This window comes from Arctopsyche grandis, chromosome 7 (genome assembly GCF_051622035.1).
Source record: "Arctopsyche grandis isolate Sample6627 chromosome 7, ASM5162203v2, whole genome shotgun sequence".
Lineage (NCBI taxonomy): Eukaryota > Metazoa > Arthropoda > Insecta > Trichoptera > Hydropsychidae > Arctopsyche > Arctopsyche grandis.
The window spans coordinates 29,269,083-29,341,171 of NC_135361.1; the positions used below are offsets into that span (position 1 = coordinate 29,269,083).

Consider the following 72,089-nt stretch of genomic DNA (forward strand, 5'->3'; position numbering starts at 1 on the left):
TTTTTGCTCAATAAACTGACTGATTTGTATACTTGTTAACTCGTAAATAATTTTGTGAAGTATTGTAATATGTATAGATGGTCAGTATTTTTATTTGTCCGGTAAGTTATTATTCGGTCATCATATAAGTACATATACACATGTTACAACGAAATCGCACCATTTTTAAGTTACATATACATATGTATGTGCATGTAGGTGCTAGTCACTAGTGCGAAAGTATTCGGTTATGATATCACTAAAACGCTAGTGAAAATATATTTTCACTGACAATATGACCTCACTTAACACACATAAAACAAAGATTTTTGATTTATTATTTATTTATTCGAGTATTTGTTCCTTAGATATTAATCAATTTATAGTCAGTATTTTAATATGCATAGATGGTCAGTATTTTTATTATTTGTCCGGTCACAAAAACACGGGCAAAGCCGGGTAGCAACACTGGGAATTTTATAAAATTCTTTTTTACATATTGTTATTTTTACTATTTTAAATTACTTTTGTATATTTTTACTTACCTCCTTTATTACTAATTATTTTCTTTTCATGCCTTCTTTTATAATATTTTTTTTATATAATTTTACTTTTTTTTCTTTTCAATGTTCTATTATATCTCTCTATATCTTTCTTTCATCATGTCTTTAATAAAGTTGTAAACCCCTGATATAATATACATATGTATGTATGTAGTGTTTGTGTTATTTTGATTTTTGTATGTTGTCAAGTTTATATGCTAAAAAAATCAATTCACTATATTAAAAAAAAATATATACTTTCTCGAGAATTCTCGAGAATCTCGAGAAACAAAAAAAGAAAATCTCGAATTCTCGAGATTCAAATATTTCGAGAAAATAAGATTCTCAAATCTCGAGATTCAAATATTCCGAGAAAAGGAGATTCTCGAATCTCGAGAATCAAAAAAAGTCGAGAAATCACAACCTCTAGAAATTATATATTAAATGAATCATTTTTTTTATCCATTGTACATAATATTACACACGTATTAATATAAGTTGTTTTAATAATTTCATATAAAATCATTTATATGCATGTTTTAAACATGTTTAAACGACTTTTATGTAAATATACTATAATAATAAATTACAACAATTTATTTTTTCCTTTTATAGATAACTTCGAAAAATTAGAAATGCAGTGTTTTAAAAAAACACCCAATTTATTTCGTTTCGATGCTAATTTAATATATAAAATGCAAATATTTTATAAAGGATTTAACTTATTTACATATGTGAAAAGTTTATTCATCAAATAGAATTTGACCTTAGAAAAACTATTCATATAAATTTATTACGGAGTAATACGAATGCAGTTCCACGCTATAATCCGATTAAAAACAATAGATATTGGATGATGAATCTAAAAAGACAGGCCCAGATATCTTGCTTACGATTGAACAACTAACCATAATTAAATTACGTATTTAGAAGTACATATGTATAATATATACATTGAGTCTGAGTGAAAAACCTAGAGCATAACTTTTTTCGTATCAAGGGAACGTTAAATAAAAACTAGATATGAAATTTCAGTTCAATAAGCCAAAAGATTTCCGAGAAAAATATAAAAAACCTCGATTCTCTAGAGTAAAAGTACTAATTCTGGTTCAAAAAAAAATATTCAAAAAATATAAAATTATAAATATTATTATTTCTAGTACATGAAAATAAATTTCAGTCCGATTCAGTTAGCAGTTTTCAAGATAATTGTATTCAAAAACTTAAAAAAAGAGGATACCTATAAGAGTAGATACCATTTCTAGTCAACTTAAAAATTTGAAAAAAATTCAGAGTTTCAGTTCGATAGGACTAACGGTGTTCAAAAAATCCCCAAAATACACAGACACACACACACATTTTTTCTAGATCATGATAACGTGATCAGTAATCGATTCTGAGTTCGAATCAGTCAAAATCTCGAGCTCAAATTTTCGCATGATCACAAAACTTCATCTATTGTTACTACGTACATAGATAAAGTAAAAATCAATGAACTTTTTTATTCAATGTTCCCTTGATACTACGAAAATCCAAAATTCGCATTTTTCTCTCAAGCCTAATAATGTACATATGTACATACTATCTGAATTAGAAAAAGTGTATATGCAATGTATTCATTTTGCAATTTAAATTTTTTTTTTAAATTAAAATAAAAATTGAAACCCGTTTGGTAAGTGTTCATTTTTAATAATTTGCCTATGTACGTATATACATATGTATATAAACGTTTTTTAGAGAGAAAGCCATTTGTATTCAACATAAAGGTGTCGAAGGAGCTACACGTCTTTACAGATCAAATTATAATATTATGCTATTGTGAGGTGAGAGTTTAATTTAACAATATAAATTTAAATATAAATTTATTTTAGTGAAATTAGCATCTAAATCGATGGTTCTCACGTGCAATTTTACTGGCACCAAATTTCACGTTTGTTGTGATTAAATGAATTAAAGCTTAATTTTATTCACTAAAAAATGGATCAATCTACAAGTTCGTTTATTTAAAGACATTTTAAACATTTTGGTATTTTCGACAAAATTAACAAAGCAATTTATTGGTCCCAATTCTTTAAATTGACTTTATTCATGCTCAAGGAAGGTAAACAAAATTTTTCAACCTTGTTATTACTAAAATGGTTTTCAAATACTTAGTAATGTCTCATTTTTAATAATACATATTTACCGTTGACCCAGTTAATTAAATTGAATACTGAAAATGAAATTTTCATTTATCATCATCAAAAGAATCTACAAAAGAGAGAGAGTTTTAAACAAATCAATTCCTCCAACCTTTTATCAAGTCCCAGATTTAAAGATTTTAAACACTGTTGTTTTAAGTTTTAATTTTTATTTAGAACTTGTGTTCGTAATCTTATCTAGAAAGTCGCAAAAAGTTACTTTTTTCTAGTTATTTATTAATCGAACGGCAAAAAATCCTTTAGGAATAAAATTGACCCTTTTATATAATCATTTTCAAGCTCTTCGCTTATTTTCCATCTAATGTGGTTGTTATTGAGTAATATTTTAGTTTTTTTATTGTTTTAAGCAAGTTTGACAATTTACTACTGATATTAATTGCATTTAATACTTTTCTCACTGTTAATTCCACATACATAAAATTAACAGCTTTGCAAACTATATATGTATATATGTATCTAACTCTTCTTGATGCACAATACAATGCATGCAAATTATTTAATTTTTGAAGTCTTCGTTATACAAATAAAATTGTGAAACATTATTTTATTAAGCGTTGAACCGTTAAAAGAGAACCAATAATCTTAGTACATTTAAAAACTATATTTTTTCATATGTAAAGACAAAGCAACTTGATTCATTAAACAGATTTGCTGAATAAAAAGGTACGTAGAAAATTATGTATAAGGAAAATTTATTGCCTCATAATTTTAACTTACTTTCCACTTTATTATACATATTTACATATATGCAAATACACTGTAAATTCTTTATAAATATCCTGATATTTTGCAAATTTTTAAAATAATTTCATAATCGATGGATACTTTTTTCCACTGACAAGTTTTTTCCTTGAATTTTTGTAAACATCCGTCTTATTTTCTATAAAACACAATCTATTCGAGTTCATGATGCTTTTATCTTAAAAATATTAAACATATAAAATAAATTATTACCTACAAGGAAAATAAACACATAAATAATTATATTACCATAAATAAATAATTGAACTTAATTCGTGTAACGAAATTGTATTTTTTAATTACGCAATTATAAAATATAATTATTCAACTTAAAACGTATTCATCTTTTCTGATTTACAGACTTCAAATAAAAAAAAAATGAAAATGTTCACTTTACCAAAAGTATTCTACTGGTTGATGACCACTCTGATGAGTTTGGCGGTAGCACAACGGATGAAATCGAAAATACCAATTGAAGCTTTCATGAAATTGGTGAAAAACCGTTTGACATATTTGTAAATTTAACGTTTATATCAATATTCAGAGATTATTGGTGAGTTACAGCCGGAATTGGCGGACAACCATGGATATTCCGTGCGAAAATATCAATCAGAAACACCTGACGGGTATAAAATAACGACATTTCGAATTAACAATATGTTGGACCGGAAAAAGTTGCCCGTTCTCTTGATCCACGGACTTACAGGAAGCGCTGAAGACTTTGTAAGAATGGGACCCAAACGAAGCCTAGGTAATACCAGATTGACACGATACGAATGCACTAAGTCCGAGTTCGCTAATTTGGTCACGCGGACGTTACTCGTAGCGTGGCAACGTCCGAGTGACCAAAATAGCGACATGGGACAGTGTGATATGATACGATAGAGTGAATTCTATTAAAATATATTCAAAATGACAGCTTTTTTAATGGCCGATGCTGGTTATGACGTGTGGCTGGGAAATGTACGCGGGAATACATATTCATCCCACGCTAGTTTGAAGAGAAGTGATATCGAATTTTGGAATTACAGGTATGAAGTGAATATTGCTTTGTTATTTTTCACATTTTATTATGTACTAGATTAACCCGGCATGCGTTGCAATGCCACAATAACGCATGCAATTCCCGTTCCCGTTCCCATTCTCGTTCCCGTTCCCATTTGTCGGAAAAACGAAGGCAGCGAACGTTGCAATGACACTCATTCCCGTTTTTCCCGTTTCCTTTCCCGTTTTTTCCCGTTTTTTTACACGGTAATCTTTCCGGACATGCATACAACAAATCCTGAAAGTTCCATAGTAATCTGTACAGTGGTTTAGGAGCCTATTCGAGACACACAGACCGACATTCATCTTTATATATGTATATAGAAGATGGTCAGTGCTGTCATCCAAAAACCTGTTGTTAAATATTTTAATAATCACCTCTTGAAATACAATATTAATGTCCCAGTTTTGTATTTTATATAACTTATATATAAATATGCGTATTGTTAAGATTTTCATAAATTATTTCTAAGAAAGTTGATTTGAAAGTATGATGTCCTCTCTCGTCATAAATATTTTATTGTATTACATATAGTATACAATACATACAGTTTAAATTATTAAGTATGATGATATAATACTATATTTGCTACATACATAATTTACGTAAAAACAACAAAAATAGGGGTTTTGTAACCATAGTTTGTATGTATTACTAGTGGTGTTCCCCTTTGATTTCAACGGGTGGTTTCGGAAAGGAATTGATACACGAATTAAAATAAAGTTGAGTGAGCGCATTACCAACCCGTTCACCCGTTTGAAATTATGAATGAACGTGTATGTGTGTCTTCGTGGATGTGTGAATTTGTGTACGCTCCCGCGTAGCGCATCTGACGCTGGTGTCACTCATCGCTTGGCCTGACGTCGCTTGGCGCTTAATATCAGGAGTATATGTCAAACGCTCCACACCTAATTCCCCGCTACCCTGCTTCCCAGTGTCTCCTCGACACGAGTGGATGCTTTAAATCCACCCATTGGTCAGAATGATGATACATTGGTCTAATTGGTCAAAGGTTTTAGTCCATGTGGACCACTTCACTCTGATTGGCTGTGCGCCTTGTTCGCGTGTATTTATTTAATTAAATATCTCCATACTTGTCCACGCGTCCGTCACAAGCATGCATCGCGTCCGGTTTTTATATACATATATTATTATTATAATATTTTTGTTGAAAGCCCGTTAAGAAAGAATACGGAAATTTAATGAAATCACCAGATACAGAACTCAGTTAACGGGAGTTTGAAAATTTACGGTATTGCGAATTATGGCTTTTAATCAATAAAATGAATTAAAATAAAAAATATACAGGCGAATATTCTACACAAATACAATTTTAATCAGATAATTTTTCCAATTTATCTGATTTCATTGTTGAAACAAATTGACAACCTACCCTCGTTTTTCATAATTATTTTAAATTAATAATAATAATGATGTTGTAACGAACGGTTTTACGCGCGTTATCTGATCTCGCGGTGGGAGATGCAGAGGGTGGATACGTCGTTCTTCATTCAAGGGTCGGGTTATAGGGAAACGTGAACTAACCTTGGGATACAGTTTCTATAGTCGGGGAGGTTCCTGACTGCAAATCGTCTCGTTGATAACAGCTTCCTCGTGGTCGGGTCCTCCGGTTTCTCCGGAAACGGCGTGAGGAATACAGGGGACGTTGGCTGGAACTCTTGGGAGGGAGTGATGCTGCACTCGACCTCACAGCGGTTATTCAGCAAGATGGCGGATCTCTGGGCTCCGTTTCCCCGTGGAGACGTGCACAGGAGAGATCTTTCTTCGTCGGTGGATGGCGGGTGAGAGGCTCGCTCTCGATGCGCGCGCGCCTATAAGGCTCTTTTCTGTGTGGCCACTCGAAATAAAGGGCGAGTGTTGCCCTATGGGACTATGGAGAGAACGTCGCGTTACAATGTACATTTATATAAAGTGCAGTAAACGGAACATTGCGCAAATTGCGATCACGCGCACGACAATCGTTCCCACAAAAATTGCGAATACAGAATATCTGGCAATCGAGTTTTCGTTAGTACAATATTTCATAAAAACTCCATCAATCGTACATACCCAGCAGTTTGGCTTAGTGATAGCGTATATATTTAGCATCACTGAGGTCATAGGTTCGAGTCCTCGCCACTGCTGGTTAGATTTGGGGGTTTTGTGACTCCAAATCGATCGTTTCTCTATCAGAGATTGCCAATTTTATCTGATCATTGCTGAAACGGTTCCTGAAAATTGGTATTAAAATCTAATCCTGTTGTCACAAAAATCTGCCTGTGTATAATTTGTATTAATTATACACAGTAATCTGAAATCTATAGATATCTCTATCGACATCTCTATAATTTCGTATTTATTGTATGTATGTATAAAAATTGTATACAAAAAAAAAAAATCTAAAAATAATCCATAGATGTCACTATGATTATTATTTCTGATTAATTGTTATATTCTATATATTCTGATTGTATATGTATGTATTACTGTATTTCTGATTTTCTGATTGTTTATGTATTTCATTAACGTACACCCGTCGCATTGGAGCAAATCTGTAATGGCGAGTGTGTTTTGATTTGTGACAATAAAAATAAATAAATAAATAAAAATATCGATTGATGGAGTTTTTGGATGTCAGATGTTTCGTGATCGAGATTTTAGTGACGTGATCCGAGATCGCTTTTTGCGGAATAATCACTGAACCATAAAGTACATACATATGTACAAATTTAGCCATAGGTGTCGCCTTGGGGCAAAATCCGTAATGGCACTATGGTAAATATCATTTTTTTAAATAGAAATATATACAAAATATTCCCTGCTAGATTTCATTGCATAGTGAAGAATGTTCATCGATCTGTTTGTCCCTTTAATAACTTTGTATTTATGTAAATACATATGTATTTAGTTACGAAGAGCACGGAAAATACGATATTCCGTCAGTGATGGAAACAATTCTGAGGGAAACATTTTCTTCTAAGCTACACGTCATAGCGGTTTCCTTGGGAACGACAGTTTATTTTGTAGCCTGTCATCGAAGACCTGATCTAGCAGCCAAAGTGGCCACCTTCACAGCACTTGGTCCAGTCGTCTCACCGGGTAAAGCAATCAGACGTATACCAAAATGGATATTTGATCTTCATCTTCCCGTAAGAAATATTCTTTAAATTACTTGTATAATCATCATCATCTAAAGCCATTCACCATCTACTGCTGGATGAAGGCCTCTCCAACACGCTTCCACTCGTCTCTGTTTTGCGCAACTCTCATCCATCTCACCCCACACATTTTCCTAATTTCGTCTTCCCATCTCCCTTGCGGTCTTCCTTTTACCCTTTTGCATTCTCTCGGGTACCATTCAAGCACTTCTTTTGTCCACCTTTCGTCCATTCTTCTAGCCACGTGGCCCACCATTGGCATTTCAATCTCTTTACTATATCCATTATGTTCACTACCCTTGTCATACTTCTCACCCACGTATTCCGCTTCCTGTCCGTATACTTTGATATAATTCGCAGGGTGCACAATTTCAACAATGATATTTTTCAGAATCGACTCAAAAATGTAAATTTGGATCCCTTTTCGTTTCCAAATGTTCGAATTTTATCAGAATTGTGCAAATCCGACGACCCAACTACAGACAGGTGCTACACTAAAATCTACTTTCCAATTTGCGGTGAAGACTATGAACAAGTCGATTGGGTTGGACATTCGTCAATATATCCAAATATTTTTGCTACATATGTATGTATGTACATATATAATTAATATACTATTTCAATTTTTAGAATAAAACCACTATAATAATCGGAAGACTGCAACCAATTTCCATGAAAACAATCGAGCACTTAAGTCAAATGGCTTATGCAGGTATTTCATGTTTTAAAACTCCTAAATTTCGATTTAAAAATGTGTATTACAATTTCAATCAAAAATCCTTCTTATTATTTAATAAGGAGCTTTTCAAGAATATGACTTTGGAAGAAGGTTAAATATGGAGAAGTATGGATATTCATCACCAAAGCTATATAACCTGTCGGCAAATGTAGCGCCAACGATACTTATTTTCGGTAAAAATGATCAAATGGCCGAAGCACGGGTAATGCATATTAATATTTATAATATAATATAATATTATTTTACTATTCACGGGATGGACTCCAGGCGCGGCTCGTTTTTAGGTACTGCGGTACTGCAGTACCTCTACCAAAACAGTTTTGATATGAAGAAACTATAGATGGGTACATGCAGTATCTCAAAAAAATTTCCCTCGAGCCGCTACCGATGGACAAAATTGACTTAATAATATTTATTTTTAAATAAAACAAATAAAATTTAAGTTAAAGTGTACATATGTATTTTAGGCGGGCGAAAGACTAGCCAGAGAGCTAAGAAAAACGAATCCAAAAGTTATGACCAAATTGTTGCCTTATGAGAAATTCAATCACATTGATTTTGTCTATGCAAAAAATATCCACACACTGCTAAATTATGACATTTTGAAAATATTTGAGACGATTTATGAAAAGTGAACCCGGAGTACGAACAAATATTGAATATATAATATGTATGTACAGATCTAAAGCGTAAACGTATGTATGAATGTATAAAAAATTAAGATTTTTTCATATAAATAAATAAGTAAAATGTTTTTTGAATAATTCATTTCAATCGCTATTATAATAGTACACAATAGAATTAAATTAAACGAAAAATTGGGATTTATTTTATTTTTTATTTGAATAAATAAATAAAATATTATAAATGGAGTCATCATATATATAATATCGCTATTCTGTATGTGTGTGTATCTTCGACATACATACATATGTATGTACGTCACAGCTTAAACACTGCCATACGAATATAATAATGAATGAAAAAAACTTTTATATATGTAAAAATTGATATATGTTCGATATCAATGTTTCCTCTAGGAAAGTCTCTGAGCATTTAGCGCCATCTATTGAAATACTATATAGGTAATTAATTTTTCTGTAATTAAGTAATTAATAGGTAAGAAGGTAGTTCTTACCATTTTTTTTTCATATTAAACAATTAAACATAAATATTTAATTAAATAAATTTAATAGGTATTTGATAAAAATTCGACCGCGTGCGAATCAAACACAGGACCGACACATTTCTTTTAATTTTTTAATAAATTCATATGCCAACACCCATGCGATAATATTTTATCGGGTACAACACTAGTAGTATTATATATTATGGATTGGTGGTATGAATATGTATATGAGAAATTTCTATAACGATTTCTTTTTTTTTATTTTTGACTAATATGCAAAAATCGGCCGAAAATTCATCTATGAAGTATATGTAGCAAAGATTTCCATAATCATAGCTATGAGGGGTGGAAGATTTTGGAGATTTTGGAGGAGCAAATGGTGAAAAGTCTTATACGAAGGATACAATTTATTAATTTATTATAAACAGTCTGACAAGGGATACGCGAATTATAAAAGGTAAGGAGCCGTTAAAAAATACAACCTTTCGATAGCTCCAATAATTATCGAAATATATGGAGATAAATCAATGAAAATATATGCATATCCGTATGCAAATGATAAGTTTCTCCTATATTTCTTCAAATATGGGATTCACCGTTATCGATCACTGTCAAGCAAGGATACAATATCACCGAAAACACTCCAGGGGTGATTTTTGGTACTGTGTACTGTAGGGATATAGCGCTGTACATATACGAAACTAGGTCGATGATATCACCTATTTCCCTCATCGAACTCAATCTGTACAAAGGGATCATCGCGTCCTGTTCATATATGAAAGTCAACCTTGACCGACGTACCTCCTTTCGAACTAGGACAAAGACGATTCGACTCGCTCCAGATACGCAATCACGAGTATACGGGAACCCTCACGGAGCTACGCAACTACGCATCAAACATAGGACACAATGGAAGACCTCGACTCCATTGGAATCTTCCAGAAGAAAAAGTTCATCGCTCGATCGTAAAACGAACGAAATCCAGCAGTGATGTCATCATGCAACTACGACACTTGACCTGAAGACATCTGCACATGGCACGCTTCGATCCACAATGTATATAAACCAATGCACCAAACCTCTGGAGTTCAGCCAGATCACTTCTCTGAAGCTCAACTTCTTCGTACATATAATTACCATTGTAACAACTGAACATAAATAAACGATCCTCTTACAAACACAAACAGTGTTTACATAGGCCGGAAATCGGTCGAAACCTATCACCCCCCTATAGTACTGTTGCGTAGGATTATGGAGGATCCAAGTAAAAGGCCAAAGTCGCTTCTATGGCATTTATTGGTGATTAAGGAGATACATGCACTGCCAGTGCTTCGTCCAGAATATCTTAATATGGTCTAAGTACCTCCTTATAAACCCTGCGCTGCAAACGATTGAAAACCAAGCGGGCGCATGCTCATTTCATACTTTTGTCTCAGCTTTTGCCATTTAAAACTTTCCAGAAAGATCCAACTCAATTTTAAGAATTGCCAATCATCAATGTACATCGAAATGTCATTTGCGGAACCCCATGAATATTTCATCTTTTGTACATGCTGAAATTCAAACAGTTAAAATTCAATCGAAACGAGCATGCAGCCGGGTGGTTTGCAATCATTTGCAGCAAACCCCCTTATAAAGGACAGGTCGATCAGGGCATCTTCGACGTCCGGTTTGTTTACCTATTGTTATAGACATGCAGTCCCACACCACTATAACGGGAAACCGTGCTGACCACTTAGTTCATTCGGCAGTTTCCTTTGTTAGCCGAATGCACTTAAGCCTGGAGATAATCCTCGGAACCAATCAGAACGGTCGCACAGTATCTGGGATGCTACTCGGCCTAATCCGATTGGTTACAGTACCATGTTTGTAACAGACGCCAGGCGTTCTCAATCGAGATGCCACCTGGACGTGATGTTTATAGAGTTCGTGGTAAAGCGTGGCGTGTCTTCCCTCAATGATGCCCGCTGATCGTATTCTATTGTCTGGTATCTCTGCTGATGGCGGCTCTGCTCTCTATCTCCCTCTTTCGTACAGTATACGTATATGTGAGTGTGATATGGGGAGAAGGAAAATGGCGGGAGATTATATATAATGAAAACGGGTTGTAAATCTGTTTGTAAGCAACTGTATTTAAACCTTGTGTACAGATAACAAGCAGGGGGGAAGTGGGGGAGTTCGTGTACAAAGAAGCACGCACGTTAGGATTTGAGGTTGTGTCAAAAATATTAGTACATTGTCTTTTGTTTATAAGTTAGATCATAAGTTATTACCTAAGTATTTTGATGATTATATAATAAGGAATAGAGATAAACATAGTGTTTATACTAGAAATAAGGACAAACTAGTTGTAAGTAGAGTAAGAAAGAATAAGACGGCTGGGGGTGTTTTTCACAGGGGTGTGCTCATGTATAATGCCCTCCCTGAGTGCATCAGGTCTGCTAAAAACATGGATGCATTCCTGCGAGGTGCGAAGAGACACCTCTGTGAGGGACAGTACATATAAGTTAATTATAAATTTTAGAGTTAAGTATAATAATTAAGATGTATTTTTAATGTATATCTCTCTCTCGTACAGTGCGCGTAAGTGAGTGTGATACGGGACAAAGGCGGGAGTTTATATAATAATGAAAACAGGTCGTAAATCTGATCACAATGATTATATTTCCACGTTGACTGTACATAGAGCAAACAGAGGGAAAGAAGGGGGAGGGAAGTTATGGGGACTGATCTAGTTGTGAAGGTGTTCTTCACCACCAGTCCGCCATGTATTATAGACGAGTTCGTCTGTGTTTTAGTAGTTAATACTGCTGTTTGTTTGAATAAGGTACTTTATTGTTTGAATATACAAGTGTATAAATATGTTGTTGAAACGGCTGGAATCGTAGTGTTCTCGAGACGGCTATTGACTGTTGACTTGGTGTCGTGCGGGCCGCTGGATCTGCAATGTGTCGTTGCTCTGGATCCGGCTGAGTTGCGAGCGTTCTTCCATTGTAGGGTAGTGTAGTGGTAGCTGGTCAGAAGCTGGATGTCGACTGGTCTGCTGCTGTGTATCGACTCTTGTTGCTGTGGGTCGACTGAAGTTGTTTGGGGTGGACCTCCTTTTATATTGTTTTTGGGGATCCACGTGACTTGTCGCAGGTGGTGTTTACGTGTGCGAGTTATGCGAGGAATGTGGTTTGTTGTTTAGGGTGGACGTTTCTCGAATGTTTGGCGTCGTTCCACTCGATTTAGTTTAATGGATGCAGGTGTTCTTCGACTTGAGATAACGTCAATGGTTGAGCGTGAGAAATGTATTCTCCGTCGCAATAGATTTCGATAGTTTCGATTGCGGTGACGAGATTCCTACAAAGTCAACAAAGAAACTACGCGTGCTTTTTGAGGTTAGCCACGCGTAGCTAAGTTGTCTGCCTTCTGGACGAAGACAGACCAGGCTTCCTCTGGTGCACACCGGACGGATACTGGAGCTGGTCTCCAAGTATCGTCACAACCCTCACCAGCCTCTAGCTGGTGATTTCGGTGGCGAGGAGCGAAGGGCCCCGTAAACACCGCAGTGTTTACGTGCCAAACCGTTCTCGATAACTGTCAGTTTGTGGGCCAACCGCTGTCTCAGGGTGGCCAGCACAAAAATATATCGGCCAAATCGTGGGTAGTTAGGCCATGAAAGCCGATCATCAGAATTAGTCTGAACAATATGTGCTAGGTGTGTTGCGTTTTTTTCGCATTTTTGAAAACATAAAAAAAAAAAGTTAAAACGGTACGTTTAGTACTCAGTGTGTTTTCACCCTTAGGGGATCTAAGTCCCTTTCGTTTGATGGAAAAATATTTAAATCCATGTGGCCAACGTCTGTAGATGAGAGGAGTCGCAACACAAAAACGTAAAATTTCCATACAACGTGAATGCTCGTGAACGAGAGTGTTACGTTCTCAATACTTATACTGTGACAACTGAAGGGGCCCAGCTGTCAGAATCTTAGATCAGATCAGCGAGCGATTGATCTTAAAAGCATTCAAGAATGTGGTTCGAAATCATCCCCCCGGGCTTGATCATCGTAGGGGCTCTTTTTTTGCCAGCAGCCGTGATGAATGTCATGCACAGCACCGTCATCAAAACTGTGATTATAATAATACATTTCCCACTTTTTCCATCACACATAATCCCTATTTCTATTTCCAAGGTATTCAAAAGTGAGAGTGATGTTCAAGTATTGAATACCCCATCAAAATATGCTCGAAACCCAGTGCAAAATAAATTCTTTTTGGGTTATGTAATGCAGTAGTATTTGCGTTTTTCAGTACTTCAAGCCATTTCATATGAGAAAATAGTTATGAAGAAAGAATCTAATCACCATATTGCAAACATAAAAGAATTATGGATATCACAAAGGGTTCTTTTTTTTTTAATTTTACAATCCGAGTGGCCAATAGTTGTACACCGATTAACTACTGTGCCGTTTTCTTTAGTAGATCCTAATTCGCCTTGCTAGACAATTAATTACAAACATGGCAGCATTTTTATTACATAAATCGCTGTATTTCGGAGGCTGAAGAACATGAAATGAACAATTAATTAATCTATGGATTTAGACTTGTACATATTTTTTTACATATTGTACATAAATCAAATTCAGATATTTGTGACAGCGGGTAGGATGATTTTTGCCAATTTGATGGAGGAACCGTTTCAACAATGACATCAGATAATTAGGCAAACTCTGAAAGGAAACGATCGATTTGAAGTCGCAAATATCCAAGTCTGACCAGCAGATTAGCACGGGATCGAACTCGGCAACCTCTCGGTGCTAAACATAAACGCAACGCATAAACGATTATATATTTTAGTAGTTTTAATGATATAGAAGTATTTAAGTGTTTTCAATATTTTTTCACACCATAGTTCAAAAATCTGTTATACGATTTTCATTTATTTATGTTTGATTATTGATTTGTTTTGTCATTTCAGCCGTACCGAAGACACATCCACGACACCTGGGACAGAATGTTGTATTTGCGAGATGAAAGAGTCGGAGACGGAAATGTGTACACTGTCAAAGTATGTATTTGAATAATTTCAATCAGATTTCAATACACATGTCGGTACAACTGCCGAGTATTTTAGATTGTGAGCATTACATTTTAACAACAATGAAGAAGACGGAACTAGCTTTGGAAAAATACATTCATTAATAGACTTCTTTTGTTTATTTTATATTATTGCAAGATATATTATAGTGTTGCGTAGGGGTGGGTGGAGGATCCAAAGAAAAGGCCAAAGTCGCTTCACAGCATTTATTGGGTGATTAAGGAGATCCCACGCATTCCCGCAGTCAGTTCTGAGAACTCTAGCAGGATCCACTTACCGACCAGTAAGTCAATGCGGGGGTTTCCATTGTTAGCCGACTTGCACTTAAGCCTGGAGATAATCCTCAAAACCAATTAAGACAGCTGCTCCTTTTTCGCATACGTTACAATATTCTAAACATAGCATTACTAAACTAGAAATCCTTGGCGGTAGTTATTTAGGGTAGTGATCTAGGGTTTGTTTGGATTAGCTACAATTTTTATACCCGCCTTCTATTGGATTTCTAAATTATTCTGGGCTGGAAATATTGAAATGACGTCAGCACTCAAAGGGTTAAGATATTAAATTTCGCGGAGCAAATCCATTCATGTTATATATTTATATAAATATATTCTTCAGCGTTATTTTATATAAAATACAATTCCAAATTACCATTTGTACCGACGACAGTTTGCAGTTTTACAAGTTTTATTCGCGAGTCGTTGATATTTGACAGTTAACTTCCTGCGTTCCTCGCAAATTATAATATTTTACAATCAGTATTATTACTTCAAGTGAAAAATTAAGTTTGTTTTATTTTTTACATATATACCAGGAAGGCCTTACAGGTAAACACCAATGCGCCATCCTGGCCAATTACAATGCAGCATTTTTATTACAAGTCGTTGAATTACAAGACACTGAAAAACTCGCCAATTAACGAGACATCTATGAATTGTACACAAATTTTATTGTACATTAATCATACTTCAAATAGTGGTGACATAAGTTGAATATATGTAGAATGTTTCATGAGTTCAAAGAAAGCCAACTTATTGTTTTTTTTTTACATTTTATTTACGCATAATTTAATCTAAAATGTTCTGCAAATCACATTATGTTCCAACTAATTTATACTACAGTATTTGTTTGCTTGTGAATCTGTGCCAACTTTGCCATCAACTTCTACTTTTTCTACATTTGTGGACTTGGTAGTTTCTGCAGGAAGATCTTTATTTAAATTTCCTTTGTTCTGTTCCTCAATTGTTCCACTCCTTCCTCTCGGTCCCCGTCCTCCTCTTGGTCCTTTTCCTCCCCTCGGTCCGCTGCCTCCTCTCCCTGAACTTCCTCCACTCGCTCGTCTTTCTTCAATGCTGTCTTCACCGTTATGATCCGACATGTTTATCGATTTCGTCTTCCTTATTCTTCAAACCTATACAATGTAACCTTTAAAAGTACGGTGCCTAATATTTTGACGTTTAAATAGTACCGTTTGATAACTTGGATGTTATCTTATCACATTTCACGATAAAAGTTGTTTTACTTTACTCATTTCCATCCACGTCGATTCGATTTAGCGATGTCGTTACTAAGAAGCACAGAATTGAAGAATGGAAGTGTTATGTCAGTTTGACAGTGGGGTGAGGAGAGTGGGAAGGGCTGCCTGAGCAGCATTTACAAGACTTGTAAATTAATGTAAAATAAATTACACGACATATGTATGTCAAAACGACATTTAATATCAAATTAACATCTCTAAAATAACCCAATCAGGGTTCGTCCGGCAAATCAAACGTCAAAAGGGCTGCCAGTACCAATAATACAATTTGACGTTTCAGTGAAATCATAACCAGTTGCATTTTCACTGGGTATAGTTCAATGAAATCATATCCAATTACTTTTTCACTGGCCCCTCTCAGTGAGATTATAATGTTTGACAGTTGGGTGATAGCGCGTCGCCCCGGTCTTGTCCATTCCCACTCTCTTCAAGGTATACACATCGTAATATCCGGTTCGGTGGTTATTAGCCAGCAGCATAGCTCTGCCTATCACCGAGAGGCGCCAGTTTCGATCCCATGAGCTGACCTCGATTGAAAAGAATTTTTCTTGAGTATATCTGTAGTGCTGCTGGTCAGGCTTGGATGTTTGTGACTCCAGGTCGATCGTTTCCTATCAGTTTGCCAATTTTTCTGATTTCATTGTTGTAACCATTGGGTAGAAGCGCTCTCAGCTTCCAAAAATGTTGCTACTAAAACTCCGTGCAGACGGAGATTTCGGCTGTTTTTCTCAGTTGCAGTAGGATCTCTTTGAAATAGGCTCTACTAGTGAAATTGTGTGGTAGTATTAGTTCGACAAAGTCCGAACATCTGTATGTGCACGTGCTAGATGTTCGGACCAGCCTCACTCATTGAAAAACAGTTATTATTACTTTATCTACATTGAAGTAGTATGCATAGAATTGCTCTCAGCCCCTAAAAATGTTGCCACAAAAAATTCGTGTGCCGGGAGATGTCAGCTGTTTTGTCCAGTTGTTGTAAGGGACGATCACTTCCACGAATTTTTTTTCCTCACTCTTTTGTCTCTCTTCTGACTTTCCGTCTCTCTCTCTTCGATGGCTCGCTTTTAAGCGATACTTTTGTTAGGAATGACTATTCTATACATTATACTTCAATGGTTGTAACGGTTCCCGATTAAAAATGGCTACAAAACCTTCCTACCTACTATGTCACCACTATTTGAGTAAAACAACCAGTTATTTATAAACATACGTACATATGTAGACTTGTTTAATTACTGCATTTTTTTTCATTTGTTGATTTTGTGCTAATCTATATATTTTTTTTGATTTTAGGGTTTACAGTCAATTCCGGATGAGAAGTAATTTAACAAACTAGAAGCTAATTGTATAAAATATATGTTACAAAATTAATAGAAACATTTTTAATTCTCACTGCTATGTATATTATTTGTTAATAAAATAATAAACATATAAAATCATATTGTATTTATTTCTATCTAAATAATTTTTGACATTAAAATTCTGTATAAATATTTATATATATGTATGTCAAAATTTGAATCTATATTCAATAAATAAAAAAAAAACAAGTAACTCGATGCCAATTCAGTTCTGTTGATATTCCAATAGTGATCTTTTCAGCCCTACTACAAGTAATTACATACATTAATTTGAGTCAAATTATACATATTCATTCAGGATCAGGTCCGGTATTGCAATTTAACTATCATTATTGCCAATATAAGGCCAAACTTTCAATAAAATACTATTAGTTTGCAAAAGAAATAATTATTTACACCTATACTAACGTCCATCAAACCGTATCACTTATTATTCAACACTCTCAATCTGGAATTGATAAAATCCCAATCGACATAAGCTCCGATGACTCTCCGCACATTCTGATCAGTGTCGCTGTACTCTGTACGACCATGTAGCAATCTCCTATTATCGAAACACAGCATCTCCCCTTCGGACATTTTATAATGAGCCGACTCCTCGTGTATCAGATCGGTGAAAATCTTCAAAGACTCGTACCACGGCTTGACTCCGTCGACAGACACGTCCAGGTGACTTCCACGTTGAGGCGTGGAGTAGTTGATTCTGGCCACGTCTCCGTTCTTGTCCAAACAAATCACCGGCGATCTGTACATGCTGTGGAACTTGTTCCCGTCTTCTTCCCCGTAATCTTCCCATTCGACTTGTACGTCGGTCAGCATCTGATAGTTTGCCGGTTTGTTTCTTCTGATTTGATCAGCGACGTGCAGTCCATCGCATAGCAGGTTTTCCCCACCTGAACTGTTCGATTGGGTGATGCAGTGCAGCAGATTAGTTCCGGGTTTGTATTCGTAGTACGGTAAGTCTGTGTGTAGTTGCAAATTGCTCGCGAGATAAGCTACATTTGTAGTGCCCGGTTTTGCTTTGACTTCGAACTCTTCTCCGTAGTGGGTTCTTTTGATGAACTCGACACGACTTGCAAGTCTTCTGCAAGAGTCGGAAGACGACGGCACGTCGGTGACTAAAGCTACACCGTATATACTGAGAGATTCAAGCCATCGCTTCAACTCCTCGTTTTCGTTTATCAAGCAGTCGTATTTGAACTTTTTGAATATTGAATCGAACTGATTTTTGCTCCATTGCTTCTTTTTCAGTTTGTAGACGTTTTCCGTGTAGTTTTTTCTGTCACTCTTGTTGAAGCTCCGTTCGTGCAACCATTTTAAATTGAAAGTGGAAAGATGTCCGTCGTCCCATTTGATTTCAATGTTGTCTTTTGTCAATTGTACGTCGGACGGTTTTGTGTTCACGTCAAAGTACTTCCAATTGATGATTCGACTTTTGGACTCGACGTGGAAGCACTTTTCGCACTGGCAGTTGTCTCGTAGCCACACGTGTGGAAAATCATGCTGTGAATTCTTCTCCTGTAGGTGGATGAAGTCTTGGCTCGTGTTTATGGTGGGTTTATCGTCACTCAACGGTCTCCGGAGTGTGTTGGTTCGCTTTGCAGTTGAAAGTATCGCTTTTGATATTGAACTTGAAAGCTTCTTGGTTAGAAACATCTCTCTGGGTGAACGTACGGATGTCGTCTGCGTTCATTTTTTGTACTTTGCTCTCTCATTAAGTGGCTATCATTTAAATTTATCATGCTAAGTATTTGTTTATACACTTTTTTTATGCTGGCACAGTCGTATGATTATTTTGAAACTAGTTTTTAATTGTTTATTGAATTTTTTGCGTGTTTATTATATGTAAATTAATGAGGTTTGGTTTATCAAAAAATATTTATCATATAGGTATATATAATATCGCCATTATGTGTGTCTGTGTATAATATAATAGTCGTTTCGATTCGACATACATATTTTATTTTATTTTATTTTACAAATATACCAGGAAGGCTTAACAGGTAAACCCCAAATGCGCCTTCCTGGTCCACATAATTATTACATAGATACATGTAAATCTAAATAATATCTGACATCTATGGTCAGTATACATATATTACAAACATCGTATTAATACGATAAATAACGATGAATAACTTTCATGTAACAATACGAATTTTATATTCGATAAACAACCACAGAGACATCTATGGTGAGCAATATGGCGAAACCTAAGATATAACAATAACTAAAGGTTCGCAACAGAAAATTGGGAAGGAAACGCCAATTTTACAGGAATCGTTTCAATGAAAATCAGAAAAATTGGCAAATTCTGATAAGAAACGATCGCCCTAGACAAATCAAGGTCTGGCCAACAGCGAGACTTAGCGGGGAATCGAATTCGTAACATCAAGTACGAAATAATTTAACATTCACCTCAGGACCACGCTGCTGGTTATATATATATACGTCACAGTTAAAACACTGCCAACAAAATGGACGAATGTAATAACGAAAGAAAAAACTTCTATATGGTTCGGTGATTACTGGTCACAAAGTCACTAAAATCTCTATAACGGAACATCTGGCAGCCGAAAAGTCCATCATACTAACGAGAACTTGAGTGCCATATATTGTGTATTCGCGATTTTCATGGCAAAAATTTGTGTCCACCGCAATGTGACGAATATTCCAATTAACCTTCTATATATACTGTTTGCTACCAATGTTTCCTCTAGGGAAATAAGTTTCTGAACATTTGGCGCCATCTATTGAAAACTTATGTAATTAATTGATTAATTTTACCATTTTTTTTTCATATTAAATAATTTATATATATAAAAATGGAGATCTGTGTGTGTGTGTTTCGAATAGGCTGCTAAACCACTGAACCGATTACGATGAAACTTTGAGGATTTGTTGTGTGCATGTCCGGGAAGATTACTGTGAAAAAAAACGGGAACGGAAACGGGAAAAACGGGAATGTGTGTAATTGCAACGCAATAATTTCAAATGTGTTCGCTACCTGCGTTTTTCCGACAAATGGAAACGGGAACGGGAATTGCATGCGTTATTATGGTATTGCAACGCATGCCGGGGTTCAGCTAGTTAAATATAAATATTAAATTAAATATATTTAAAAGGTATTTGAAAAAAATTTGACCGAACACAGAACCGACACATTTCTTTTAATTTTTTTTATTTAATAACTTAATATGCCAACCCCATGCGATGATATATCATCGGGTACAACACTAGTATGTCATAATAACAAACTAATTTTGACCTGGGAGACGCCATATATGTTAAATGAGTATTTTTAAAAACAGAAACATATTGTCCATGACCATAGGAACTACTACAGGTTGCCCAAGGCGACACCTGTGGCCAAATTTATGTACATTCGTGCCAAATACCACCATTACACACAATGATGAAACACAAAACATGAGTTGAAAACACAGTGCGTCAACCCCTGTCACACAACCCTTCCACTGCGGAATCCGCCATAGAAGCTCGGTCATATGTAGATGTTCCTCTTCCCAATTCATCGAGCAAAACTAAAGAGTTGATTGCAGGGCACCTCAATATTGCTGCTGCTTCACTCAATTCAACCACAAAAGTCGACTGTCATCGTCATCATCCAAGCTTTCAAGTATTCCAGCGATGACTGCCAAACTGCACTCTGCAGTCTTTGCAAAACAGTCTTTTCATAATATAATTACATATCCAGTAATTGTCGATTTAGAATAATAAGAAACTGTATATAGTCTATTGTTGAGTAATAATAATAACATAATAATGGGTTCAATTCCAAGGTGAGTGCATGGAGTTGGTCTCCCCAAAGATGATTGAATTCATTTGCCTGGCATACAAATTGATTCAATTGGTGAAAGGCGTTAACTCTTATGGAATCGAGTTCCATAAGTCATTTTATTATATTAAATATTATACAATAAGAAACAATATACCTGAAAAATCTAGCTTTTTTAGTTAACCGAGTACTTGAGATTAGCTTTGAAGCAAACAAGCTTATCAAATAAATCGAATCAAGTACATATATTGTTATGGAACACTTTATTTTTCTTGTAACACTTATTGTGTAATCGAAACTAACATTTCAATTTAATCAATGAGGAAAAATATTAAATTTCTGATAAATTATTTTATTTTATTTTATAAAGATATATAACAGAAGGCCTAACAAGTAAACCCAAATGCGCCTTCCTAGACAATTAATTACAAACATTGCAGCATTTTTTATTACATAAATCGCTGTATTTCGAGAGGCTAAAGAACACGAAATTAACAACTAATGAATGAATTAATTAATCCATAGACACATGTATGGATTTAGACTTGTACATACATGTTTACATATTGTACATAATTCAAATTCAGATATTTGTGACATAGTGGGTGGGATGATTTTTGCCAATTTGATGGAGGAACTGTTTCAACAATGAAATCAGATAAATTGGCAAACTATGATAGGAAACCATCGACTTCACAAGTCACAAATATCCAAGTTTGAGCAGTAGTATTAAATATTAGCACGGGAACGAACCCAGGAACTTCTCGGTGCTAAACATAAACGCAAACGCCGAGCCATACTGCTGGATATGTCATGTTTCAAAATAAATAACAGATTTTGTCGAACTATGTATTGTATAAATATTAAAGCTCCTTTTTATAATGTTTATAACACAACTGTTTATTTCGGCAACCGGGGAGGAAGTGAATGCTTACCGGCGAAGTACTGGCCAACCGAAGGTTTTATGGTCAGTACCTCGGGGTTGCCACAATGTTTAATAATAATAATAATAATAATAATAATAGCTTTTATTCCAGACGATGGGGAGAATAGTGCAATCCCCAACGCCCATATAAATAATATATAGATAATAAAAAGAGGATTGAAATATAGTAAACAAAAAATAAATACATAAGTAAATATATAAATATTACTAATAATAAATAATAATAATAATAAGACTAATAATAATTTAATGTCTATTCAAGGCGGTCGGTGGAGTAGTTCCATCCATCGGACATACAATGAAGAATGCAAATGAGAAGATGCAGCAGCAAGAAGACAATTAGGCGAGAAAAATATACGAAGACGAAGAGAGGCCGCTCTCATCCTGAGAATGGCTTCAAGGTGAAGCACATGCCCTTCCACAAACTCCTAGCTCCTAGGTAGCCCGAAAAGAGCACGGTAGCAGTTGTTGTATTGTACTTTTATCTTCCTCAACGTCTTCTACTTGTATCTGGTCCATAATTCACCAGTATAGAGGCTAGTACAAAATGACATTAATAATTGTCTAAAGGACATAAATAATCAAAAGAAAATATTTGATATTTATAAATATATACATATCCAGCAGCATAGCTCGGTCGTTAAGAGGGCTGGACAGCAGCGCCATGTCCATACAAACGTACTATCCTTCTCCCGTCCTCAATTATGGCACTAGAGAAATTATTTTTTAATATGCTATGGATATCCACCATTGGGGTGCATCTATCGTTTTATTTTTTTGATTAATTATTTTTTATATGAGCTAGGAGCCGCCAAACATCTATAAAATCGCCTCTTTTTTACACCCACGAAACGAGTCCAGCGTGCTTATTTAACGGTTGATTTTAAAAAAAAATACGCCGATAGATGCACAGAAAGTATCTTTCTCATAACGATGATGAAATTTTTTTTAAAATTGGTCCAGTTTTGGAGGAGAAAATAGTAGAATACGAAACCTCGATTTTGTCAATTTAAAATACGTTTTATCTGGTCGAAGCGCAACTGTCGCATTCACTCAATATATATATATATACAGCAGCAGTCACATAAAACGGAACGCTTAAGCGAAACATGTTTTTGCGTGAAATTTCGGTAATCTTATATAAAACCAAAACCGAAAGTCATTTAAATGATAGGTTGTATCATAGTGCATTCGTGTAACACCAAACGTGAAAATAAAAGGTGATAAAGATGAGTTGGGGAGAAATTTAATGGAGGGCAGATTTTACGACCGTGCGTTGACTTCACGGTTAAATGAAATTTGAAATGAAAATAGCACTATACATATACATTTTTAATTTTATTACAGTCACATATTATTATTTACAACTTATAAAAAAGAAATTAATATTTTGTAGCGGCTCCTTTCGATTTTATAACTTCTTTTATTCGGTTTGGCATAGAATCTACTAAAGTTTTTAAATTTTCGATTGGGAGGTCTTCGTACCATATATTTTCTATTATTTCTTTCAACGATTTAAGAGTAGAAACATTGTTCTTCCTTATCCTGTACTTGATACACATCCACAAATTTTCGATTGGATTTAAATCGGGACTATTGCCAGGTCATGGTAGTGTCTTTACACCCATTTCTTGTAAATAGTCCCGAAATTAAAAAAAAGTAAAAAAAAAATTTCAGTTTTTTGATTGAAATTTTATAATTTATATTCAATGCTATCAAATAAAATGAATACTCACCAATTTAGCTCGATGACAAGGGGCAGAGTCATCTTGAAAAATTATATCATCGGAATATGAAAGGTGGTTTTCCATCGATGGGACAAAGCTTTCTTCTAAAATTTTTTTATATTTTTTTCCATCGATGGCACCTTGTAGAAACTCCAATTGTCCAATGTTATGGTACGAAAAGCATCCCCAGACCATTTGACTTGGAAGATCCTTAACAGTTTTAAGGGTACAATTTTCATTATACCTTTCGCCAACTTTCCTTCGGACATACGGAAAACCATCAGGACTATAGAGGTTAAACTTTGATTCGTCGGAAAGTATCACTCGTTGCCAATCTGATGGACTCCAATTTTCATGTGCTTTCGCCCATTCCAATCGATTGTTTTTCATTCTCTTGGTTAGTAATGGGTTTTTTGCAGCTTTCCGACCGTACAGTCCAGCTTCTCTGAGTCGCCTTCTTACTGTTGAGTCGCTGATTTCCATGGAAAATTGTGAAGATACATCTGTTCTTAATTCTACAGCAGTTTTGAATCGCTGCTGTAAAGATAATCTGGTTATTACACGGTCTTGCCTCTCCGATGTGCATCTTTTCAGTCCGGTCCCCTTCTTACGATCAAAACTTCCAGATTCTCTTTTTTTTTCCAGTAATCTCGAAACAGTCGATATAGAACATCCCATTTTCTTGGAAATTGACCGAAAGGAAAATCCTGAACTCGCCAATGTCGCGATTTTTACACTCTTCTGCAATGATAACTGAGCTCGTTTTTTCATGTTGACGTGTTAAAATTCGAATTTGATGCTTTCTCCTCAAAAACCCACACTAAACTGAACTCAAATCTTAGAAAACAATCACATTTAGAATATTTGGTCGTTAAAAACCCTACACATAAAGGGATAATCCTTTAATGGCCTCGAAGTCGTAAAATTCACAAGCGTTCCGTTTTATGTGACTGCCGGTGTATATATATATATATATATATATATATATATATATATATATTGATATATATTGTCGCATTCACTCAATATATATATCGAAGAAAGGAACGGTAACAAAATTAAGGTTTCAGGTGTACAGCCCTCTTAAGCTTCTGCCTAGCACCGAGAGGCGCCGGGTTCGATCCCATGAGCTGATCTCGATTGAAAATATTTTTTCTGAGTAGTGCTGCTGGTCAGTCTTGGATGTTTCTGCTCCAGGTCGATCGTTTCCTATCAGAGTTTGCCAGTTTCTCTGATTTCATTGTTGAAACGGTTCCCGATTAAAATTGGCTAAAACCTTCCTACCTACTATGTCACCACTATTTGAGTATGATTAATGTGCAATAAAATATATGTACAATTCATAGATATCTCGTTAATTTGCGAGTTTTCAGTGTCTCATAATTCAGCGACTTGTGTAAATAAAAACGCTGCATTGTTTGTAATTGGCCAGGAAGGCGCATTGGTTTTTAGTTTACCTGTAAGGCCTTCCTGGTATATATTGTAAAAAATAAATAAATATGTACATATGTATAAGGTGGAACAATTGAAATGAATTAAGGTCTGTTCATACCTACCCAGCACGACCCGAATCCTGCAAGTACGGACATTCTTTAGTACATTCGATATGGACGCGCATGAATGTGTAAATGCGCATGCGCTAATGGAGTATGAATACGTCCATATAATGTACCAAACATTGATGTATAATACACTAGATCCGCCCTCACGTGTTATACTGGTCTCCCTTTTGGCGCATGCAAAATACATGGCGCATGCACAGTTTCTCTTAGTAGGTAGGTAGGTACCGCTGCGTCGTAGGGAAAAAACCCAACTTCCCCGCTAGTTAAACCCCCCGCACCCCTCAGTTAGTGAAGACAAGATCTCCGACCAAAATCACACGTCAGGGCCCATCTATGTGTATTATACATCAATGATACCAAAGAATACTATCCGCACTTGCATGACACCTGCAGGATACGGGTCTTGCTGGATAGGTATGAACAGACCTTTAATGTTAAAACAATTCGAAATGCAATTTATTTGTAAAAAAAATTGTCTATTCATTACTGAGGAAGTTGTAACATATTAAATAAAAAAATGACATTGCAATTATATCTCGAGTGCGAATAAATAACCGACTATTATAAAAAGTGGAACAATATCAAGCTAGTCAGTTAGTGATATGACCGTTTCACGGACAAGATGACTTCTTTCAAGCTGGTCATTTGCCGTAAGTACACGCAATTTGAATACACATTTTCCTATCTTTCCACGGTTTGCAATAATAACATTTGTACGTTACATTACAGTCTTTAGCGTGATATGGCTAAAATTGGCGTGTGGCGAGGAACATCAAGTACATTTGACAGAAAAATTTGCAATACAATACTCCGATGAGACGCCTGGTTTATATTTGATCTCAAAAAAAGGTTCAGATTCATTTCTACCGACGACATTAGCAAGAATCATTTCAATTCAGTGCAATGTAATTTTTTCTCCTGTGCAGGTTCGGAAGTAGAGACGGTCGCAAATTTGACACCTGAATTGGATGAATACCACACATCGATAGAGAAAGCTTCTGGTATTGTAAAATTTACCTTCGCCAACGATTTAACGCTGAAAGTGGCTGTGGAAGAATCTTTGGATGATATTTCAATTGAAATACACATGACGGCTAGTCAAAATCAGAGACTTTCGATATGCCTCCCACTCGGTATGTTATCATTGTTATAATGTTATAATTAAAACAGTGGTGTTATCTAGTTTCTATAGCAATGAGTACACATATATAATTACATCATAATTCATTAGAAAAAATTGTATTTTAAAAATATCCTCTAGTAATCCTTGCACTGTATAAACAAGCATATGAAGACATGGAATTACATATCATATATGTATATGCATTTGTAATGGTTTGGTGATTACTGATCACAAAGCGCTCGCCCAAAAGCCAAAAACGGAACATCTGGCAGCTGAAAAGTCCATCATACTAACGAGAACTCGAGTACCAAATATTCTGTATTCACGATTTTCATGGCAAAATAATCTTTTGGGCGATCGCAATGTGACTAATAATCCAATTACCATATGTAATATCGCTATTCTGTGTGTCTGTGTGTCTATGTATCTGCGATAACGCTCGCTGTACTATAAGGTAATTGGATTATTAGTCACATTGAGGTGGTCACAAAGACAATTATTGCCATGAAAATCGCGTATACGCAATATTTAGCACTCAAGTTCTCGTTAGTATGATAGTTATTGTTAGTATGATGGACTTTTCGGCTCCCAGATGTTCCGTTATAAAGATTTTTGGACGAGCGCTTTGTGACCAATAATCACCAAACCGTACTATAATAGTCATTTCGATTCGACATACATATGTACGTCACAGCTAAAACAATGCTAACAAAAAAGTCTCTGAGTATTTACCGCCATCTATTTAAAATTTATTTAATTAATCAATTAATTTTCTATCGGTGTTTTATATGTAGGTAGGTAGGTGGTTTTTACTATTTATTTTTTTCATATTAAACATTTAAATATAAATATTATATTAAATATATTTGAAAGGTATTTGAAAAAATTCAAATACAGGCAGACATATTTCTTTTAATTTTTTTATTTAATAACTTAATATGCCAACACCCATGCGATGATATTTCATTGGGTACAACATTAGTATTAAATAACACTATTATAATACATATATACATAAATATCTATAGGACAGGAGGTTATGTTGTGACCGTAACCCTTCCTATGGAAACTCGTAGTAGATAACAGAGGAAATTTATTTTCTTCAGTATACAAGTTTATTGTCAGTACAGAAAATTCACGAGGAAGTGGGCTAGTTGCCTGCTTCAGGGGAAAGCTGCTGTACTGGTTTATATATGGGCACGGTGATGTCATCTTGTTCTCGGGGATTCCTCCGGGTTCAAGGGTTTCCTTTGTGTGGGTGTGCCACAAGGTTGCTTGATGGGTATTCATCTGGAGCGAGTCGAATCGCCTTTATCAGTGGTCTGGATATGGGTGAGGTGATGTCATCTCGTTCTCGAAGATTCTTCCAGGCTCAAGGGTATCCTTTGTGTGGTCGCGTGCCTTGTGTTTTATGGGGTAATTGGATTTATGCTATTTCGGTTGTTCCCTTGAACTCAAGGTTTGTTTATCTGGAGCGAATATATGATTGCTTTGGCTTTGCTGAAAGCTCGTACAAGCTGTATTGTATTTCTACAATCTCAGTCAAACTTGATGATAGCGTTGAATTAAAGTGTGTTAATACCTATTTACAAATTTAGGTGAAAGTAACTGGTACGGAGGACCTCAGCAAAAGCACCAATATTGGCCTATAGAAAAACTTGTCTTTTCTGAATATTCCTACCTGCCCAAGGAAGCCGACAATGCTGCCATAACAGAACCTTACTGGTTATCTTCATCGGGGTTGATGATCTACATACATCCAACGGTGCCACTGTTCGTCGATCAAAACAGCTTGTACAATGACACTGTTTGCTTCATCGCCGAAGTAAAACCACCGTATTCCACCAGACGTGCTAAAAACATACTTGCCTTCACAATTGCATGGACGGATAATGTCAGGAAGACGCACGAATACGCCGTGAAACACTTCCTAAAGAAGCCTTCAGGTCGTCCGGATCGAAGGATGGTTCAGCACCCCATCTGGTCCACTTGGGCCGAGTATAAGCGGCCTATTAACGAATCTATCGTCATGGAGTTTGCTGAAAAGATCATCGAGTACGGTTTTAACAACAGCCAACTTGAAATTGACGACCTGTGGGAGACTTGCTACGGCTCGTTAAACGTCGACGAAGAGAAGTTTCCCGATCTCAGGAAGTTTAATTTGAAATTGAAAGAGATGGGCTTCCGAGTCACCTTTTGGATACATCCGTTCATAAATAACGATTGTGAGCCGTGGTATTCGGAAGCTATGCAAAAAGGGTACGTTGAATTGTTTGGTGGATTTCAGGAAGTATGCAAATCTCAAGAGAGTTTATTTTTTGTTTTGTTTCAGATATTTGGTTAAGAATGAGGAGGGAAAAGTGGATACTGCTTGGTGGAATAGCGACGGACCAACTGCTGCTTATGTTGATTTTACTAATGAAAGAGCCAAAAAATGGTGGTCTGACAGGTTGAAACATTTGCAAACGACCTATGCTATTGACAGTTTCAAATTTGATGCTGGAGAAACGAGCTGGTCTCCACAGGTTAGTCTTTGCTTTTCTTCAGATACACTTAACCCTTTGAGTGCTGACATCTTTTCCGTTGAAAGCCCGCCACGCTGAAAATTTCGCCAACATTACCAACTAGAATTATTTAGAAAACCAATAGAAAGCAGGTATAAAAATTGTAGCTAATCCAAACAAACCCTAGATAACCACCGCCGAGGATTTCAAATTTTGTAAAGGTGTGTTTAGACTCCCTAATATATCTTGCAACAATATAAAATAAACAAAAGTAGTGTAGTCAATGAATGTATTTTTCCAAGACTAGTTCCATCTTCTTCATTGTTGTTAAAATGTAATGCTCACAATCTAAATGCCAAGCCACAATCTAAAATACTCAACAGTTAGGGATTTCCATCGAGAAATTCTGCTATGGTTATAAATTCAGAAATTCCGGTGTAAACCAGTCTTTGTAAACATTTACACGGATTACAACACCCATGTTCAATGCATTTTTTTTTCAATGCTACCTTTATAGGTTTAGCAGGTACATAATTGTTTACTTTGTAAATGTAAAATTTACAACGCCTATGGGCTTTTTTCAGGCCCATGAACATGTCAGCAAAACGCCGATCGGCGTTGGTCAGCATTCAAAGGGTTAAGAGAGTAATGGTTGCTGACAATATGCCAGGAAGTATACGAAAGAAGCGCCAGTTCACTGGTTTGTTAGAATGACTAACTCAATTTATTGATACTTCGTATGCATATGGATAAAGGGGTCTACGTGACGAGACAGAATGTTAAATTACAGAAAACACAAATATCGGAAGGCAAAGATCGAAAATCGAAAGATCAAAAAAAAAATGGTGCATGGTAAACGGTACATACTCACGTACATACTCACTTCATTTGCGCGAGCAGGGTACAACAGGAACAAGAGGAACAGGCTTTTCCTCCCGTATTCTGCGCGCGCACATTAATACGGGAGGAAAAGCCTGTTCCTCTTGTTCCTGTTGTATCCTGCTCGCGCAAATTAAGTGAGTATGTACCGTTTACCATGCACCATTTTTTTTTGATCTTTCGACTTAAGATCTTTCGATTTTCGATCTTTGCCTACCGATATTTGCGTTTTCTGTAATTTAACATGCTGTCTCGTCACAGAGACCGGGATAAAGTAATAAGAAATATGTATTTATACATAATTGGAGCCATTATAGCAGTTATGTATCATACAGCACCGAGAGGTTACCGGGTTCGATCCCGTGCTAATCTTTAATACTGCTGGTCAGACTTGGATATTTGTGACTCCAAGTCGATCGTCTCTTATCAGAGTTTGCCAATTTATCTGATTTCATTGTTGAAACGGTTCCTCCATCAAATTGGCATAAACCATCCTGCCCGCTATGTCACAATTATCTGAATTTGATTTATGTACAATATATTAATATGTATGAACAAGTCTAAATCCATAGATTTCTCTATGGATTAATTAATTAATTAATTAATTGTTAATTTCGTGTTCACCAGCCTTCGAAATACTGCGATTTATGTAATAAAAAATGCTGCAATGTTTGTAATTAATTGTCTATGAAGGCGCATTGGGGTCTACTTGTTAGGCCTTCCTGGTATATATCTATGTAAAATAAAATAAAATAAAAATAAAAATGTGTAAATACATATGTATTTCCATGATAAGTTCAATTAATTGCATAGCAGAAGAGAATATTTCCACCACAACGAGAGGGTGAATATAGAAATTGGAATATCTATTTATGTATAGCAGCTGGTAGCTTGAATTTTAATGTTAAATGTTGTCATATACTGCTATCGATTAGTAGTGAACAAAAATTTCACTGTAGGTTCTCAAGTTTTCTGAGTAGGTTCCAAAAGATTATCATTAATGTAGCATTCTATCTCCATTCTGAAACATAGATCAATGAGTTTATTTTACTAATGCACTACATTATCTAAGGTACCAGTTCAAATAGGAGATGTCAACACCCAACCATCCCACATAACTCAAAAGTACGTGGAAGAATGCGCCAAATTTGGACCAATGGTTGAGGTCAGAACTGGCCAAAGGTATACCAACATAATCACTTACAAATCTGAGATAACAAATTTAAATAATTGATTGTAAGGTTTGCTTTACTTGGACAGAACCCAAGAGCTGCCGATTTTCGTCAGAATGATAGACAAGGACTCGGAATGGAATTTCGAAAATGGACTACCTACACTCGTCACCACATTGCTGCAGATGAACATGAATGGCTATCCCTTAGTCCTGCCAGATATGATTGGAGGAAACGGTTATAATGAACCACCATCCAAAGAGATGTTCATCCGTTGGTTGCAAGCTAATACTTTCATGCCCAGTTTGCAGTATTCGTACGTGCCGTGGGATTATGATAATGAGGCAAGTGGTGCTTTTTAGTAGTCGTAATAGACGTAAGAAACATTCTTTAATATACAAAATGATTTCAGACTATTGAAATAAGTAGGGTGTTCACCGATTTGCATTCTGATTATACGTCAAAAATCATCGAGGCTTTGGATAAAGCTGTTGAGAAAGGATATCCGGTGAATCCACCTATTTGGTGGATCGATCCCACTGATCAAACAGCTCTCGGAATATGGGATGGTAGTTTAATTTAATGGTTGTGGCTATTTGCAGGTACTATATATGTGACAGGCGCAAAGCCTTCTGCGCATGCGCGTGAACTTATAATCCGATTATAATTTCTTACATTTAATGTATGCTAGACTTGTTTAATCAATCGTTCATTGTTTTAATCTTATATGTTTAATCAATCGTTCATACTACGTCACTTTACGAGTTCGAACTAAATTTTAAGAGGTTTAAAACAAAATTTTATCAGTAAGCACGCTGACAGTGACAGTTCACGCGCATGCGCAGAAGGCTTTGCGCCTGTCGCAGATATAGTACCGGCAAATAGCCAATAATTCGCAGATGTAGTACCTGCAAATAGCCAATAATTTGCAGATATAGTACCTGCAAATAGCCACAACCTAATTTAATTTGTGTGTACATATTTTGCGATTGGTTATTTATATGATGATTTTTCTGTAGAGTATTTGCTCGGTGAAGATATATTGGTTGCTCCTGTGCTAGAAGAGGGATCCATCGCCAGAGATGTATATTTGCCAGAAGGAAAGTGGATGGCTGAAGGACAAAATGATAAAATCTATACCGGGCCACAGTGGATTCGGAATTATTCTGCACCGTTGAATGTTTTACCGTATTTTATAAAGTCGACGTGAAACTTTATGAATTATTGATAACGTTGGCTTGAAAGAGTTCGCTGAAAATATAATAAAACGCAAAGTTACAAAGCAAATATGTAGTTTTGAATTAAATATTGAAATGTAGTTTTGAATTAAATATTGAAATTTTAAGTGTGTCTGAAATGTTTTATACTTCATATTAACCCTTTTGCTGACAAGTCTGTGGACCTGCAAAACGCCGATAGGGGTTTTATATTGAGCATGTACAAAGTAAACAAGAATACTACCCTAAGAGTCTAAACACACCTTTACAAAACTCGAAATCCTCGGCAGTAGTTATATAGTTTTTTAGGCCCTTGGACTTGTTGGTAAAACGCCGGTCGGCGTTGGTCAGCATTCAAAGGGTTAAAGTCATATTTTCTTTCAATTGATAAGTGTCCGATAGATATAAGAAATTTCTTTTAAAATGAACAGGCTGAACTTTGGCTTCAATTCCTTCAAAACACAAGCATCAGTATTTCATAATTCGATAAAAATAATGAAAGAAGAGAAAAGTACAATTGTTGAAATTTTAGAAGAAATTGATGATCTCATTTTTAAATTTAAAGATAGAATCTATAGGACGGGAGGTCATGTTGTGACCGAAACCCGGCGAAACTCGTTGTAGATAACAGAGGAAATTTATAATCTTCAGTATACACGTTTATTGTCAGTACAGAAAATTCACGGGGAAGTGGGCTAGTTGCCTGCTTCAGGGGAAAAGTCTGGACTGGACTGCCGCTGCGTCTGCTGTCCGGGTTTATATAAGGAAGTTCCAGATGTGCCGTGTGCAGAGATGTCTTTGTTTTTACAGGGCACGTGTTCTCGGGACACGTGTCTTATCCGTGTATTGACCTGTTTTCAGGACACGTGTTTTATAGCTTTGGGGTCAGCGCCAGGACGTCGTTCGTTTGAGAATGGGGTCGTGTGCCACACGTAAACGCTTGCCTTGTGTAAACGCATGCCACCAGTAAACGTATGCCTCGTGTAAACGCATGCTACGTGTAAACGCATGCCTCGTATAAACTCATGCCTCGTAATCGCACATAAGATTTTGTGCGTGTAAAGGCGTGTGTTGCAGTCGCCTGATGACATCACTGTTGGGTCTCGTTCGTTTTACGATCGAGCGATGAACTCTTGCTTCTGGGATGGTCGACGTTGGGGACGTTGCCCTTGAGCTATGCATGTTTGTACAGGATCGATGATGATCAATGGTTTTGATTCGAAATAGCACAAGTTGTGTTATATTCCTACAAATCAATTCTACATTTTTACCACCATGTTTAAAGACTATTTTAATCAATCTAATTGAAAATGGAAGTATAGAAAAATATGGTTTATTGAACAAATTATGAATTTTAATACGAGTATTTTTTCTTATCTAGAATTATGGGGTAAACAATTTAAGGAAATTACCAATTTTAAATGGATTACTTTGAAACGTCAAGTAGATTGGAACAACGTAGAAGAAACAATAGTTTTCATAAAGAAATATTTGCCTGAAAAAGAATATCTAAAACTGGAGAATGAATTATTTGACGAAATTTCATATTTGACAAGATACGTAAACGTTGAAAAACTTCACCAATGGAATAATGAAAAAACACTCATCGTTAGGCGTTGGATTCAAATTTTCAATCATTTTAAATAAAATTATATTCCTTGTTTGATTTTTAAATGCTTTTTATTATTACGAAATTATGTTCACAATACAACTTATATCTATTTTAATAGCTACTGATCTACTGATCATTTTCTATTTTACAATTTTATTTTATTTGGTTCGTAATCATAGTATTTACATATTATTCTAATGTTAATGTACAGCATAAAAACTTATTTATAATTCTTATAAATGCTCATAATACATCTAATACATAATATTAATTAAAGACTCTCTAAAGTCGATGACCTAAAGCAGATTGTGTTTAGGTAATCTGTGTTTATACCTGAAGGGTATAGACATTTTGTTGTAATCACCAAGACTCTTCACAAGTGTGTTAGTATGGTTATTAGTGATTCTGTCATAGAATCTACTGGTTAGTTTGTTAGTAATGTCTGTAACAAGTATTATTTATGGCATGCAGTTTTTTCAAGTTAGTATATATGGGTGTATTATAAATTATTTTTAGGGATTTATTTTGTATTACTTGGAGCTTGGAAAGGTTAGTATTCGAGGCCTATATTCCTTGTGTTCATCTAACAAAGTTGTCGGATCCGCACTTTATTTACCTGGTACTAATGCGGCTACCGAACGAGTGTTTTCGACTATCAATAATTTGTGGACAGCAGATAAGTAAAAGCAATGGTTATAACAAAGTTTAATTTCGAGTATGATATGTACTTGCGAAGACTTCAACCAAAAATTAGAAAATTGCTATGAATTTAATGTATAGTATATATATATATTTTTATAGTGTATATATATATGTGTGTATATATATATTTTTACAAAAAATAGTAACCCTATATTAAGTCCAACATATGTATTTATGTATAGTATATTGGAAGCAAATATTTAATAATGACAGGTATATTTTACATACATGTACATATGTGTAATTTCATATAATGAAACCTTTAAATGCCCAATTTGAGAATATATTCAAAATGATTTACAATGTTAATATACCTAATTTATATCGTAAATGACCCCCGTAAAATGATTATTTATTCATAAGCAGGTGTAAAATAATTCTACACACATTTTTCCTGTAAAAGTTTCACATGCAAAAGATATACATAATTGAAGGAAATTGCTCTTAATGTGACACAGTTGGTGAGAGTTAATAGTATAATATACAAGTATATAAACAAACATTCATTGCATCCATAGCTTATTCTTCGCAGTGAATCACTTCAATTCAGTCCAATCGAATAGTATTCAAGCTGAAATATGAAGAACTTGAAATACTTCCCGTTTCATTACAGACTATTGCGAATAGCCGGCCTCGGCGAGTTTCATGATCCGCATCACGGAAACTTTAACAACTTTTCCAAACCGGTTTATATTATCTACTCGGTGATTCAACACATATTTTGGACTGTCCTATTCCCAATCGCTCTATGGATGGAAGTCCCACGTCTCGCCGGAGATCTGGATCGTCTCACGCTCAACTTGACGTTCAGCATTACATTCGTATTGACTTATGTCAAGTTGTACATAATAATGGTGAAGAATCGGGACATCCAACAGGTGGTTTACACGTTGGAAGAGGACTTTTTCAACTTCAGCCAGAGCAAGTTGATAAGCGACAAAACGGTCAAGATGAGTAAGTGTATCACATACTCCGTATTGATCTTCGCAAACTCCACAGTAGTCGGTTTGATCATCGGCGGCATCATACAAGCGGGGTGGAATTCGACAAGTTCCAGCTTTCACACTAGGAAGTTTCCAGTACCCGTGTATTTGCCGCATGAAATCTCATCAGATTTTATATATTCTGTGACGTTCGTTTATCAAATCTTTGGAATCGTCTGGTGTGGAAATTTGGTCGTGCTGATCAACACTTTCATAAATGCAATCATGGTTCACGTTGCAGGCCGTCTTGCGAATTTGAGGCTCGTCATAGAAAACATCAGACCGATCTGTATATCGAAACTGCACTCTAGAATACTCAGCAAGAATGATTTTAAAGACGAGGTCATCATGAATAGAGATTTTAACATTGACGAATTGGTCGGTAGCGTGGGTCGTGGGAGGATTGAGAGAAATGTTTTGACCCATTACGGACAGGATTTCCTGGACAAGTACATGTATAAGTGCATGAAAGAGTGTATTATACATCACAAGTCTATAATTTCGTAAGTGATGAAGTAATAATATGAAATTTATGCAAATTAATAATACTAAGCAACAAAAAAAAATACTGGAGCGGAGACTAATCAATCTATCAAGTCATTTAACAACGGTTTTTGTTGGCTTCTTCTCGTTTATGATATAAGCGTTTAAAAAAAAACACAATTTTTGGATTTTGCAGTCTTTAGCTCAAAATCTTGTATTGCTGTGCCAAAAGTGAGTATTGGAATCCATAGTCGGGTGTTTTTCACTTCTCTTCTTCTTTTGGTGTCATGTCAGGTCCCCCCGACGTTGACTACCACCTGTGAGTATGTGTCCCTGTCCTTAGCAGTTCTAAATAGTGCCTCGACTGTACTAATCCCTGTCCAGTCTCGTATGTTCCGAAGCCAGGAGATCTGTCTTCTACCCACACCTCTTTGACCCTCTATTTTTCCTTTTATGATTAAGTGCAGTAGACTGTACTTTTCACCTCTAAGTATGTACATGCTCCAGATATGATACCTTTTGGACCTTGATATCAGTCAGCAACTGTCTATCTACTCTTGCTCTTTGGAGCACATTTTCATTGCTAATCTTTAGGGTCCATGACTCAACTTCATTATAAAAACACCGACCAAACATAGCACCTAACCATTCTTTGCCGAAGTTTCAAATTGAGGTTATCATTGCAGAAAATACTTCTCATTTTATTGAATGCTGCACGAGCGGCTTCTATTCTGCATTTGACTTCACTATTGATTTATTAATGTCATAGATGTAGAATAATAACCTAGATATGCCATTACATACAAATTTCGTTGGAGATCTTGTCGCCACTAACTGAGGGGTGCGGGGGGTTTAACTAGCGGGGAAGTGGTGAAAAAAAGGAAGAAAAGCAGCGGTTGGCAGTGGTCAGCAACCAGTTTATGTATACGTACATGCACTGAAGTTTTATTTTGTTTATAACTTTATTTTATTGGACACTCCGCGTGACAGTAAACCAAACTAATAAAGCCATATTAAGAAAAAAATATTTAGCTATACACACTATATTAAACTACAAATGTATGTTTCTATAATAAAACCATCATTAACTATTACAATATTTAAACATTAGTAACTTCCACAAGGATCAATTTTAAAGCTGACACTTAAATATTTAATTCATTGTTTGTAGTTTTAAACTTAATGTCGATTTCTGAATTTCCTTCAGTGCCAACAAGATATACGCGTGCATTTAGTGACACCTGTGGCAGAGGTTGTCGACCGCTGTTCCATCAGTGCATAGAAGACTAAATACATCGCGCCGATATTTCATTATATGTTAAAATACTACTACATATAATTGAAGACATTATATATTAATTCTTACTTAAGATATGTGATGCCATCCGCCTTTTTATGTTTTCTTGAGTAATTGTAGCACAATTTCATTGAACACGTTGGCATTTTCGAAAAATGTCAATCGACCTTCCTACTTATGTAGAAGCTAACTAGCTACTGAGAGAGAGTGTACATGATCTGTACTTTTTTTTGTGTATGCATGGTCCAACAGGGTCATCGGCTTAGAGTGTCAGGGCGTATCTATGGTATTCTATATCTATGATTAATGCTTTAAAATACCTATGTATAATTAATTATCTAGAGAATTTTAAAAGTAAAAAAAAATATTTAATATTATTTAAAGAATATATAACTTAGTAAAGATTGATTAGTCTCCGCTCCGGTGAGAAAAAAATGTGATTTTTATTGCTTAGTGTAATTTAATATGTTTTAGATGTGTTAATAAGATTGAAAATATATATAATATTGGATTCTTGACGCATGCTATCAACAATCTGAGTATAATTTGTCATGTGATGATACAAATAACCGAGGTATGTATTAAAAATTATGACGGATGTACTTTTGGATACAAATTAATCGATGAATTCGCTTGTTGCAGAACAACTTCCTTTCAATCCGCTTCGGTACAGCCATCGCTCTATTTTTCACGGTAGTGAGCGAGTTTTTGGTTCAATGTTATGCTGGCAACGAATTAACATTACAGGTACGTCATTATTTATGTACATAAGTAATAAATGATTAATTATAATGCTATTGTATTGTATAACATAATATGAATCAGGCAAGCGGTTTATCGGAGAGTGCATACGACTGTCAATGGTACACTTCAAACATCCACTTCAAGAGAATGACATTGATATTGATGATAAGAGCACAAAAGCCTTTGAAAGTGACTGCTGGGAAATTTTTCAGCATTTCAACCGCTTCCTTTGTGACTGTAAGTATGAATATAATATAAAAAAAGACAACTATACTGAACAATTATATAAAATGTTTTATAATGGCAGATAATGAAAGGAGCATACTCGTTCTTTGCCGTCATACGTAGTACAAAACGAGATCTACTATAAGAATATTGTATACCCAGTAATAAAACCAGCAGAATAGACACTAGTGGTTAGCATATAATGCTTTGAACAGAGTGGTCACGGGTTTAAATCCCACTGGTTTCTGCTGGCTAAACCTTGGATTTGTGAATCCAGATGAATCGTTTCCTATCAGAGTTTGCCAATTTATCAGATTTTCTTTGAAACATTTTCTCGCAAAATCTTGTTTTCAGCAATCTCGAATTGTATAAAATGCTGCAAAATTATAAATTTTACCATAAATGTCTCTGTGGATATTAATTGATATGTATTTATATACTTTGTATAACACTAATAATATTTGTATCAAATGTACAATGTTTCTGGCCAGGAAGGCGCATCTGGGTTACCTGTAAGGCCTTTCTGGTATAAATTAAAGATAAAATAAAATAAAAACGATCTTTGATTTTTGGATACCACAGAACAGCCCACTTTATTATTTACATATCAATAAAAAAAGGTTTCTATTTGTGACCCTACGACCCCTGTGGTCGAGTCTGTGTTGCTATCCTGCGAGTTAGAACTGGTTCAGGTATGTCAGTGGATTCCGCTTTACTTCCACGAGGACTTGATGTGGGGACGCGAGTGAGATCATGAACAAAGGCAGGCACGACTTAACTACACACCGGACGGCCATCCAGCAACCTAATCACCTTCTTTAGGTCATGCCTGTAAGTACCCATGCTCGTACCATGGAATCCTGTCTCACCGGGATGGGTTAAGCATCCATCCACCCTCATGAATTCATCGCCCTCAATCCACTCCGCACTCGGTGTTATATCCAGAACCAGAACAATACCACACACACAACAAATGGCCCACAACACATTATTTTTTGTATCGTTGCACTAGGGGGGGAGTACTGTAGGAACTCTACGATATGGTTGAGCCTGTGTTGCCATCCTGCGAGTTGGCACCGGTTCAGGTATGTCAGTGGATCCTGCTATGCTTCATTCCCATCCATCATATTAAATAGTTGTGTTTAGATGATAGTACTTATAATATAAATGTGTAATTGAAAAAAAACTATTTAAGCAGAAAATATATTTTATTTGAATAAGAAAAATTTATAAATCAAAAATGAAAAAATCACAACTATACAAAAATAGTTTTCAATATTAATATACGTTTTAAATTTGTATACCGTTCAACGTTCACATATGAAAAAAAGAAAAAATAAAGTTCAAATATATATATATATATATATATATATATGTATATATGTTCAATTAAAATAAGAATCGCACGAATAAAATTTTAAGAATCTGAATAGAAATTCCAGTCATAATCAGAAGCAATACGATGACTCTTGCAAGATTCCATTTTAACCGATTTTTATCTCACGCAATAAATAAATAATAAAAATTAATCCACAATTTCAACAATTATAAATATTAGCACAGTATCCTATTTAACGTTGAATTTATGACAAGTTTATAAATACTATACGTATAATATATATTATATTCAGATTAAATATTAGCATAAATTACGATATCACAATCTTAAAAGGAAAAATGGAAAAAGCGTACAGAAATATCGGCAATTTTAATTTAAAAAAAAATACCCACAAGACACGTTTAATGCATTGTAATTTAATTCCACAAACCAAATTGCCACTATTAATTATACTTGGGAAAAAAAAGGGAAAAACAATATAAATGAAAATCTTAAGACACGCTAAACAAGTCGGCTATTTAAATATAATCACAGTTATCCTGTTGTTAAAATAATAAATAACAATTTTATTTAAAATTGTACTGTTTTACAGCATTAAAAATATACATAAAAAATATCCTACAAACCGACATTGAAGAGAGAAATAGCTTAATTCAAATTATTCATTATATAATATAAATGCATATACGAACGGAATGTACATAATATGTACTATGTATTTGCAAGTTAGCCCAACTTGTATGTCAAAATTAAAAAAAAATTTAGCGCAGACCTTTTCAGAATTGTATCAAGTTCCAATTTGGAATGGTTCACGGAACCTCAAAAATCAAATAATAAAATAAAAAGCAAACAAACAAATGTAACACTATAATAAGGCCAGTTTCATACCACACAATACATGTATGCATATAAAAATATATTCCCGTGATACTAATCATATAAAAATATACTCTTGCCGTTCCAACAAACTATAAATCACATCACATCAGTTCCGTATTTTAAAAATATAAACAAGAAATATTCGAAAGGCACAGCGATTGTTCCCAACATTCAAACAACCTAAACTAGTAAATAATATTCAATGATATTCAACGATAAAATACAGGCTCAAACTTAAATCATCCGTTCATGATAAACAGTTTATATCCTGGTTATGCTTCATATATAGATATGTATTATCACAGGAATATGTCATATTCGAGTTTAAACATGTATAATATCATCAATCAATGAATGCTTCACATCCGAATCGTACATTTTTTGAATGGTGGAAGATTTATCTTTGGAATTTAAATCATCGTCGAGAATTATAATACTCAATTCGCTTTCGGTGGATTTGAATTTATCCAAACCGCTCTTGTTCTGACTGTTGTGCAAATTTTCGCCTTCGTAGAGCGAAATCAAATCTTGAACGACGCGCCCGCTTCCGACATAGCTCGACTTGTCCGATTCGACGGAATCCCGATCCGAGTCCACGTCCTCGTCCGATTTCTCCTCAATGACTGACAACTTGTTATTCGACGACTTCAAATCGATGAGATTCAACGATGGCATCGATTCCATTTCCAAGCGAACGTCTTCCTCGCCGATCGTCGTCAGCTTCATGAGCTCCTCTTCTTCGTCCGACGAATAACCCAGACCAGTCTTTCGCTGCCTCATCCTTGAATCGTCGCAGAATATCAATATACGGTTACAATTATTTTCAAGTTGGATTTTTAATAGACAACAATCCTGTCCCTTGTTGCAAGTGGCTTCATGATGATTACTCCCCAGCGGTACGAGCCTCATATTTTCACTTAAAGTTTGCATGTCTACGTTCGCCGTCAGCTCATCGTCTATATACATATCTTCAGTACTTCGAGCATCCTACAAAAACAAACAAATTAAAACCAAGACAAAATACAAAACAAATATTACAGGACGGAGTGGAAACATTTAGACTAAAGGCATCAACATATGTATCTTGAAAATAAGCACTTCTACTACATAGTACAGCATTATGCCATTGTTTGATGATAATATCACGTTGGTGGTTATCCCATTATTTTCTTCAGAATAATCTCTGAAATTTAACAGGTCAGCATTCAAATACAGTAGAACCTCCATTATCCGGATTGTTAAAAACAAACACAAATTTTACGATTTTGCTGCTTTGAAATGCATAACATAAAAATTCGAAAATAAGACGGAGATATGAGTCAGTTATCTTCAAAATTCAATACTCAAAGGACGTTTGTTTCTTGAAAATTTGATCGCGATTTAAATATTTATTTTTAATATTACCAATATGGAAAAGAAAACGTGTTGTATTAAATGCCAAATCAATACTGTACAAAGCGGCGTCTTAGAACGTTTTTTGTCAAATAAATATGGTGCTGGAACGTCAACAATCTCAGATATAAAAAAAAAACAAAGTGAAAAAATTATGAAGTTTACTGATTCTTTAACGTCAGAAGATCAAGAAATCAAGAAATTAAGAAGTTGAAGAGCGAATTTTTACGTGTTTCATTCAGACGATCGTCTGGACAGCCAATATCGGATCCATTCTTGTAATGAAAAGTATTCGCCATTTGGCAGCTTCAAAAAGAAAAGCTAACTTTAAGCAAAAATCCATAATGGAATTTCTTAATAAAGAATAATTTAATATTGATCTTCATGTTATTATAGACACATATGTATATGTAAATGCAAACAAATAAAAATTATTCATACTGAATGTACATGTCTTTCCCTGTTAATTGTGATTTTTTCGATTATCCGGACTACCTTCATCCCCAATTAGTCCGGATAATCGAGGTTCTACTGTAGCTCCAGAGAAATCTATAGATGATGATTTTCAATTTTCAAAAATTCTTTGAGTGACATATTCAATAAATAACTATATGGCAGCGGTTTCCAAACTTTATGCTACTACGCCTCCCTAAAAAAATTTTTTTTTCCGCGCCTCCCTACCTTTTATTTTTTAATAGATATAATAATATAGAGACGTTTTAAATAATAAACCTTTATTTAAAAAAAAAATACTGAACACTACAATAGACAGTATAATAAAAAGGTTTTGCTATAACATAAATTTATACGAACACGTATATTTATTTTTATATTAAATTACTAATTAAACTATTTATTGGCACAAAGTTTATCAAATCTTGGGGGCAATATGGAGAGTGCCACTCGTAACTCCTTTTCGACTATTAACCTGGTTCGATATTTGGTTTTCATTGCAGCTAATGCCGAAAAGCCCGTTTCGCATAAATAAGACGTTACAAACAGTGCCGGCCGGCCCAATAGCGCCCTCGGGCAATTTTTTCTAAGCACCCTTAGAAAATTATTTTTTTATTAAAAAGTTTTGGCGCCTCCCCTGGTGGCCCAGGTAGCCAGTAGTCCCCGCCTCCCAGTTTGGAAGCCGCTGCTATATGGTATAATGCTTATGTACATATGTAGTTCATTTATATTTAAATAGTGAATGTTTATATTTCCGCTCCATCCCTTGTGTTACAATGACTAACCTGTAGAGCAGGAAAAGCCTGACACCGTTTCAACGACCGCAAGGCCACTTCTTCGATTTCTGAAGTTGCAGACTGTGTCACGTTATCCGGAAGAGAGACTGAATCTTCATCAGCATTGTAACAATCACCCGAAAGGAAATCGTCATGATTCATCGACCGATCGAACACCTTTCTAGCTTCGAACACTGAAACACCACCACCACAGTCGTCCACATTCAATCTACTCTCATTGTTGGGCTTTGGATTCAGCGTGATCGTGATGTCGAAGTATTCGTCTTTGCGCTGCTTGTTCGATTGCAGTATGTCTTTGGAGACGTCGTCGTCACCTTTAGATTTCGTGATCCGTTCGAACGTGTCGGCCAGCTCGGCCAGCACGTTCGATTTGGCGCTCTTGATCGCCGAATCGTTCAGCCTCCGATTGTCTCGACGGGGCGTGGATCGCTCGAACACGTCGTATGTCTTGTTGAAGTTTTGCTGGCGTCCGTCAGATATGAACTTTTGACACAGCTCTTCGATGGACTCTGTGTTGGTGCATTTGTCGGCGGAAACGGACAACGGACAACATTTCGACTTTGGCGTGCTGCTACTTTGAGGATCTTCGCACGGTCTAGTCTGGCGAATGATTTTCTCCTTTTCCTTTCGCCACAGGGAATTTTCGAAGAAGTCTAACGAGCTCGCGTTTATGACGCGTTTTTTTAACACGGACGAACGTACTAAAGGCGAAACGTCTGAATAGCAACCTAAGAAAAAAAAAATGGCACGAAAATTTATAATAAAGAAACATTCATCCAATTACAAAATATAAAATAGAATTTGTACCGTAATTTATGGCTTTATCATTTTTACAATCGGACGCAGAGTTAGGTGATGAGAATGCGTACTTGGGGCGAGCTGGATCTGTAAGATGCGACGCTGGTTTTACGGCATATAAACCTCTGTAAAGTTCAAATAAATAACATAATTTTAATTTAAAATATAAAGAAAGCCTATATCGAGACAATTCTGGATCAGTAAGGATGAACAAGCTGTTAACTTCCAAACATCAAGTCCATAAGGGAATGCGTCAAGGATGTATTTGTCATCATAAGGACGCTTGATGACTGGAAGGGAGGGGTAATAAGTAAAAAGATATCCAATCTCAGATACACTAATGATACCAATCTCATAGCCAACTCCGAAGAGGAAATGGCTGATTTACTGCGCTGTCTGCAACACGAAAGCAGAATACTTGGACTCGGTATGAACAGAGCGAAAACAAAGATTATGATCGACATAGTTAATTAGCGAGGACGGATGCTCTATCTGATCTTGAAGTTGTACACGAGTTTATTTATCTCAGATCAACGCAATCAGATGACGGAGGATGTGAGACTCGATAAAAAAAAGGCGAAGCGGCATGGTGAAAAGCGCAATGTCAAAACTGAGCAAAATTTGGAAAGACCGGGGCGACGAAAATGCGTCTGGTCCGAACTTTGGTCTTCCCCGTATTTATATATGGAGTGGAGACGTGGACGATACAAGCTCGAGAAAGACAGAGATGTGGTGTTCGAGACGGATGCTTAGAAACTCCTGGAAAGCGAGAAGAACTGAGAGTTGGTGATAGGCTATCATCCAGTTCTTTGGGCACACTGCGAGGCGAGACCAGGACAGCCTGGAGAAATTGGTCGTTCTGGGAAGCAAAGGAAGAGAGTGACCAGGTCAGAGCAGGTGTCGAGAGGGCTGAAGGACCATGGGTCACATCTTAGAAGTCAGAAGACGGGAGAATCACAACCCGCTGACACGAGAAAAGCGACTGGAAAGAAGCAATCGTGGATACAATGAATCTTATATGACAATTTTAGCGATTAACTTCTCTGCTTCTTAAAACGGTTTGACTGATGGACAAGTAAATCGTCAATATTACAATACCTATAATTATCAGGAAGTGAAAACGACCGGCCTTGTTTTTTACGCGCTTCCATAATCCATTTCTCATGAATGGCCACTAACGGCTTGATATCAACTCCCGTTACGTTTTCAGAAGATTTTTGAAACACATTTGGCTTGCTGTTCAGTGAATAACTTCGACGCCGAAACGGATTAGTATTAATATCCTCAGTAAGAGTTCCTACACATCTGCAATACGAAAACGTATAAAATACACACCAATAAACAATAATAATAATATAAACAATAAAAATCAAAACCTTTGTGATGTCGGATGGCCGATAGTATTATTCTTGGATTGAACGTCCGAATCCGGAAGACAGGCTTCAGTCTGCGTATCGATATTTGAAAAGCTTTTAGAAAACACGTGCGGTAAGGTGATCATAGAATTGGAACAATCGTTATCGTGTATACTATTTTCTGTTACTAGGATGTCGTACGTCTCCGACACACTTTTGGCATCATCGTTACTTTTGCCGGACAGCCAGGCGTTCTTCTTGATCTTATTGTTCCTCGCTATAGGCGTGATGGGTAACGGAGTGTTTTGAATTTCGAATGAGTACGTTGGTTTATCTTTATCGTTGATATTCCTACGGCCAAAGCTGTCAGTGAGAATTCTAATATTGTCAATCGTATCTGAAGACGGCGTCTGTATATGGAGAGGTTTGTACGACTTTGGAGTCAGGCTCGAGTTCAATTTTAAAATTTTTTCCGTTAGACTGGTGTCTCTCCCAGATGTGTACTCTTCGGTGAACGATAGCTTCGACGGCATAGTCGAAGTATCATAATTGCTCGTCTTGTTAGCAAAACGCTTGACATCGGGCGTCATAAAGCTGCAGTATTCCGTAGAATCGGTGTTTTGCAACTTGCTAGAGAACGACTCCTCTATTATGAACAATTCTGTGTTAGCAATACTCTCCTTTGACGACAGTCCTAACGACGATAAATTTTCACCGAACGTTTTCGTCTCCGAATCGTTCAAATGCTCATCTGAGGATTGCCGTTCATTTGCACAAGATTCATCGTCCAAATTTGTCACTTGATACTTTTTGATATCTTTCATTTTTAGCATGACCGTATTTGCCTCCAATTTATGTTCATCTGACGTATTCTCTTCATCGATATGATCTATCGTTTGAATGTTATCCCGCGAAAGTGCATCTGACAAAGTTGGAGCGGGCTCTTCGTTGAGTTGATTCTGAAAGTATATGCATGAATTCATCATCAATTTATCAAGCATCAAATCATCGAGTCAGGGTATATATCTTACCAGTGCCGATACGAATTTTTTGTGCAGATTATAGATATCGATTCTTTCGTCGGGATTGATAGGAAGTCCTCCGGATAGCATGTCGTAAATGAGAGGCGGATACAAGTCTTTTTGGTGCAATCTTATACCGGTATGCCAATTCAAATATAACTGTAAGAGTTGTCGGTATGATAAAGACTTCCACGGTGCTGAATCTGCAATTGAAAATTAAACGTAAGGATATTGTATATATACATAAGTGTATTTTAGTATGAAATATAAAAATAAAACATACTGTTAATGCACTCCCATAATACTAAACATAAAGAATAAACATCGGTTTTTGTGCACGGATAAATCATATCATCAATGTCGTCAAATAGTTCAGGTGCTTGCCATCTATAATACAATAAAAATAACATTAAATCACTATTAAGAATTTTGTCTCGAGTCGTTGTTTTATTCTATTATCTCTGTGCTTAACAAGTTTAATGTCCAAGATTTAGGAAAAATACAAAAATTACAAAATAAAGCCATGAGAGGTATTTTGAATGTTGGTAGATTAAAAAGTATTAGAAGTATGTTAGATGAATTGGAATGGACGAGTGTTAGAAATAGTTTAAATCTTGGTACAAGTATTTTAAGGATTATACAATAAGAAATGGTTGTGGCTATTTGCAGGTACTGAAAATAGCCAATAATTCGCAGATACAGTACCTACAAATAGCCGATTATTCGCAGATACAGTACCTGCAAATAGCCAATTATTCGCAGATACAGTACCTGCAAATAGCCACAACCGTAATAAATAGTGATATCTATAGTTATTATACTAGAAATAAGAACAATTTAGTTGTAGGTAGAGTAAGGAAAAAGAAGACAGGTGGAGGTGTCTTTCACAGGGGTGTGCTCATGTACAATGCCCTTCCTGAGTGTGCCAGGTCTTCTAAGAAAGTGGATACATTCTTGCAAGGTGCAAGGAGACACCTCTGTGAGAGACAGTGCATATAAATTTAGTATATATGTGGGTGGAATTCCTAAACAGATGACGCTGTTCAGGACCACGGTGGGAATATGGCAGTGGAGATGAAGATCAAACACGTGCGTTTTCAGTCATGTTGTTTATTAAAACGACACCACGCGGTGGTTTAGCGACCAACCGCCCCCAGTGGAAGGTTAACTTCTACTAACTGTAAAATAGCGGTCGCTTTCGCGCCCTCTGCCACTTTCCATCCCCTCCCTACAATCGGTCGTAACATACCCTTTCTCAGCCATAGCCCATACATCAGCCTTTCGTTCAATTCCAACACTACATATATATGAAGTTAAGTAATTAAGAATGTATTTGAGTAATTATACAAAGTGTATTAAATAAGCTAAATAGCTAAAATTATATAAATAAATAAAATAAAGTAAAGTAAACTGTTAGTTTACCTAAAATGAGCAAAATACTTCCTAACAGATAAGCTCTGCGATGAACATTCATAATGAACGTCGGATGTCATATCATCGAAAGATGATTTCAAATCTAAAACAAAAATAAATATAACGACAAACCTACATAATATACAAATTTATAACTTTAGAAATTTAGACGATTTTATTACTCAATGATTCACCTTCTAGGTTCTCATATTCTGGCTCGTGCAAATAGTTCAGTTTGTATATGTCGAGCGAATTGTCGAGTTGACGAGGACGATCGTCGTTCTTCACTAGAATTTGGGTACACAATTCGAAATTGCAAAGCTTGGCCATCCTCGACGAAGTCAGCGATATGCTGTGACTAGAAACTGACGTGTGTACATATCTATTAGTATGCAAATACACCAAAGCGCTGGCTATACCGCTGAGGTACTCGACACTCGTCCGACAAGACAACTTATTTCCCTGAAACGAACACAATATAATATAAGTTAATATATAAAATCAAACACAACCTATAAATATGTACATTCAAATATAATAAAAACCTTCAAATGAATATAATCATGCAGCGATCCGATGGTTTCTTCAAAAATTGTACACAGCTTGGTTTTCTTCTCGTAAAACAAACCCATCAACAGTAGCATATTGGAGTGATGAATTTTGCTATAAATAATAATAAGGTGTTAAATATTAATATTAATTGACGATCGATATGTTTTGTCGTTGCCTTACGTTAATATATCAATGTCGGTAGATATGTAACGACCGGCTGACGCTTTTTTCTTCGACTCCTGTTTAACTTTTGGATATTCCCGAAGAGTGACGGGAGTGTTGTTCCATTTAGCGAATCGCCAACGTATCTTTTCATCTGTCCGGTTGGTGTTTTCATCGTCAACAAAGGTTATAACTTCACATCGGACTAACGGAACGCCCCGGAAGTAAGTACAGTTCGGAAGTTTGACGAATTGGCACATCTGTAAATTGGAGAACAAATCGTATATAATAATTGTCAATTGCGTGCGTGCGTGTTGAGTGCGTGTGAATGTTCGTTAACATGCTCCATTTCTCTTTCTCCCATTGGAATCGTATGTCGTGGAAAGAGACGGAGTATGGTGAGTGTGCGCAAAGTCTCTTTTTCTCCCCTTGTAACCGTATATTGTGGAAAGAGACGCGGCATATCACTTCGTTTACATAACATAGAAAAATGTATTAACCACTTAATCGCCACGCGTTTGTAGAAACCGATTCATTTATTTTATTATACATACATATGTGTTTAGTGCCAACCCTTGACCCTACCTCTTGAATATATCACAAACTAACGAAAAACATTGACTTTCATTAGTATCACAGGATATTTTTAGATGTCACTGTGAAGAAACCAAAATTAATTTCGAGTCACAGCCTTAAATACGAAGGAGCGCGCACCGGTGCGCTTATGGTGATGAAATGGTTGAATTTTAAATTATTAATTCCGTTGATCCGAATTGCGACATTTTACCGAGTGCGCAATTGTGTGCACACAGTATATAAAAAAACGGACGCGATGAGTGTATGTGGGTATGTATGTATGTGGCGGACGCGTAGACCTTTGACCAATTACAGGAATGTATCGTCATTCTGACCAATGGGTGCATTTTGAGCATCAGCTATAGGGATGTGGCGTGCGATCGTGTCGAAGAGACGCGGGGAAGTGGGGGGGGGGTGCGTCTGAAATGTGCGACGTCAGGCCAAGCGACAGGAGCGTATACACATACATACACACATCCACGAAGAAACACACGCACACTCATTCATCATTTCGAGCGGCTGAACGGGTTAGATCGGTGAGCGTGTAATGCGCGTACTCAAATTTGTACTATTAATACGTGCGCGCGTCGATAAATTGCCTTACACTATATTTATATATAACTTTATTTTAATTCGTGTATCAATTCCTTTCTGAAAACAACCCGTTGAAATCAACGGGCGCAACATTACATAGTCTAATATATAATTTCGAAAGAGACTTTGTATGTATGTTTGTTTGGTTTGTAGAATCTGTGACGTTCAAATTAATAAAAAAACAAATGAATATTCAAATAACTTTAAATCAAACAATAAAATGTTTACTATTAGATTGGCCATGTTTAAGCGGTTTATGTATATTACAAATACTGAGCGAAGCCGGGTAAAAACACTAGTATATTTTAAATTCATCGATTGATTTGAATTTAATATTGTTATATGTACATAATTTGCAATTCAATATGTTCATTGATTTTGCGACAAGATTCAATGTATATTACAAATACTGAGCGAAGCCGGGTAAAAACACTAGTATATTTTAAATTCATCGATTGATTTGAATTTAATATTGTTATATGTACATAATTTGCAATTCAATATGTTCATTGATTTTGCGACAAGATTCAAAATTATATATCCACTATTTACATACGTACATACATATAAACGATTACAGCCAATTTGAAATATAGTACTAAAATTGAGATCGATTCACAACGAAATCACAATGGAAACGTACAATCATTGTTGTGGAATCTAATTAAAAGGAACCGATTTGGCGAATACGTTTCAAATCCAAAACACAATGAATACAGGAATTGGAAGCCTCACCTGTTCCAATTTCCGCACCAACGAATCGAATGAAGCATCCTCGCGGTTTTCAATGCTATCGTCCAAACACTTCCAAGCGTGCTTTCTAAACGAATCGTCACCCCCGTTTGCAGCATTTTTCCGATTTTCAATATCGGCGAACAAATCATTAGACGGTTTGGAACTCTTGTGGCTGCTCTTGTTGTTCTCGGTGAGGACAGAAGTGTCTCTATCGACGTACGGCAAAGAGTTGTCTCTGTAGAAGTCGTTCGGTGGGGATGACGGATTGTCCCCGTTGTCAAAGTCGACGTGTCTATCTCGGATGAACCGTGGAGGTAGAAGATCCGGAGACGTCGAAGTCAAACTGCCGTTGTGAAGATGCTTCTTGGCTTTCTTATCGCCGGTCGACATGTAGAATTGGTTGCTGAACGAGAATTGAATCTGCGGAGTCGTCGGAGATGAGAACTCTGTTTGGTGAGACCTGGTGTCGGGCAAGGAGAGACGTTTGGATTGTTTCTTCTCTACTTGTTGATTTTTGCGAGGCCGTTTGGACTCTTCTTTGGTGTGGTCTTCCTTGATAGGACCGAGCGATCTCCTGGCTAGAAATTCGGCGAAGGCCCTCTTGTACTCCTCCGTCCTTATCGGGTCTTCGTAGTGAAGTGATCTCGGCGAGGAGTCGTCCACGTCCGGAGATACCATGACGGCCTGGGAATCGCTGCACCGACGATTTGAACGGTCCCTGAAATTAATTAAATAAAACTTTGATAACAATTAAACATTTATATTTATGAAGCTCGCGGTAAATTTAAAACAAATTAATTCATTTTTAAATGTTTTGATTTATTAATACAAAAACTGATCCAAATGCAATCTACTACTATGAAACATAAGGTGTCATAAGTATTTCTAGATACAGCCAGCAGCGTGTTTGCGTTGATACTAAGCACCGAGAGGATTCCGGGTTCGATTTTTATGAATTTTATTCCGAGTATAACCTTAAATGCTGCTGGACTTGGATATTTGTGACTCCATGTCGATCGTTTCCTATCAAAGTTTGCCAATTTATCGGATTTTATTGTTGAAGCAGTTCCTCCATCAAATTGACAAAAACCATCCTACCCACTATGTCACCACTATTCGAATATTTTATTTTATTTTTATTTTACATAGATATACCAGGAAGGCTTAACCAGGTAGACCCCAATGCGCCTTCCTGGACAATTAAGGGTGACTTGTAAAACACTGTGGTATACTTGTATATTAAAATAAATAAATAAATAAAATTAATTAAAAACATTGCAGCATTTTTATTACATAAATCTGAAGAGACTGAAGAACACGAAATTAACAATTAATTAATTAATGAATTAATCCATAGAGACATCTATGGATTTAGACTTTGTACATAATTTTTACAAATTATACACACAATAAATACAGAAGATTTGTGACAACAGGAAAAATGATTTTTTGCCTATTTTGAGGAGCCGTTTCAACAATGATGAGGTAAAATTGGCAAACTCTGATAAGAAACAATTGATTTGGAGTCACAAATACCCCCAAATATAATCTAAATAAATTTTTACATATTGTACATAAATAAAATTCGGATACTTTTGACATAGCGGTTAGGATAGTTTTTGCCAATTTATGTATTATGTTTCAATTATGTCTTTTGTTCGGGGCAGCGTTATGCATGTTTTACTTTTAATACTTTTGAGTTCTGAGAAATTGAAACGAAATATTTGTGACAGCGGGTAGGATGATTTTTGCCAATTTGATTGAGGAACCGTTTCAACAATGAAATCAGATAAATTGGCAAACTCTGATAGGAAACGATTGACTTGGAGTCACAAATATCCAAGTATGACCAGCAGTATTAAAGATTAGCACGGGATCGAACCCGGTAGCCTCTCGGTGCTTAACATAAACGCAACCACCAAGCCATACTGCTGACTACGATATGATTTCAAAAATTTAGTATCTATAACATTGATGTCTCGCTAACTCCTATATATGTATAGTATTTGTATTATGCTTATATGTCTGGTCACAGTGACGCGTTAGAGTATTCTGTTATGTCATGGTTATATTCGGTTAGAGTATTCTGTTCTGTTATGTCATAGACATGGTTAAGTTTGCGTGGCCATCTTGTAAGTTGGGACCGATCCGACCATGTTGGTGGCTACCACTTAACTTCCTTCTCGACCGTCGTATTAAATAGTCTTACATTAAACTACAACATAGTTTGATTACTTTCGCCCCCCCCATTGATATTATTATAATTTTTTGTATCTGTATTGAACGCTCTGTATGCGTTTGCAACTCAAGCAGCAAAATAGGACATGAAAGGAAGCATCCAAGTGAACGAAAGACAGATTTACACGAGTCTTATGAATAATGAATACAAACTACGGTGAAACTCTTCGGAGTCAGAACTCGCAAGTAATTCTTGCGAGTTCGCAATTGAATGAATGAAATGTACATAGTTCTGGTTCAGAGGAGTAATTGCGTCATTTGAATTTCAACTCGTTCAACGGATTATGCTTTGTATTGTTTGAACGCCATTGATTGTTTAATCGTTTCAACAGTTTGTTCTTAAATTTGAGTGAAACTCCTCAGGACCGGAACTTCGAAAAACGGCGAAAGCTTTACGGATATTAGTAAATTAACAATACAAAAATTTACAAGAGAAAAAATACTGGAGCTCAGCACCGATAAGTTTCACCGTAAGTATGGAAGAATCTTACTACAGTCGAGTTTGCTCAATATGAAATAGCTAGAATCAATTAAATTAAGTTTTTCCATACAATCGTCCAGCCATATTTAAATTTTGGACCATCGTATAGAAATAAAATACATAAAAAAACAGTAGCAGCAAATTTAAGCAATAATAGAAGTCAGCACCAATATACACATGTATGTATTTATAGGAACCAGCCGTGAATACAAAACATCCCCATGAGGTCCAAATGGAAGAGAGAAGATCAAAATTCCACTCACACATCACATCCAATTATGAAAATAATGATGAGCGCAGGCTACCAGACAAATATGTAGGTTAATATATTCTCCGGTAACCCACGCTTACTGAGGTGGAAAGTATCATATTCAGGCACGGCAGCAAAGATTTCACTAAGAAGTCGGATAGTTCTTGTAATATGAACCATCCTATAAGGACTGTGCGGGCAGGAGGCACAACCATCATGCATATAATTACTAGGGACTTATAAAGTACTAATTGTTCCAGCAACAACGGGCATGACGTATTACCACAAAGAAGCTGGAAAGTAAAACGAATTAGGGCGAAAACACACTGCGATGAACGTGGCACATGGTTTTTTTTAGATAGTTTTAAACGATGCCAATTGTTTACAGGAACCGTTTCAAAGAAAATCAGAAAAATTGGCAAACTCTGGTAGGAAACGATCGACCTGAAGCCACAAACCAAGGTATGGCTAGCAGCGGCACTCTAGTGGGACTCGAACCCGTGACCACTTTGCTCGAAAGCATAATATGCTAACCACTAGTCCACGCCGCTGGTTGAGTTCGTTCTTGACGTTCAAGTAACGTATAAGTAACGTCCGATTGACCAAATTAGTGAGCTCGGTTTGAGTGCACTAAGGGCGAAAACACACAGCGAGGCACGTGGCACGATAGTTTTAAACGTGAAAAAAAAACGTAGCGTGCCTTGCACAAATTCATAGAACGGCCAGAACGCGTCGTTCCAAAATTACCCTAAAATTGTATCCTTGCTTGACAGTGATCGATAACGGTGTATCCTATATTTTAAGAAATTTAGGAGAACTTGTCGACATTCCACGTGCCACGTTCCGTGCCGTGTGTTTTCGCCCTTAATGAGAAGTTTCTGTGAAGTTTAAGTTATATAATAAGCTTGCAACTTGATACAAATTTTCGAGGAAAAATGCGTTTTAAAAATAAATGTGTGTTGACATTGAAAGAACTTGATTTAAAAGTAAGATCTACTAAACACAGTTGATATCCATTCATCACAGAATAGCAAAAAATCCAACAACTCTAATAATAGTAATAAAAATGGTTACAGGTGGTTTGCATTCACCCATTACAAGTATATTCCGGAGTTTCAACAAAACGAAAATAATAATAAAAATGGACAGAAAGAGCGACAGTTGTCACTCTCTAACAAACTTTTGTATTGAAACGTCGTTATAGTGACCCACTTGCAGCAGATGAACTCATCCGAGACGGTTTTTGTGAGAATTCGAGCCGAAAAAGCGCGTCTAGGACCCGATCACCTGGAGAGAAACGAAAATCATCGCTCCCAAATTATTATGGTTAAATATATATAAACGGAAAAAAATAACCAAATCGAAATTCGGTCAAGTAAAACGACACTGAAGTTAAATAGTGCGGCGAGACTCGACACTACGCGCCGATAAAACCAAACCACTACTGATGAGCGTGAGTTCTCATTGTTCAGATGTGAAGTTCTGGAGTCATTACGTCTTCAGAAGAAGACATTAGATTATTTTTTTATTAATGATAAACTTGGTTTAAAGCGTGATTTCGGCCAGGGCCGGCTCAAATGCACAGCAGACTAGGCATTTGCCTAGGGCGCCATAGACAAGGAGCGCTGTGAGGCGCCCCCATTTTTTTCATTTTACTTTATCTATGTACGTAGTAACAATATATAAAGTTTTGTGATCATGCGAAAATTCGAACTCATTTTTGATTATTAAATTGAAAAAAAATTTTTGCATTCTTTGAACTTATAAACATTCTACATATATTCAACTTAATTTTTCTACTCGAAGTAACAATAATGATTGTAAAATGTTATAATTTACGAGGAACGCAGGAAGTTGACTTGCAAATATCAACGATTCACGAATAAAACTTGTAATGCTGCGTACGGACCAAACCAACGACGATTTTGGTCCAACGTTTTAACCAGCAGGATAAAACCAGTAGCGTACAAAATATCGAAATAAAAATTAAATTTAAAAATTGAAATTAAATATCAAAATTAAAAATATTATTATTATATTAAAATTAAATTCAAATATCAAAATAAAATTATAATCAATATATTAAAATTAAAATAAAATATTGAAAGTTAAAACAGAACATGCCCAATTTAAATAAATTTTCGAGATTGACCTAAAATTAGATCATCAACAATCACATACAGGTAATCCTCGACTTTTGTTTATCGAAGATGTTTTGACTTACGAAGATACGCACTAAGATCGAAAAAAAAATCAAAGAATTATTATTTTTACTTCCCCGTAATGCGCAGTTACTGAGAATATCTCATGTATAAGTATGGGTGACCGAGCGATGGTCCCAGCCCGGTATGTTGTCGGTTTATCAAACGAAATTTTTTTAGTCTTCAATTGTTTCTCTCGTCGAAATAAATCAATTAATTAAATCATTTCAGAGGTAAATTTTATCGGATAATGTGTGATTATTTATTTTATTTCGACGAAAGAAAAAAAACCCTTTGACAAATCACCGACATCCGACACCGCGTTTTTTTATGAATTGTTTTTTTTTTATCGATCGTCGATGGTAGAAATACAGTAACATCTCGTGACGACTTTAACAATATTTTTTTTTCGCTCGTAAGCAGAGAAATTATAATATTTCTCTGGTTTTAAATGCGCATCGTCGTAATTCAAAACATTGTTGTAATTCAAAACATCAACGATGATCTAATTTTAGCTCAATCTCGCTCTTTAGCTTGATTTTGATATTTAATTTCAATTTTAAAATTTAATTTTTATTTCGATATTTTGTACGCTACTGCTTGTTAAAAAGTTGGCCCAAAATCGTCGTTGGTTTAGTCCGTAAGCACCATAAAACAGCAAACTGTCGCCGGTACAAATGGTAATTTGGAATTGTATTTTATATACAATACCGCTGAAACAAATGCATGTACATACATATATACATATTAATCAGGGATGGATTTGCGTCACGAAATTAAATATACCAATCATATTCCAAAGAAGAAATGTTCTTTGAAGAAATTCTTCAATTCATTGTTGAATATAAAGTAATGTCTTCATTACCGAATTTATTCATAGTTTTCCGTATTTTATTTTATTTTGTTCATTTTTATACATAAAACGTGCCTATTTTGAATAACAATTTTAAATTTATTTTTTTTCGACTTTCATGAAATGTACTGTTTAAAAATTTAAGGGGGAGGGGGGGTTGAAAACAATTTGCCCAGGGGCGCCGGGTCTGATTTCGGCACATTGAGGTGTAAATGTTCTGTAGTTAGTTTTATATTTGGGTAAGGATAATAAGAAGCACATTTCAAAAGTTATATTCAATTTCTACTATGAAGCTTTACGCCATTGCTCCTGGATGTTATTAAAAGTTGTTTTAAAACTGCTTCAGAATCTTGAGTGTGAATGTTTGTGTTTCGAATTTGGATGGATTGAAATTTATGCTGTTGTTATCAGGCAGAAAAAAATATATATAACCAGATAGGTAGTGCCTAGTGGTTAGCATATTATGCTTTAGATCAGAGTGGTCACGGGTTCGAATCCCGCTGCTGGCCAGACCTTGGTTTGTGACTCCAGGTTGATCGTTTCATATCGCATTGAAGTATCGAAATCGATTTGCTTGTGTATATTGATTGATTGTATTGTATCTGTTTGAGTGCACTCGTCCCTTTGGAGCGATCTGTAGAGTGTTCATGTTCTATGAAATAAAATAAAATATCAAACTTACTTAAAGTTTGGTACTAGCAATGCACGCTTCTTATGGAGCCAATCTTCTTGGTATTATTTTGAAAGTTAAAAGTCATGAAACAGAGGTAACAAGTGTCGATATTGATGTTTCAACATTTTTAATGTTTCATGCAGATACTGCTGTTTCGTGTTTGCGAAAGGTTTCTTCCGACAGATTCGAGGCCATCTATGATGATAGTTAGACAGGCGAGATTACACACTAACATAATTTGAATCCTTTGGTACGAAATCTTATGTTTCCAGAAAAAGTGCTTTAATTAAAGACATGTGATTTGTATCATACTGTAGGGGCCCCATGACATGGTCAACTTTGGGTCACCGGCCTGTGAGCTAGGACTGATTCGACCATATTGGTGGCGACTACTTTACTTCCTTCCCGCCCGTCACATTAAACAGCCATGTTTACAACAATTCCTTTCGCCCCTATAATACAATCGGGCCTGATTGAATCTGAGAAATTAGATTCACTTGTAATCGTGAAGGCTTCGCTTGATAGGACTTGGAATTAAAGTAACAACACCTTCAAAGAAGCTTATCGACAATTTTAATAGTGGATATGTTACAGTTAAAGTGTACATTTCGTTCGTTAGTGAACACACTATGTACTTATTTTGTTCATACACGAACTAATCTAGCCAGTTTTAGTGTACACAAAAGAGCAAATTGACAAATGAACTATCACACAAGTTTGTTCATGCACAAACTATTAGGCATAGGGTTAAATATTCCCAATCATTTGTCATTCTATTTGTATGTATGTATGCATTACAATTATATTACCGGTATACCAGTAGTAGGAAAAATCATTCACTGTTTACCAGTTTATGAAATTTGAAGGTAAATTCTAATCCCTAATGTTCATAAACGAACCGGAGTGAACACTTGGACTGTAACATATATGTATTTCAATATAATATTTGTGCTTATTGCTTTGTAAATAGTCCATACCAATCATATTTCTTAATGTTATGGTCCGATCAAAGAATCGGAATCCCATTATTCAACCTACCCACCAAATCATTGTCCCTGTTTGTTTTCTATTCTGTTATTTCTATACACGAAAATCCAAACCCAAGTTTTCAATATATCCATGCATATGTATGTCATCATCATCATCATCTACAGCCATTCACCATCCACTATTGGATGAAGGCCTCTCCAACACGCTTCCAGTCGTCTCTGTTTTGCGGAACTCTCATCCATCTCACCCCACACAATTTCCTAATTTCGTCTCCCTATCTTCCTTTTACCCTTTTGCATTCTATCGGGCATCATTCTAGCCCTTCTTTTGTCCACCTTTCGTTAATTATTTTAGTCACGTAGCCCGCCCATTGCCATTTAAATCTCTTCTATCTATCCACAGCCCTTGTCATACTTTTCACCCAGGTATTCCGTTTCCTGTCTTTCCTCGTTATGCCAAGCATACAACGTTTCATACTTCTTTGAGTGCATTGGACTTTGTGTGGCAATTTGGCGTTCAATGTCCAAGTTTCACATCCATACGTCATCACTGGCAAAACACATTGATTGAAGGTCTTGTTCTTCAGGCAGTGACATTTTTGATTTAAAAATACATATGGACATAGTTCTGACAAAATCAATGTGTAAAAACAGTCTTGCATTCTTGAAATTTCAAATCAAAACCAATCAGCTTCTCACGCAACTCCAACCGAACTGTTCTATTGGGATTGGATTTGGATCTCGATTGTCCGGCGTTATCTTAACGTGGCGGTTAACGGATCATTTAAAAAAGGTTTTGATCGTTAAACGAAGAGCGCCATTGTTCGATAAATAAGGCGCAAGTTCAACAGAGCTCGCTGTTCGTTAAAATGGCTTCGTCGTGAGATTTGCCTCCATTGTTTTTAAAACACGCAGTTTGGTGGATACGTATTATATATTATATATGTATGTATATGCTATGCTCAGATTCAATCGTAACGTTCTCACCGTCAATTATTCCGTAAACAAGTATGTAAGATTACTGTTACACGTGTTCTTCTAGGTACTGACTTATCATAAGTTCTGAAATGCACCTTGTATGTAAATGCGTAGATCTTAACGTTTTTCCGAAAAGTCTTGGCTACAGTTAGAAAAATAACTGCATCATGTTTTATGACCGATTAGATTAGTATTTCTGGGTAGCACTTCATATTAGACGGTTATATGGTGCCTCCTGGGTGGAAAGTAAGCATAAGCTTGGTAACAACGGGCTGTTAGTCCTATTCGGAAGATTCATGCATTATTGGCTCATCGCATTGATTTTCACTCACCATATTGAACTTCAAGTCACAAGAAAGCTTGAAAAAATGATTGAAATGCTGAATACTACCCATTACTTATTTGAGAAGCTCAGGAGAAGCTTTGATATTTAAAATAGTTAAATACAAATCAAAATCTGTTGTGAATAATGGATCCGCCTATGGCGTAGTATTTAACTAGTTTTATGCCAACTTCTCTGGCTCTTTGTCCTATGGAATACTACTCAAAGATGAGATGATCAGTACTTCGATCAGGCCCTGGTCCAGCGGGGGGGGGGGGGGGGAAGACGGGAGATAATTTTCAAAAGACTATCAATAAATAATGGAATTAATAAATATATCTTCAAATTAATTCAAAAGAAAAATACTGGTCAAATTTTAGCTAGGACCGTAGCGATAGTCAAATTATTAGCAAAAAGTGAAACTAATAAAAATCTTGTAAAACAATTAAGATCTGACAAAACGAGTGGGGGTGGAAAGTCGAATAAACAAGGCTACTGGCTCTTGGCAAAGAGCTAGCTGTCACCATCTCCAAAATATTCGAATTTTTAAACATGTCTATGAAGATTATATTCTAATCTCTATCGGGGGCGAAACCTCGCAAAATGGCAAAGTTTCAAAGCGATAGGAAGAGTTTTGGTAGGTTTTTCCATAACAATGTGCAAAGTGAAACTAATAAAAACCTTGTGAAAATAGATGAGCATTTCGCGGACACAGAAAAAGAAAAAAACTAAACGAAGTAATTTTGGAAATTGCAATTTATCAAAAAATATTTTTTTTTTATTATTTCGTATGCATAATGACGAAGGAAATTTAAGTTGTATTGTTGTTGACATAACATTTCAAATGTACATACATATACATACATACATATTTGGACTTTGATAATTTGTTTTTATCTTTTTTTTTTAACCCTTTGGCTGCTACAACAACGATAAATCGTTGTTTTGAAATCGGCGAAGATTGCTACGACGATCGTTGTTGACGTCATTAATTGTCGTATTTCATTACTTTCTTTGCCAGCGCATCAGTGGCACGAAACATTTTTTTTATATACGTATTCATATTTATTTTTCAATCGAGCTTTATAAATATTTATCAATTTTTTAAAAGCTCTTCAATTTCGGGTTCATCATCAAAGTAAATTTCGGGTTCGTTGTCAAAGTCATATAAGGAGTTATTACTTGGGAATTGATTATTGTCGATAAATTCATTTTCAGAATCAGTAGAGCTGCTGATTTGTCGAGTTCCTCGGCGAGGAGCTATTATTTCGCTTTCGTCACTTTCACTGTCCGATATCATTTTGCAGAGTTAAAATAAATGGCAAAAAACAATAGAAATCCGCTTTCAATTATATAGGTCACGAGACGTCACGAATTCGTGCAATCAATCAAATGCAACTGAAATGCATACAAAATGTTTATGATACATGTTGAAAAATTATTTGATTATTAGAAACTTCGCATCCTTGTGTGTCTCGCTCACACATACACAATCAAAACCAAGAAAGAAAGAGAGAAAGACCGCTACCTGTTTCAAATGTATCGCATGTTTTAACAACGACAAATACATCGATGTCTAAAAATAGATTATTGAAAAAAATAATGCGTCGGAAACAATCGTCAAAACTTATTTAGTGTATATATGTAGGTATCTCTTTCGCACGCACGCATGTAAAAGCAAGAGAGAAAGAGAGAGCGCGAGTCCACAACTGCTTCTTAAAAATGTATATAAAGTATTAAAAAAATTACGCGCGTTCGGCGAAGCAAGTATGTAAAAAAATATATTATATTTATTTTTTTATAAAGTAATTACAAATGTTAGCATTTTTCGCTTGGACATTGAAAAACCTCGTAGCAGCCAAAGGGTTAAATAAGTTTTTACTCTTTAAAAATTACTAAGAAAATTGATTGTCAAACAATCATGTTTAAAAATAATCATATATTATATATAATATCGCTATTCTGTCTGTCTGAGATAACGCTCGCCGTACGATAACGCTAACGATAACGATAACGCTCCATAGTTGTTTCGATTCCACATAAATATGTACGTCACAGCTAAACCACTTCCAAAACGTACATACGAATACAACAAAAGAAAAACTTACATATAAACTATTTGCTACCAATGTTTCCTCTTGGCAAATTTATTTAATTAATAAATTAATTCATTTTTCTATTGGTGATTTATATTGTTTACATGTAGGTAGGTAGATAGTATTTTCCTTTTTTTTCACACTAAACAATTAAATATAAATATATTTAAAATATGCGGATCGAACGACGCGATCATGCGATGATGTCATCGGGAACAACAGAGCCACGCAACCACTTGATATTATCGTAGAGTTTGTCAGCTACGTACATACATATGTATATATTTCATCTGCAGTCGTTAGCTAGTCCGTACATACATATGTCCGTACATACATAATTGTCGGAAATTACTCTAACCCATTTATCTGGTAGTCTGCGCTCATCATTGTTTTCATGATTGATTGTGATTTATGAGTGAAATTTTGATTAACTCTCTTCCATTTGGGCCTTACAGGGATGTTTTGTATTTGTAGTTGTTTCTTACATATTTATTGAAACTGGCTGTAGGTGCAAGGCATTCCTTATGCTATATTTTATTTGATATTTTTACTTTATCTGTTATTATTAAATGCTATTTTTTATGTTTATGTATGGATGTATTTATGTTTATGTTTAATTGTTATTTTTTTTTCTTTTTCTTTTTTGTGTTATATTTTTTGACCATTGAGGCGCTTTAGGAATTCCTGTTATGCCACAATGGTCTGTTTAAAATAAATAAATAAATAAATAAATATATGTGACAAAACGTTAACTAATATCAGTTTTCTCCTTTACACGCTATCTCACTCGCACGCGTTAGATCGAAGTGATGCTCGCGGCAGCAAAAATGCCGCGTCACTCGAGTTGCGAAGCTCTGGGGTACAACATTAGTAATATACATATTATATAAAGGGCGGCAAAAATAATTTTTGCCCAGGGCGGCGAAAAAGTTGAATCGGGGCCTGATAAGTTAATCGCATTAGAACTTTTTTCATCATCCTGCTGAGCCACTATCATCTTAAAACATGTATTGCTACTTGGAAGAAAAAAAAACCAGAGGAAAAACTAACAAGCAGTAGTTATCTCGAAGCAAACCCAGGCAGGCATTTAACATTTATGTACATTGGCGTTACACATTTCGATCATTAATTAAACGTGCCGGACGTATGTGTAATGCTTATAATACCGAACTTCTTTTGCACAGTTTCGCTTTGTGCGACCTTCGCACGATGCTATTCATATTAAACGGGTGAGAAGTTAGGTGTATCAAATGCGCTTTTTCTTTTTTGAAAATTTCATTTAAAAGCTAGGACGTTCCGACATAGTAATGAGTGCGCATTGAATAAATCGCGTCCGTCGTGTGCTCGGCAATTAAAAATAATAGATTAGCCCCGTGGTCAACAACGTGTGAAGAAGAGCGAGGAGAAGTAGTAGAAGCAGCCTAGTATATACATAGTACTGCGTACCACACAGAAGAGGTTGGAATGGAAGAGGATGAATAAAAAAAAAACACAACAAGCATACAAATTCTCATTGGGTAATGTGAAATAAAAACGAGTGCAACGAAACTGAAAAACGATCCAATTATACCAAGCAGCAGTCAAAACTGAACTAATGCTATACAAGTGTTCCGAAACCATATTTTGCTGCAATAAATTAACTTATATTGTTTTTCTAATGAATATTTGATATCGAGCGTAGCTGTTTTACTACCGGGACATGTGTTTTGATTTATTATATATGAAACAATCTTCAATTACCTTCTATAAAGTAATAATTGAATGTCTGTTTAATATAATTGAATGTCTGTTTGTGTGTTTGTCTGTTTCGTATAGACTCCTATAAGCCACTCGACCGATTACGATGGAACTTTCAGGATTTGTTGTCGGTGACCGTCACCGCATCGAAAGATCAAAAAATCGATCAGTGGCGTGCGGTAAAACTCTCTCTCCCCTTCCCCCCCCCCCCCCCGTCGTACAGCCTCACTTAATTTGCGCGAGAAGGATACAAGAGGAACAGGCTTTTCCTACCGTATCCTGCCCGCGCACATTAAGCAAGGCTGTACGACAAAAAGAGAGATAATTTCACCGCATGCCACTGATATACGTATATTATATACCGGTCTCCGTGACGAGACAGAATGTTAAACGACAGAAAACGCAAATATCGGAAGGCAAAGATCGAAAATCGAAAGATCTTAAGTCGAAAGATCAAAAAAAAAAATGGTGCATGGTAAACGGTACATACTCATTTAATTTGCGCGAGCAGGATACAACAGGAACAAGAGGAACAGGCTTTTCCTCCCGTATTAATGTGCGCGCGCAGAATTTATTTGCGTTTTCTTTCGTTTAACATTCTGTCTCGTCACGTAGACCCATTATATACATATATGTACATAGTACCGTTTACCATGCATACATTATTTTTAATCTTTCGATTTTGCATCTTTGCTTTCCAATATTTGCTTTTTCGATCATTCGACCTTTCGATGCCGTGATGTAGACCCAAAATTAAATGTCTGTTTGTCTCTCTCGTATAGGCTCCTAAACCACTCAACCGATTAGGATAGAACTTTTAGGATTTGTTGTATGCATGTCCGGGAAGCTTACTGTGAAATAAAAACTGGAAAAAACCTCTTAATAATAATATTCGTAATTACGATTTTTACCGACGCGAAAGTATTAAGCGCCATTGTGTAGTCTAGGAAATTTGTTTGTTGGTAACCACGTTACCAGTTGGTTTATGATGACACCGCGTTGAAGAGACGTTTGTAGAGCTCCAACCATCACTTGAAACGGGAATTGCATGCCTTGTTCTGGCATTGCAACACATGCCGGGTTCAGCTAGTATTAATATATAATATCTTTAGAATTGCCAGCGTTATCATTGCCTATCTATTCTAGTATCTCGGATTTCAAAACAACCAAGATTCGCCATTGTACATCACGATACTGATCTTTAACACTATCAATACGGATCGCAATACGCGTGATAATATTGATAGTGCAATATGCTCCAGAGAAATGTGATCTATAAGTTCGAAACGTGAACTTTTAAACCCGTTATACATAAGCCAGGGCCCGTGGACATGAAAGTTAAATATGTAAGTCAAAATCCAATAACGAATCTATACTCGCTGGATGCATACATTGAAAATGAGATAATTTTAAAATGGCTATCTAAAAATGAATTTTCTTTAAAAAAAATCCGAAATGCATGCATTTATGTAGTAGTTATTTAACTTGTCAAAAAGAGCAATGTTGTATTTTCAAAATTCTAATTTACTCAGAGTCTTTCTTCATCCAGTTCCTGTTATGTCTGAATATCATCCATTTTCAACACTTTCGCACACTGCAGCCCGCAAACAAGTAAAAAATAGATAAATTTTCCCATCTGTCAAAAAGGTTGTACATTACTGTTCTAAAAATTATTCAACCAGTTCCTGGAGGGCATCTACTCTAGTTGCTATTTCGACTCAAAGACAACCCAAAACTGCCTGCTTCCTTTGTGTTAAATTTTTCAGTAGTCCTTTCTGTTAGATAAGTTCTTTTTATATACGGTTCCAACTTCATTATCCAACTACGAAAGGAAGGATGATGCTTCGAAGAAAGGATCATGCGATTCTAACCAAAAACCTCAACAAAAAGCATGCGAAATACTGCCAAAAGTTTGTAAACACAAACAATGGGATTTCGCTGGGAGCGGATGGTATGTATGAAGCAATTTTAATTATGCAAATAATATATATCAGGCATAGGAACAAAAAGTAGATTTCTACATAAGTAGATACGGTCATAAATACATAATATGCTAGCCTCCTCCTTCAGAACATAAGTTCTGAAGAAGGAGTTCTTTCTCTAGTAGAATTAGTTGAGTACTTCAAATTTCTAAGCCTATGTTTAACTATGTTCTAAGTTGTTAACGTCAATAAAGCAAGTTCTTTAGTTACCAGTAAGTCCTTCTATGTACAATTCCAGAATTGGGTTTTTGGTACTACATATGTACATATGTATTGTTTTCCACTTTTCATAAACAGCTGTTATTGAGTTGAGTATACTTTGGTGCGGTATCCGTGACGAGCCGGAATGTTAAATTATAGAAAACGCAAATATCGGAAGGCAAAGAAAGATCTTAAGTCGAAAGATAAAAAAAGGGTTTTTTGATCTTTCGATTTTCGATCTTTGCCTTCCGATATTTGTGTTTTCTGTAATTTAACATTCTGGCTCGTCACGTAGACCCACTTTGGTGATAATGCCTAAGCGTATAGGCCTACTCGTCTGATAGTTCTACTTCTACATATCTGGTTTGAATCTTATAAGGACAGCAATGAGTGCTGAAAGTTTTGGGTACTGGGTATGTATATTTCGATAAGAAGAAAAACCTATGTAACTCCAAGGAATGGTTTCGAAAGCAATAAGCAAAGTGTGGGAGTGTACCCAGATTGGTTCACAGCTGCAAGTAGGTACTAATATTTGTGAAGCGGAAAAGATTTGAAAGACGGTAAGGAGAGCGATGAACCGTTTCATACGAGAACGAAGCACAATAATATCAAAAAGAAGAAGTAAATCGGAGAGAAAGATCGGGTAGAAAAGGCGAAACAAATGTGGCGTTACTTTTTACGAGGCGAGCAATTACAGGTGGTGTTGGTGGTGATGATGATGACGATGACGGTGACGCGACGACGATGATGGTGTTATTCGATCGAGACGAACCTCGACAGGTACGGCACAAAATCACCGACCGTACTTCCGGTTTGGAACACCGTGCCGGTCACAATGGAACACATTGATGGAACGGTATCAGTGAATGAGATGTGGCTTTTGAACCATTTGAAGGAGGTTTTTATAAGAATTTAATGGACATTTTAACCCTGTGTCGTCAATATGCCCGTTACGGTTGACTTTAAGGTCAAATGGGGTTAGTATCTACCGGTCGTAGGACTTGCCGAGTTCGACATGGTTTATTTGACCAGTTGTACGACGTTTCTGCACGTTTTTGACAAAGATGAATGCACATCACCATGTATGTACAAAGGACTTTCAAAAGACCTTGGGAAAATTTTGCAGATCAATCGAGTTGGTGCGTTATACGCAGTAAAAAAAGTCATGTCAAAAGTCATCAACTTTTAAATTAAAATAACATAACAATTTAAACGTCCATTTTATAAAATAAATATGCATTTAAAAAAAAATTGTACATTAAAAAAGTTTCTGTACATTACAAAAAAAATGTTTGCATTTCTAAATGACGGATACAGATTGCATTAGAAACTTTGCTTTAATCATTGAAAAAAAAATTACTACTTAAAAAGCGGATGAAATTTAATTTAAATTTTTTTACTACATTTTTTTTATACCAGGAAGGCCTTACAGGTAAACCCCAATGTGCCTTCCTGGCCAATTAAAAATAATGCAGCATATTAATTATACAAGTCGCTGAATTACGAGATACTGAAAAACTCGCAAATTAACGAGACATCTATGAATTGTACATAAATTTTATTGTACATTAATCATACTCAAATAGTGGTGACATAGTAGGTAGGAAGGTTTAGTCAATTTTGATCGGGAACCGTTTCAACAATGAAATCAGAGAAATTGGCAAACTCTGATAGGAAACGATCAACCTGGAGTCACAAATATCCAGCTCTGACCAGCAGCACTACAGATATACTCTACAGATAAAATTATTTTCAATCGAGGTCAGCTCATGGGATCGAACCCGGCGCCTCTCGACGTTAAGCAGAAGTTTAACGACCGAACTATGCTGCTGGCTGAAATGTGTATTAAAATGACAGATGAACTGTATCGGCAACGTAGTGAATACCAAAATACGAACCGACATCGACCAACGCTTTTCTCTACTGGATTCCTTATTTTTTACTCTTCGGCTTGCGACCTTCGACACCTACGACCTTGGCTTCGACTCTACGACCTGACATCATCATTCATATTCATACGTAATACGTAAAAAAAAGTAAACACTTTTGACAGTTGACAGTTGCCAATAGCGGAAAACTGCAACGTTGCCACTTTTTGTATCTATTCTAATGCTAAAATCTATTTTTTCGAATGATCGTTTCATATTTTTTAATGGTCACTTAATAATTCCAAAATATTTTATTCGATGCACAATACGAGATTGTTTAATGCACCGAAAATAATGCAAAATTTGAATGCACAAACATTTTTTTAAGATACAGAGTATTTTTCTGAATGTACAGTTAAATCGCTCCGTTTCAAAAGTGGGCAATTAAGTTCAAAGCTCTTCCAGGTTGACTTTTATTTTAAATTTTTACACATAAAATTCTCGCATTCTCCTTACAGAGGTTTTATTACAGTATCTATTGCATCATATTAGAGTTTCAATTGGGTTACGTTTTTAGTATTTTCATATGAGTCTACTACTCTTCCTCTTATTCATTTATTTATTTTTACAAGTATGCAAACCATTTATTTTATTTTACATGGCATATGGTCAAACATTGTACTTACGAATTTTAAGTATTATTCAAGGCCAATTACAAACATCGATTAACAATCATCGATTCGGCAAATTCAAAATTTCGAATTTTGCAAGAAATAGGACAGGGTTGCCAATTTGTTGGAATCGTTTCAATGAAAACAGATAATTGGCAAAATATGATAGGAAACGATCAACTTTGGAGTCACATATGCAAGGTGTGGTCAGCAGCACATTCAGGGAGTGAACCCGTGACCACACAATTAAAAGCATTACACGCTAACCATCGATCTATCTACAGATAATTTCAAAATAATCTTTTCTTGTCAACTCTTTCAGACAAGTCCAATGCAATCTAGGAATTGTGGAACGTTGTATGCTCGGCATAACGAGGGGAGACAAAAAACGGAATGCGTGGGTGAGTAAGTGAGGTGTTAAAAGAGTAGATGATATTATAATAGAGGTAATAAAGAGATTGAAACGGCAATGGGCGGATTATAGAGCTAGAAGAACGGACGGTAAATGGGCGAAAAAAGTGCTCGAATGGTACCCGAGAGAATTTAAAAGAGTGCAAGGAAGGCCACTGAGGAAACGGGTAGGTGAAATTAGAATTAACACTAAGAGTGAAGTTAAAATATATGTGAGAGATAATGAGAACCTATAATGCAAATTTTATAAAATATAGTGTGAAAAATAAAAAGTTATAGGCGTTTATACAATTAAAATCTGACATAAAAACGAGAGGGTGGCGGAAAGGAAAATACATAAGTCTACCTACCATTAGACGTCAAGATGTCCAAAAATTTTGTATTTTTTAAACGCGTGTATTACGATTACTTCTCAACATCATATTGGTGAATATCTATTGTTGACCAAAGCGCGCAAAATGGCAAAGTTTCAAAATTATCGGAAGAATGTGGGATATAATATACATACATATGTTGTCAGACCAATGAGTGAAGTGAAATATACATGAGAAGAGGCTTGAAAGATATACATATACAGATGAGAGTTGCCCAAAATAGAGATGAATGAAAGCGTGTTGGAGAGGTTTTCATCCAGTAGTGGATAGCGAATGATTATTATAAAAAAATAATGATAGAGTAAATGATTATTATAAAAAAAAGTTTTTAGCTTCTTTCTATATTTAAAAATTACATGATCAGTTAGTTAGGATTAAGAAATATATTTGAAGCATTAATTTGGTAATTATGTACATGCTAAACAATCTTACAGAAAATACATGCCATTTTTAAGTACAAAAAAATAACATTCATTATATAGCCTATTAGTGCAGTAAAAATATATATGAGAGATAATGACAGCCTATAATGCAAATTTTATAAGATATACATAGTGTGAAAAAGATAAAGTTATAGGCGTTTAAATCTGACAAAGTGAGAGGGTGGCGGAAAGTCAAACATATAAGGTTACTGACCGCTAAACGTCAAGATGTCCAAAATGTTTGCATTTTTAAACGTGTCTATTACAATTATTTTTTACCATCGAACAATCAGAATCGATTTAAATTTCCATCATTGACCAAACCACGCAAAATGGCAAAGTTTTAAAACAATCGGAAGACTGTAGGAATATATACTGAATCGTTAGCAAAGTGAAACATAGAAAAGTCATAAAAAAAATGGAGTGACTTCAAAAAAATATTTATTTTATTTCAATAAAATGTATTGTTCTATAAATATTGTCTGTTTCCAGAGCAATGGTGATTACTAGAGACATGTATTTTGGGCATTTTGATATTAATGCTTAATTGATGCTAAAATTCGTTAAATATGCGAATAGATGCTAAAATAACAAACAAAAGTGAAATTTGCATAAAATTAATAGACAATTTAAAAGGGTCTTCTTATCCCATTGCCCATTTATTATGTGAAGAAATTGAGGGGATAAAACAGAGCTTGCAGTTTACCATAGACGGTGTTTTTCCTGGCGAAACCAAGCAACTGCTTTTGTCTACTACTGAACTGAACAAATGGAGCTGTGTATCCAAAAGGCTGCTCAAAAAAGCGTCTTAAAACTAGACTCGCACTCAAGACTAAATGAGACAAATCTATTCCTCCAAACATTGAGTAAATTATTCAATCCATCTGTGGCAGGTACAAAATCTAATATTAATGTTAAAGAAACAGTTTTGTTTTTTAGAAACCTGCCATTGTTTAATGTATTAACAGAGGCTCAATGTTTGGAAGGATATCAGCACTTTTTTAGATAATTAATAGAGAATATAAAAAGTGAATCCACGCCGGATATATTGCTATTATTGATGGCAACAAAAATTAAATATGAAGAGGTTGGTTGTGCAGCTCTAAAATCTATTTGGTGTCCCGTCAATAGTGTGGATGTTGAAAGGTATTTTAGTAAATACATAATCTGTAGAAATATGCTCCATGTTGAGTTTTAATAAATTTTAATTGGTATTATATTTTTATATTCATGTTTTTTTCTTTGTAATTTTAATTCAAAAACATTTTTGAATTTTTCTATTATTTTTTAATTGTTGTGTTGTCTTTAAATTGTATATATGTATGTATATAAATTTTATTAAAATTCATCGAATTTTTTTATTATTTAAATTTAAACAAAAATAAATGCTAAAATTGAACATTTTTAATGCCCTTAAACGCTAAAATGCAAAATTAAATTGCTAATATTGACAAAAATAGATGCCCACAATACGTGTCTCTAGTTATTTCATACTCCACAATTTGGCTAATTTGAGATATTAAAATTCTACTTTGAACAATTAAGTATGGCAGACTCATCAGTGAGTTCTAAGGACGCGATGTTACAATAATATATTATAAATTATATTAAAATCTATGACATCACTGTTTACAAACACGACATTGCTATTATTGAAACATTATAATTGATATTTAAAATAATTAGTGTTTTTTTTTCAAGTGGCATCATCCAATTACGCCCTAATTCCACAATTTTAATAACCGTATAAATATATCGCTATTCGGCATTTTTTCAACAAACAAACGGCACAAGGTTAATCGCGCTGGACAAAAACAAAATTCGATTCTAAAATGGGAGACAAACGTTGAAAAATTGGTCTATGTAGTACGAAATTTTACTCGCTAATGCGGATGTTGTGAAACAATAAAACACGAAGACATGTGTCTCAATTGGAGTCGGATCATTTTCGTCAAACGTGTATAACGTTATTATTCGCATCTTCAATAAACGCAATAATTTCTCTATTATGTATTGTACATGTACTATGCGAATGCGTGGTCACACCACACATCACAATTTGTAACAATAAGTTTATGTAAACACGGTTTCAAATGTCCGCCGAAGCGTATCGGGGGGTGCAAGTTACGAAATTACACCACCAAACCCACCCCCACGGGTTTCAGTGAAACTTTGAAGGTCAAGGGCGTCAGAGTATCGAATTGTACCTACGCCCTTATAAGAGTTCGGTGATTAAAGTTGTATCTATGATATGTGTATATACAATGTACATATATTGGACAATAAGAATATGCGTGTATTCGAATTGCTAGGATTTAGTTCAAGCAAAGTCGTGCAAGGCGCGCACATACGTGCAAGACGCGCACGAACATGCATGGTACAAACAAAGACACTTTTCAATATAAACACAGACACAACCAACATTTATAGTCGATCCGATTAGCGTGAGAACCGAACATGCTGTCACATTCGTGCAATGTGTCGTAACATTGTAAGGACGTAAAATAATTGCTTTATTTTATTTTTAATTATTTCTTATATACATGTAATATATAATACTAGTGTTGTGCCTGTTGATTTCAACGGGTCTACGTGACGAGCCGGAATGTTAAATTACTGAAAACGCAAATATCGGAAGGCAAAGATCGAAAATCGAAAGATCTTAAGTCGAAAGATCAAAAAAAAAAGGGTGCATGGTAAACGGTACATACTCACTTAATTTGCGCAGGAACAAGAGGAACAGGCTTTTCCTCCCATATTCTGCGCGCGCACATTAATACGGGAGGAA

General features: G+C 35.6%; 6 protein-coding genes across 6 annotated transcripts; 4 read left to right on the forward strand and 2 right to left on the reverse strand.

Moving 5' to 3' along the window:
* Positions 1-2,268: 2,268 nt before the first annotated feature.
* On the forward strand, positions 2,269-9,228 carry LOC143914557 (lipase 1-like). The gene is made up of 9 exons (XM_077434817.1): positions 2,269-2,344; positions 3,824-3,955; positions 4,028-4,214; positions 4,383-4,494; positions 7,417-7,657; positions 8,058-8,210; positions 8,297-8,378; positions 8,465-8,607; positions 8,873-9,228. Exons 2-9 carry the CDS (start codon positions 3,842-3,844, stop codon positions 9,038-9,040), a joined length of 1,200 nt encoding a protein of 399 aa, XP_077290943.1. The 5' UTR covers positions 2,269-2,344; positions 3,824-3,841; the 3' UTR covers positions 9,041-9,228.
* A 4,197-nt stretch (positions 9,229-13,425) lies between these two features.
* Positions 13,426-17,717, forward strand: ND-MWFE (NADH dehydrogenase (ubiquinone) MWFE subunit). The gene is made up of 3 exons (XM_077434019.1): positions 13,426-13,649; positions 14,498-14,587; positions 17,448-17,717. Exons 1-3 carry the CDS (start codon positions 13,551-13,553, stop codon positions 17,475-17,477), a joined length of 219 nt encoding a protein of 72 aa, XP_077290145.1. The 5' UTR covers positions 13,426-13,550; the 3' UTR covers positions 17,478-17,717.
* Positions 17,592-19,204, reverse strand: LOC143913965 (gamma-butyrobetaine dioxygenase). The gene has a single exon (XM_077434018.1). It carries the CDS (start codon positions 19,169-19,171, stop codon positions 17,939-17,941), a length of 1,233 nt encoding a protein of 410 aa, XP_077290144.1. The 5' UTR covers positions 19,172-19,204; the 3' UTR covers positions 17,592-17,938.
* A 6,902-nt stretch (positions 19,205-26,106) lies between these two features.
* Positions 26,107-32,575, forward strand: LOC143913964 (myogenesis-regulating glycosidase-like). Its single transcript, XM_077434017.1, has 9 exons — positions 26,107-26,196; positions 26,276-26,395; positions 26,473-26,679; positions 28,268-28,928; positions 29,002-29,194; positions 31,125-31,234; positions 31,313-31,568; positions 31,637-31,793; positions 32,244-32,575. Exons 1-9 carry the CDS (start codon positions 26,169-26,171, stop codon positions 32,432-32,434), a joined length of 1,923 nt encoding a protein of 640 aa, XP_077290143.1. The 5' UTR covers positions 26,107-26,168; the 3' UTR covers positions 32,435-32,575.
* A 2,758-nt stretch (positions 32,576-35,333) lies between these two features.
* LOC143914133 (odorant receptor Or1-like) lies at positions 35,334-38,632 on the forward strand. Its single transcript, XM_077434223.1, has 5 exons — positions 35,334-36,241; positions 37,993-38,092; positions 38,161-38,265; positions 38,344-38,499; positions 38,570-38,632. The coding sequence occupies exons 1-5, from the start codon at positions 35,334-35,336 to the stop codon at positions 38,630-38,632; spliced, it is 1,332 nt and encodes a 443-aa protein (XP_077290349.1).
* A 2,386-nt stretch (positions 38,633-41,018) lies between these two features.
* LOC143914134 (uncharacterized) lies at positions 41,019-51,421 on the reverse strand. Its single transcript, XM_077434224.1, has 15 exons — positions 51,384-51,421; positions 50,555-51,272; positions 49,539-49,645; positions 48,990-49,116; positions 48,668-48,909; positions 48,481-48,598; positions 48,130-48,397; positions 47,945-48,038; positions 46,806-46,909; positions 46,532-46,725; positions 45,522-46,459; positions 45,244-45,450; positions 44,155-44,270; positions 43,336-44,075; positions 41,019-41,692 (listed from the first exon to the last, which is right to left on the reverse strand). Exons 1-15 carry the CDS (start codon positions 51,419-51,421, stop codon positions 41,030-41,032), a joined length of 4,674 nt encoding a protein of 1,557 aa, XP_077290350.1. The 3' UTR covers positions 41,019-41,029.
* Between the last annotated feature and the right edge of the window lie 20,668 nt (positions 51,422-72,089).

Bases quoted from the DNA above. Each gene is read 5' to 3' on its own strand.
- LOC143914557 (XM_077434817.1), top strand. From the start codon at position 3,842: ATGAAAATGTTCACTTTACCAAAAGTATTCTACTGGTTGATGACCACT. The intron at 7,658-8,057 runs GTAAGAAATATT...GATATTTTTCAG, and splicing joins TATTTGATCTTCATCTTCCC to AATCGACTCAAAAATGTAAA. The intron at 8,379-8,464 runs GTATTTCATGTT...TTATTTAATAAG, and splicing joins AAGTCAAATGGCTTATGCAG to GAGCTTTTCAAGAATATGAC.
- ND-MWFE (XM_077434019.1), top strand. From the start codon at position 13,551: ATGTGGTTCGAAATCATCCCCCCGGGCTTGATCATCGTAGGGGCTCTT. The intron at 13,650-14,497 runs GTGATTATAATA...TTGTCATTTCAG, and splicing joins ACAGCACCGTCATCAAAACT to CCGTACCGAAGACACATCCA. The intron at 14,588-17,447 runs GTATGTATTTGA...TTTTGATTTTAG, and splicing joins GAAATGTGTACACTGTCAAA to GGTTTACAGTCAATTCCGGA.
- LOC143913965 (XM_077434018.1), bottom strand. From the start codon at position 19,171: ATGTTTCTAACCAAGAAGCTTTCAAGTTCAATATCAAAAGCGATACTT.
- LOC143913964 (XM_077434017.1), top strand. From the start codon at position 26,169: ATGACTTCTTTCAAGCTGGTCATTTGCC. The intron at 28,929-29,001 runs GTACGTTGAATT...GTTTTGTTTCAG, and splicing joins TCGGAAGCTATGCAAAAAGG to ATATTTGGTTAAGAATGAGG. The intron at 31,794-32,243 runs GTAGTTTAATTT...ATTTTTCTGTAG, and splicing joins AGCTCTCGGAATATGGGATG to AGTATTTGCTCGGTGAAGAT.
- LOC143914133 (XM_077434223.1), top strand. From the start codon at position 35,334: ATGAAGAACTTGAAATACTTCCCGTTTCATTACAGACTATTGCGAATA. The intron at 36,242-37,992 runs GTAAGTGATGAA...AATATGTTTTAG, and splicing joins CATCACAAGTCTATAATTTC to ATGTGTTAATAAGATTGAAA. The intron at 38,500-38,569 runs GTAAGTATGAAT...TTATAATGGCAG, and splicing joins CAACCGCTTCCTTTGTGACT to ATAATGAAAGGAGCATACTC.
- LOC143914134 (XM_077434224.1), bottom strand. From the start codon at position 51,421: ATGTTTCATAGTAGTAGATTGCATTTGGATCAGTTTTT. The intron at 46,910-47,944 runs GTAAACTAACAG...ATTGTATTATAG, and splicing joins AAGTATTTTGCTCATTTTAG to ATGGCAAGCACCTGAACTAT. The intron at 46,460-46,531 runs GTAAGATATATA...ATATACTTTCAG, and splicing joins AAAAATTCGTATCGGCACTG to AATCAACTCAACGAAGAGCC.